This window comes from Bidens hawaiensis, unplaced genomic scaffold, assembly GCF_021521415.1.
Source record: "Bidens hawaiensis isolate Kalapana, Puna unplaced genomic scaffold, B.hawaiensis_p1.1 tig00013027_1, whole genome shotgun sequence".
Lineage (NCBI taxonomy): Eukaryota > Viridiplantae > Streptophyta > Magnoliopsida > Asterales > Asteraceae > Bidens > Bidens hawaiensis.
Window position 1 is genome coordinate 422,750 of NW_027492096.1, and position 72,089 is coordinate 494,838.

A 72,089-nucleotide genomic window follows, 5' to 3' on the forward strand; every position below is an offset into this window, starting at 1 on the left:
CCTCAGATATTTCCATCGGAGCTGTTCTTTTGACAGATCTAAAGAATGTTCAAACACCGATCTACTATGTTAGCAGAACATTATTAGACCCGGAAACAAGATATTCCATGCTCGAAAAACTTGTTTTGGCACTAGTCTATGCTGCCTGACGCCTTCGCAGATACTTCCAAGGGCACCCCATCAATGTTCTAACTGGATATAAGCTCAAGAATGTTCTCAGCAAACCGGAATTGTCTGGGCGATTGGCAAAATGGGCCATTGAGCTGGGTGAACATGCGATAGAATACAAACCCAGACCAACAATTAAAGGACAGGTATTGGCGGACTTCGTCACTGAAGTCCCGCAGCACAAAGAGAAGGAATGTCTAAATGAGCAACAACCCCAAGCGCCTCCGGAATTGGGATAGATTTGGTCTTTGTTCACGGACGGGTCTTCAAGCAATGAGGGATCTAGCGCAGGCCTCAGGCTAGTCAATCCCGAAGGCCATGAGTTTACATACGCCATAAAGTTAGATTTCAAAAGCACCAATAATGAGGCGGAGTATGAGGCTTTCTTGGCAGGCTTGCGGATAGCCAAAAAGCTCGGGGTTAAACATTTGGAAGTCCGTGTGGATTCCATGTTGATTGCAGGACAGATCAACGGAACATATGAAGCAAAGAACGACATGATGGCTTCATATGTGTCACAGGCGAAAGATTTGATGCTTCAGTTCTCTTCATGCAAATTCATCCACATAAAGAGAAGCGAGAACAAATCAGCAGATGCTCTTAGCAAGTTAGCTTCAACAAACTTTGAACATTTCGTTAAAGACATCCACATTGAAATATTGGATCGCCCGTCTGTTCCGCAACACCAAGTTCTAGTGATCCAAACGGGAGTGGAATCCTGGATGACACCTATTATAGCATACTTGTCATCCGGAGCTCTTCTAGAAAGAAAATCCGAGGCCCAGAAAATAAAACACAAAGCCTTGAATTATCAGATGCACAATGGGGTTTTATATCGACGTTCCTTCCTCGGTCCATTACTTCGGCGTGTGGATGCTGAGGACGCGAACTATTTGATCAGAGAGGTTCATGAAGGCATTTGCGGTCTTCACGCTGGTCCGCGCATGGTCGTAGAAAAATTAATGAATGCCGGATACTATTGGCCGGGGATGCATCTGGACGCTGTGCATGAGATCAGGAAATGTGATTCATGCCAACGCCATGCTCCTAATACGTTGCAACCAAAGAACGAACTTGTTCCAGTCACTTCAGCTTGGCCATTCCAGAAATGGGCTATCGACATAATGGGACCTTTCCCTGAAGCCCCGGGACGCATCAAATTCTTAATCGTAGCCATTGATTACTTCACGAAGTGGGTCGAAGCCAAACCGGTTTCTTCCATTACAGCAGCAAGTGTTAAGAAATTCCTGTGGGAATTCGTCATATGTCGGTTTGGCCTCCCTCTGGAACTTGTTAGTGATAACGGAACTCAGTTCGCGTACAGTGGGCTACAGGAATGATTGAAAGAATTACAGATTTCTCAAATTTTCACATCCGTAGCCCACCCACAGGCAAACGGTCTGGTTGAGAGAACCAATCGGACCATCAAGGAAGGAATCAAGGCAAGATTAGGAACTAAACGGACGGGTTGGGTTAACGAAGTGCCCCATGTGCTATGGGCCTTTCTCACCCAAAAGAATTCCAATAACTCCGAAACCCCCTTTAGTTTAACCTATGGCACAGAGGCCATGATTCCAGTCGAGATTGGGATCTCATCCGCCAGAGTTATGCTGATTGACAATAATGATCATGAACTCCGGATGAATCTTGACCTCCTCGAGGAGAGGAGAGAATTAGCATCAATTCGTGAGCGCAATTACAAACGCCAGTTGCAAAAATATTATAACTCGCCGGTCCAACGATGCGAATTCGATGCGGGAGACTTTGTCTTCCGCAATAATAAAGCCTCCGGGCAAGCTGGCCCCAACTTGGGAAGGACCTTATAGAATTCAGAAAGTTTTAAGGGTGCCTATAAGTTAGAAAAGTTGGATGGGACTGAGGTCCCTAGAACTTGGAATGGGGCCCAACTAAAAAAATGTTATCTGTAATATGTTTTCCTTTGTTTGGTCTGCGTGCCTAACTAGATAGTCACAAATTATGTACTTTCATCTTATGTAATTCGGCTTATGCCTTGATTATGGAAATTATCGTTTATGTCATTTACGACTTGTTTTTGCTATGTAATCTTTTATTGGCACACAAAGAAGATCCTACAAACACTTATATTATGGAAATAAAACAAAGTGTACCGGATGCAACAAAGAAACTTCTTCATTCATGCAAAAGAGATTACAACAAAGATTAATTACACAACAAAGGAAAAGCCTATCTATGGCGCAGTATCTTTAGATCCACCATCTTTACCTTCCGCATCACCAACATTCTCGTCATCTTTTTCACCAAAATCGAGAAGCTCCTTTAATAGCTCGATGCTATCCTCTTTATCTGCAAGCTCCGAAATCTGCTCCGCTAAAGGAAACTTCAAATTATCAAAGTCTTTAGACTTTTGGATGAAAACAGCAGCATTATCCTGGCCAGCCAAAACGTATTCCTCAGGAAGCCTGAAAGTGGAACCAAATTGATAACCTTTCTGGAATCCTAGTTGGCGACCAGCTTGCTTAGAAGCTTTCAAAAGGATAGCAACGCAGTTCCAAGTTCATCACTCGCCCGAACATCGACAATAACCTGTGCAAATAATAAAGTATAATCAATTACAAACACTTAAGTTATTTCCAACAAAACAGGTTGCATACCTTGGGAATTGCCTCCGCCAACAGCCATTGTTTGTCCGACTTGGCCCGAACAAGCTCCGTCTTGTGGTTGGCACATTCCAAAGCTTGATTTCGGCTCTTGGATCCAAGGTCGGACAAGCGTTTGTCTTTGGCTGCCGACTCAGCCTGAAGAGTTTTTAGTAAATTGGATTATTCATCCAATTTCTTTTGAAGAGCATCTCCGGTTTCCTCGGCAGCAGAACGGGCAGTCTTCTCCGCTTCTAGCACTTTATGGTTCTCGTTATCCTCATTAATAGCTTTGAGCGCCTCCTCCTTCGCATTGGACGCGGCAGCCGCCAGCTCATCCCATTCTTCATTCATCTCTAACTAATCCCGGGTTATCTCCTGATTGGTAGAAATCGTATTCGCCAAATGATAAGAATTGGAATTCAACAATTCTTGGCGAATACGGCTGCGATGACGCTCCTTTTCAGCAGGAGGAAGACTCTCCCACAGATACTCTGAACATACGTCCACATCGCGAAATGTTGAATTTCTGCGAAGGGTCCACTGTGGGTTATGCAGAGTGAGATCTTTCTCACGAGAAGGCGAAGAAATTTGGGGGCCAGGCCCAAACATACTCACTCCTCCTTGATCCCTAAAATGATGAGTATGATAGGAAGGTGACCTATTAACATGATTAGCAGGATCAACTTCCCTCGCCTTCAAGGGAGAATCATCCGCCACAAGGATTGGCTCCTTGTCGGTATTGGGATGCGGAAGAGGCGGTAAAATTGAATTTTTCAGACCTGAAATGTCTTCAGAAAAATCGTTCAGGCCCACTGAAATTGTGTTGCCCAAGGATTAGATATGAAATCAACTCACAAAAACTGACAATATGGAAGGATTAAACTCACCTAAAGAGCTGTCCTCCGAATCAAGTTGATTCAACCGCTCCTCCAAAGCAGCAGGTTTTTGCTTCTTCGACCTTTTTGGCGGTGCAGCCTTGGAAGGATTAGCCTTTCGTTTACCGGCCGCCTTAGAGGCGCCCGCATCGTCAGCATGATGCACACTCTTACCGGCGGTGTCATCTGTGACCGGAGGATCACCCTCGGCAGTGGTGTCCGCAGCATCGTCATGATCAGCCGCCTGACTAGCCGCAGCTCTTTGGCGGGTGAGACCTGCATTTGAGTCCACAGCTTTATTAGCATCAGCTGGAAAAACTTCTTCACAGAGTGATGACTCCTCGCTGGACGAAAAGAGTACAATCACCCCCACTAGAAGTGATAGCAGTCACAGGTCGGGGTCGTAGAATGCCCTCACCTTTGAGAATGGATTCTCGAACATACTTCTCACCTTGGGCGTACATGGCTGCGGACACCACAGGTTCTGAGCAAAGTACAGTAGGGAATAAGAAATTAGTACTGGTGCAGGGCAAAAAGGGTCCGTCCCTCGGGTCAACCGGGCGACGCACCATCATTCCTCCTTCATGATCTAACAAAGTATCGAAGGTGGAACCCTCACCTATACAAACAATAAACCGAGTCAAAAATCACATGTTCACTAAGAAAGAAACAGACGAAACACTAAGCTTACTCTTATTGGTCTTCTCGTAATATGGCTCCAACTCCGGAAATGGCCACAAGCGGCTCATCTTCGCACTCACCATCGCCCCCTCATGAATGGGACGCATGGGATTCGGCGTGGCAATCAGCATTTTATACCATGAAAGACCTTCATGAGCAGTGGCCGGAACCACAGGCATGGCATCCTCCGCCTTACGTTTAGTCATCACGAAAGGAATAACGTCCTCTCGGGTCCAGAAAAATTTAGGTTTCCAACCATGAAGGCTACGGATCCATTCCGTACCTATAACCCTCTTCTCAACGGTAGCGAAACTGTACCATCCATCGCGGAAGATCATCCTGTAAAAAACGGCAAACATGCCGGCAGATGGCTCAAGCCCACGAGATTGACAGCGGAATTCAATGTGACGAATCCTCAGCATCCCAAACGGATGGATCTACGATACATGAATCCCATAAGATGTTAAGATCGATTGGACGAACTTTGTCACAGTGTCACACCCTCAAATCCACTAACGGAGTTTTACCGTCAGAGGGTGTGAACTAACAGGATCGGAATCATTAGTTATAATCAAACCATAAATAAAGTTTTCAAACCACGTAAACGTTTTAAGTGTAAATAAGTGCGGAAGCGTAAAAACATTTAAACCCAATAGTTGCGCCACGCAGGACGACTTAAAACCCGATTAATAATAACAGTTTAAAAATGAGTTTGCATAACATAAGCGTTCAAAGTAATGCATGATCTTATATCGCGCGCCCGCCTCGGCTACCTGAGAATAACATACTAAAAGTGTCAACACGGGGTTGGTGAGTTCACAAGTGTATATAAAATAAAGCGTTTGCGTTTAGCGTTTTGCGTTTAGCGTTTTGCGTTTAGCGTTACCAGATAGTGTTAAATCGATTATATATCTATAGGTAGCTAGCCTATAAAGCAAGTATTACTAAGTGTTCGACACCGAAGCTGACTGTTTATCATGTGCCTTGCCACCAGGTCTATCCCGACCATGGTAATGTGTTAGCCAAAATTACACCCACTCGACCTCCAGTCAAGCTTAGCGTTGGGTGGGGTTTGTCAAACCCGGTAGTACTACTCAACAGTGACTCACTATTATCCAATACGAAACGTTCGATGTGTGAAGGACTTCAGTTGTTTCGTTTGCCACTTAGCCTTTACAAGTGATATATAATCTAATAACAAAATCTAAAAGCGTTTCGGAGTATGTATTCTCCCCCAAGTGAAAAGCGTTTAAAAGTGTTAAAAGGGGAACGTGAAACTCACTGTTTGCGAAGAATTCCAAAAACAAGTCACCCAAGTGATGCGCGTCACAGAAAACTCTCACGAGCGTTCTAAAACAACAAGGAGATTTTCTAAGTGTCAGAACTAATATCGAGTCTCTAGACTCGGCACGTAATACCTATGCACAAGATACGTTTCGTGTTTCGTTTGTGAATCGTGTGTGTCTCAACAAACACATTTGTGATACGTTACATGTGTGAACAATTATTTACGTGTCAAGTATTAATAGTGTTCATTTCTAGCAATTATTCCCCGCAAGGGCAATTTGGTCAAAACATAACAATTATCTAGCAATTAGCACGTTTCATGTATTTTCACAAAGTTCAGCAGCTAGTTTCATCAAGACAAAATTCTACTTGAAAGATTACTCTACTCAACAGGTCATAGCATCTCAATTAATTCACCAAAAAACGTCACAAAAGCATACATGAATTAGGTTTCCAGAACATACTTTATTGTATTTTTATTCTACATAGATTTCTCACAATGATCAAAACATTACAACAAACTCACAGCAGTCAAATTCATGCGCAACAGAATGTTATTTGTTGTTCCCGTTAAATGAAGAATCCAATTAATGCAAGACCAATTGGGTTAGGTTCTTAACTATACAAGTTAACTTCCAGAAGTGGAACTAACCCATTTGGTTTTGTAGTTCACGAGATATGATAATTACAAAACAACTTAACAGCAGGTCTCACAATTCAGATTTGCACTTCAGTTTTGTAAAATAATAAAAGTTAACTTTTACTTGTCCAAAAATTACAAACTTGGACTTTATTGAAACTAGACTCATCATAGTACCCTGTGGTGTTAACAACCTCGACCAATTTCCACATTAACATTTAGTTACAGTTGTCTAAACATAACTTACAATCTGTCCAGTACCAGTTTTGACCTTTAATCACATTTAAATCGTTTGACCAACTAAAACACCTCCAAATTAGGCGTGGTTGGACTTTCTGAAAACTAGACTCAGAGTACTACCTTGTAGACTCATAAATAGCTCAGTTTTCTTTTATATTCAACAAGTTACATGTCGTTAAAGTTTAACAATCTCTGCTGTCCAAAACTCAGCAAGCACAAACAATCGTCTAACATGCATCCTAAGCATACGACATAACTCCAACATGCAATAAACATTATTAATTATAAAAATCAGTAGTAACCCTCTAGGGTTTACAATCAATCAATGATTCATCAATCTTTCACCGTTCAAAATCACATATGATCATCAATATCAATAACCAACACATAATCAATCATCCTCTAGCAATAATCAATCATAAGAACACTTAATACATGATATTCAATAATTAGGGTTTCATATTTATACCTTAAAAACGCAGAAACAACCAAGAGAAACGTGAGAGGTGCTTAGAAACGAGTGTGGGATGCTCCGATTATGAAGAATAAAATCAAAACGGGTGTGATATGGGTGTGGTGATGGCTGCCGATCGCAAAGAGAGGGGGGGGGGGCTGGCCGATCGGGTTAGAGGGAGAGAGGGAGGGGTTAGGGTTTTTAATATTATTAATAATAATATGTTACATCAAGGCCCCTCAACTTCTAATTATTACTTTTCTAGCTTAAATTAACTTGTTTGCATCTTGAGTTAGTGTTCTAACCAATATTATCACATAACACATAAGTCTAACACATAATTATCACATAATTATTGTTTTGTTGTTTTTCGTTTATTCACCAATGGTTTGCGTCAACTCGTTTGCGTTTCGGTGCAATTCCCGAAAGACTACACATGTAGTAATTGTTAAGCGTCATTTAAAACTCTATTTTAAATGTAATGAGATGTGCGTCATAGATCAAGTGATCTTAAGTTTGAATTGACGGAGTTTGAGTTAACGGAGTTAACCTGAAACTGACGAGTGTCACACACAGGAATCCGGAAGTTACCCGTCGTAAAATGGTCTATATATACAGCCATTTTCCTCGGAGGAGGACTAGTGGCAATAGAACCACTAACCGGACGTTCCGGTTCCCACTCCGGTGCCAAGCCATATACATTTACAACGTCGTCATAGTCTTTTTGTTTAAGGTTCACAGTGACCTCAGTAATGGTAGGAGTACCCTTCTTATTTCCAGTCATTTAATCAGATGGGCAAAACTTGATCGGGAAGATGACAGAAAGAAATCCAAAAAAAATATCTTAAAGTCTAGAATATTTGAGAGAGAAAGAATTTGAAAGTGATGAGAGTTGAATGAAGGCCACAAGTGGTTTATTTATACCCATCGCAATTAATGCGGCGGATTGAATGGCAGAGGAGAGAGAAACCGCAGACCACTGGATGGTCGACACGTTAGGCGGGAAATTCAAGAAAGTGTATACAGGCTGTCAATAGTGTCAGGCACGTCCTATCAGTTGCCCCTAAAAAGTCTCTCTCTCCGCCACGTCATCATAATTACCCAAAAACTCTCGAAAATCTCAAAAAGTTGTAAATTTCAAAAATATCTTTTAAGGATATTTTCTTCAATAACAACAGAATGCTCACGAAAGATAAAACAGTTCTTTCCATTTAATATTCAAAAAGACAATTACAAAGTGGAAGGAACAATAATTACAAAACTTAAAAACCTAGTCTATCCTAGTCTATGGATTTAACTACTGTATCTTTCGGAGCTTTTGGTGAAGTGTCCTCGGTGGAGTCATCCTCAGACTCATCTCCTAGATAGCTCTTCAATTTTTGCACACCATTATGGGCGGAAGCAAATTCCGGAAGCATGGTCTGGAGTGGGAAAACCAGGTCATCATGCTCTTTAATACGAATGATACGTTCCTGCTTGACGTCAAGGCCATAAAGAGGATGGTCTTTAAAAGGGCGATTACTCTTAACATAAGCTACCCCTTCATGAAAACCTCTCACACGTCCAAGCGAAGAAGAAGAAGAAGCCATCACATTGGCAAAGCTGTCAATCAACTCTGCACTTCCCTTGATATGGCGGACGACCTACAAGACAAAAACATAAGTGTTTAAATGCAAAATAGGGAATGAACTAGTAAAGTTGAAGAAACTTATAGCATCAACCCCACGAGTTAGGAACCAGTGACAGTCCTGCTCCGCATGTTCAGCCCGCATTCGAAGCCCTTGGGATTCTTTAGTTGCTTCCTCATGAGCTTGCAGGAGGGAGTCATAGCCAGTTTGAATCTCAGCAGCACTTTGGTCCTTAAGCTGGACCTGCTCCCTCTGCAACTTTAGCTCCGCCTCAAGCTCTTGGATTCGAGTGCCTTGAAGGTTCACTTGATTTTCCAAAGCTGAGTTTGCTTCTTGAGCCCGGGCCAAATCGTCTTTTTCCTTTTGGGTTTTAGCTCGGGCAGCCTCAAGAAGGGAATTCTGTCTTTCACAAGCCTCCTTCCATTGGCGAGCAGCAGCAGCGTTTCGATCTTGTTCGCCTTGGAAGGCATTCTCCGCATCTGTTTGCTTTCATTTAGCAGTCTTGGCCGCCAAATGATGCTCCTCAGCTTCTTTCCTCGCAGCTTCTAGGGCTCGGGAAGATTCACCCAGCTTTCCGCCCATAGTACGCCATTCACGAAAGACTTCCTGACTACCGGCCAAAACATTAGCCAAATGGTATGACAAATTCGAATGAAGGTCGTGGCGGGAAAGATCTCGCTGATGCACCATTTCGGCTGGTGGCACGCAATGCTTCACGAAACTCATACAGACCTTGGAGTTAGTAAACCAAGAGCCGTTGGTAATATCCCATGGAGGGACAAACGACTCAAATTTATCCCCCAAATTCGCCTCCCCATAGTAACGGGAACCTGAAGCCTGAAGGCGAACTGGGGTTGAGAAAGATTGTTGTGGAGGAGGTCGAGGAGGTGACTCCTCGGTCCTGAAACCCTCCTCGTTAATAGCAGGATTGTTTTGTTGTTCACCATCAATACTCTCAGTCTGAAAAAGATAGTCAAAGCGATTATCAGTTTCAGACTGGTTGTTGGGATCTTCTGTTGTAATATCAACTGGAGGAGTCGACGTCATATCTTCAATAACAGTTTCAATCGAAGGAGAAGTCGGCCGACCTCCCGCGTTAACATCACTAGGCAGAGTAGATGACTTGTCTTCCGCATCTTCCTCTGGAGGAGGAGATGGTTGCTTCTCAGTTTGGGGAGTTGGTGTAGGAAACCTCTCAGATATGTCATCCCCAAAGATCAATAGATGTACAAAACAGAAAGGCTATACTTAGATAAACACCCTAAAAGTGGTAAAATACTTAAAGGTTAGTATATACCTTCTACGGTATCAATGCGTTCATCAAGACTATACTGTGGCTTCTTGGGACGAGGAGTTTTCCATTTCTTCTTTGAAGGCCCCGCCTCAGTTTCCGCAGTCTTTGCATCCGCTTGACTTGCTTGAAAAGCCAAGAAAGCTCTCTTTTTCTCCAACTCTGCTAACATAGATGAGACAGAAGAAAGTTCAGAGGCATCCTCTTCAGAGTCCTTCTCTTCTCTAGAAACAGAAAACTCAGAAGCACTACCATCATCATCGCTTGATGATAGGATAGCAATCATTCCGTCAGAAGTAATAGCAATAAGCGGAGGAGGATTTAGAACATACGCACCTGTTCAAAGGTGGCATCTGAAATGACAGGTTCAGCTCGCACTTTCTTTGGAAAAAGAAATTGAGATTTGGTCTTCTCGAGGATGGGTTGATCTCCCGCATCACGAATGCTCTTACGAACACAACCCCTATCCTCAAAGAGAGCGTTGAGCATAGAACTCCGACCTATAAAAAATGAAACTCAGTTATAAAAAGATTCAAGAAAAAGAACAAGAAATAAAGACAACTTACTTTCATTCAGATCCACGAAAATAGGCTCCATAAACTCCGATTGCCACAAGCGGCTCATGCCTGCCCAAACTAGGGCTACCTCAGGCAACGCCCGCGTGGGTGTTGGTTCCGTAATAAGAACACAATACCACTCACAACCCTCATGAGCAGCTGTAACAACGTCCGGAAGAGCAGAATTAACCGGACGGCGAACCATGGCCATAGGAACAACATCCTTAGAAATCCAAAAAAACTTATTCCGCCAGTCAGCAGATACCTTTTCAACTTCATATCTGATACTTCGGTCGGAGAACCCTGACACGTATACCAACCGTTACGGTTAGCAAGACGGTAAAAAACTGGAAATCGGTCAATGTGGGGTACCATGTCCCGTGTTATGCATATAAATTCGTAGTGACGAATTCGCATTACAGCACGCGGGTGCAGTTGGGATAAATGAATCCCATAGGCAGTTAGCATTTTCTTGAAAAATTTCATTATGGGAAAACGGAAATTCCCATAAATGAAATAGTCAGCGTACACAGCCATTTTTCCAGGTGGTGGAAAACTGGCTATAGAACCAGGGGAAGGAAACAATAGCCCCCATTCTGATGGAATGCCGTAAGTCTCTAGTAGTTTCTCGTATTCAGAATGATTCAAGAGACTTCTATTTCATCAACTTCAGTCTGAACATTCGACATTATAACGGAATTCAATAAGATAGAAGGAAGATGTATGTGAAGTTCCGAGAAACACGAGAAGATAATCAGAAATCGAAAGCAATGAAACTTCAAACAAAAGAAATCTCTTTTTATTTATACCCATCGCAATTAATGCGATGGGATATGAACAGTGGAAAGAGAAACCCATCGCCTAATCAGTACTCGCCACGTCACGCGGGAAATTCGAAAAAGAGAAAAAGCTGCACAGGCAGGTACAGTGACAGCCGTCAAAATCGTTCCATCATCTGTTCACGCGCCTGCGAGTGGTCAACTTGTCCTTTTTTCATGATTATCTATACCAACAGAAGATATTTTCTACCTAACTTCAAAATTCAAAAATCCCCAACATACATTAAGTCCAGAATTTCACCCGCATAAAGACTTCACATGGAAGAAACACTAGACTGGGGGGACTTATAGAGGTAGGGTACCAAAAAGACCCAAAATACCCTTAAGCACCACCCGCGGGTCATAGAAGAGCTCCTCATACGTCACCCGCGGAATTTTTTGTCTTTATTTATTTCATGTGTTTTGCTTTAGTGTGTAATTTTGGCTAGAGTGTTTGAAAGCTATATTTGTGATCGGTCTGTATATGGAAATAAGGCTTTAATTGCATTCATCTACTGGTCCATTGCAAGGTATACACACAAACATTCCTAAGTCGAACAGTTTTCTATGACCGGCATCCAAACACATTAATTATTAGAATAATATAGAGGTAGGGTACCAAAAATACCTAAAATACCCTTAAGCACCACCCGTGGGTCATAGAAGAGCTCCTCATACGTCACCCGCGAAACATATGGATCACCCGCATATCATGGTAGAGGAAGAACGTCCTCATACCACGCGCGGAAGCATCCTGGCTCCCTCAGAAGTCATCAGCAGGTTAGGACAACTGTCCGCCTAAATGATCGGAAGGCAATGCCAACAGGACAGCTGTCACCAATTAACTACCTTCTAGAAGAATGTCCACGATCGTTACTTGAGGAATACGTGACTTACCAGCCAATGAGCAAAGGACACCTGGCTAGGTTGTTAGCTCAACGTATCATTTATGACATCCAAATATCTAAGAGTAAACACACGTTTCAAATCAAACAAAACCAAGATATTCGATTTTCAATACATGATTTTCTTATTTGTACAACAAATTAAACATTTAGGGAGAGTTTGGGATTCCTTATTTTACCTTCTTATCACTTAAATAAGTTAATTGGGTAAAAGGCTGAATAAGCTAACGAGAAACCAATAAGGGCTAAAAAAAATTTGAACATGTCCATCAAATATTAAAGAATCTAATAATATGTTATTGGGTCCAGATAAACATGCAATTATATCAAACTATTAAACCGATAAACATAGTAATTAATCAAACTTATCTCTTGACTCTTTTACGTTTCTTCTTCTTAGACTTTCACATATTGACTAATTAGGATTAACTTATGGTATGGGGTCGTTCGCAGTGCCGAAGCTTGGACTGAGGCACCGGGGGGGGGGGGGAATTTCACAAATGAGGGGGACCGGGCTCAAATTTTCGCGAAAAATGCTAAACTTACACTACGTATAAAAATTTTCGGTCGAAAACGGGTAAATTTACACTACTGCGCAAAAGAACAGGGGGACCGGGGTCACCCCCGGCCTCAATGAAGCTTCGCCTCTGGTCGTTTGGGTGGTTGAACGTGTCAAACGGGTATGAAAAACCAATGATAGTTGTCCGACATTGATACACTTAAAGTACAAGTTATTTTGAATGAGTACTTGAAAAGTTAATGATCATTTTGAGTAAGTTAACTACTCATATTCATATGTTTATTTTAAGAATTTTTTGTCTTTATTTATTTCATGTGTTTTGCTTTAGTGTGTAATTTTGGCTAGAGTGTTTGAAAGCTATATTTGTGATCGGTCTGTATATGGAAATAAGGCTTTAATTGCATTCAGCTACTGGTCCATTGCAAGGTATACACACAAACATTCTTAAGTCGAACAGTTTTCTATGACCGGCATCCAAACACATTAATTATTAGAATAATATAGAGGTAGGGTACCAAAAATACCTAAAATACCCTTAAGCACCACCCGTGGGTCATAGAAGAGCTCCTCATACGTAACCCGCGGAACATATGGATCACCCGCATATCATGGTAGAGGAAGAACGTCCTCATACCACGCGCGGAAGCATCCTGGCTCCCTCAGAAGTCATCAGCAGGTTAGGACATCTGTCCGCCTAAATGATCGGAAGGCAATGCCAACAGGACAGCTGTCACCAATTAAATACCCTCTAGAAGAATGTCCACGATCGTTACTTGAGGAATACGTGACTTACCAGCCAATGAGCAAAGGACACCTGGCTAGGTTGTTATAACCGTGCACATGGCCCGGGTGCAATCCATCCTATCATTGGGTGACGCGTGTCCAGGTGGTTATACCCATGCACATGGGACGTATAGCTCAACCTATCATAAGAGGACATGCGTCCAGACGATTATCAAAGATCTTCTAGAAGAAGACAGCTGGCCCAATCACCTTCCTACATCCTTCGGCTATAAATACCTTGTTAAACGGTATGAGGTATTCATTCACTCACTTACATTCTGACTACACTTAGTCTATTTACTTCAGTACTTTCTCCTTTACGAAGGTTACTGATTCTCACGCCGGAGGGTGGTTACAGGAAGACCCCCCCCCCCTTTTGTCCTTCCTGTAACGAGACTCACGGTGTTTGTTTTGCAGGTTCCGGTCATTGGACTTTGGGAAGTAGTACTCATATTGTGTTGGTAATTATCATATTGTACCCTGTAGACTCATTGGATCCAGGACCCATACTTGGGGAATGGATTCGTGTTTCTTCAAATAACTAAGAAACAGCTCATACACTATCTTCTATGATATTCAATCAAGATTCTCATACATGTTACTTTTGAGCATAGATTCGCCTTATTATCCATTAAACTCAAAACGATTACAATAAAGTGGCAGACTAATGGTAACAAGCTACAAAAATGAAAGATAACATTTTCAAGAAAGAGGAGTTCTGGTATCTGTGCTAATATTTATGGTTTTCAGGTTTTGCGCTTGTACCGACACAATTACAATCACCCGAACCGTTAAAGACGGGGATATTTTGGTCTCTACGGGAGAAACTTTTGCTCTTGGCTTCTTTAGCCCCGTAAACTCCAGCGACAGATACGTGGGTATCTGGTATAACAAGATATTTGAACAAAGTATAGTTTGGGTTGCCAATAGAGACCGTCCGATCACCAACTCGTCTGGTAATGGTATCCTATCCATTGATCCAACCGGGAACCTCATACTTCAAGAACAAGATAAAAGCTTTGTGTTTTGGTCAACTAATGTTTCCAGTGTGGGGAAGGATATTCATGTTTCTTCAGCTTGGTTGTTGGATTCGGGAAATTTGGTATTGTTTCAAGGCACAAACAAAGAGGTTTATTCATGGCAAAGCTTTGATCACCCTTTTAATACGTTTCTTCTGGGTATGAAGCTCGGTTTAGATAGGAAAACCGGTTTGAATAGGGTGATTTCGTCTTGGAAGTCTATTGGGAATCCGGGAGTGGGGGATTATGCAATGAAAATGGAGTTAACTGGGACACCTCAAATTGTCTTGGTTAAAGGTATGACACGCATTTGGCGGGGTGGCTCATGGAAGGGTCTTGGATTCAGTGGCGTACCACTGATGATGAATGATCCTATCATGCATCCTATTTACATAAACAATAACGATGAGGTGGTGTTGTTTTACGAGATGAGCAACTTGTCCATTCTTACTAGAGTGGTTGTTACTGAATCTGGATTTTTAAGAGGTTCATTTGGAACGAGGCGGATAGTAAGTGGATTGGGTTTTGGTCTGTTCCAAACGACCAGTGTTATGGCTATAACCATTGTGGCCCTTTCGGCGTTTGTGATCCAAATAAATCCGCAACTTTTGAGTGTGGCTGCCTTCCTGGATACGAGCCACAGTCACAGCAGGACTGGTATATAGGGGATGTTTCCAAAGGGTGTAAGAGGAAGGTTGGAACGCAGATATGCAAGGTTGGAGATGGGTTCGTTGAGTTGGGTCGTGTTAAGGTCCCCGACACATCGCAGGCACGTGCGAATATGAGTTTGGGGTTAGAAGCGTGTAAAGAGTTTTGCTTGAGAAATTGCACATGCATGGGGTATGCAAGTGGTGATACTCGTAAAGGGGCTGAGGATGGAGGTTGTATTACATGGTATGGGGACATGAACGATATAAGGACGTTTACAGATGGAGGCCAATCTTTTTATATTCGGGTTGATGCCAATGAATTAGGTACACCATCAATTTATTTATAATTTCCTTTTTAAGTGGCAGAAATCATTGTTATTAGAGAATCTCTAGTGGGGTAGCTATACACACACCATATGACATCTCTAATAGCGCAGTAATTGTTTCAACCGGCTGTTTTGATAGAGGGCAGACAACCGTTTTGACAAAACTTTCTAAGGTTGGCCATCAACGACTGTTTGGATACCAAACCGTTGTTAACCTATAACTTTCAACCCCCCATCTCCCCTAGCGTCAGATAACCATTAATTCTGATATTGTTGAAACGACAATTTTGACCAATAAGATTGCAATTTAACTTCTTGTCAAAAAGGTGGTCTAAGTGTTTTGTGAATGTATATTTGATAAGTGTGAAATCACATGAAAATGGTGTAGGTATATATATCGCATATATGACCCATTTCCAAAATAGTCATAAAAAAGTAGCCCCCTACTGCTTTCTAGTCATTTTCTTTCTAAGCCGATCAAAATTTGAATAATGCGTTAAACTAAATACAAGAATGTCGTCGTTTTAAAAAAGTAAAATAAAATACATTTACATGACACATATTTATTCTTACAAAATAATTGTCGTTACGGATGTGTAATCGCATCATCATCGATGACGATATTATATGGAAGTAAAATAAGCTCATGTCAGTTGGCATAATCTTTTATGATATTATATTTCAGCCAAGTATTCATCAAAGAGGAAAACTAAACCGCACAAAACCCGATTTCTGGAATTTGTGATGCCAACGATCGCAGCAGGGTTTGTCTTGTGCATCTCCATTTACTGTTACGTAAATAAGAAAAATGGTATGTCAATATTTATTTATCTTTGACGCACACACACACAAAAAGCTACAACACGCCTAGAGATATGCATAACTCCACCTAGAAGCTTAAAACTTTAAATCCCTCTTTAACATTGTTAAATTAAGAAAACGAATGAAGAATGTGTGGTATGAATTAATTTTAAACAGTAAGAACAAATCAGATACTAAATGATTCGAATATAAAAAGCATAATCCAAAGCACTTGAATGCTACTGTTGGTTGTAAGACAAGTTGAGTTGAAATCATTCTACCACACAAAACATGAATCAATCAGTAGTACTAGTGCATCCAAAAATGAGTAAACTGAGATCCAAACATAGTATACAGAAAAGTAGACGATTTTTATTTTTGGTTTGGTTTGGGTTGTTTTTTGGGTCAGCGTGTGCAACTTCATGGTTTGTGGTTTGGACTTGTGCTTCAAGCAAATCAATGAAACTCACATTGATGCATGAATATACTAGTTTTGAATACGTCTTAATGGATTAATGCAGCCAACCGAAATGAAGGTGAAGTTGGGTTCGATTTCAAGAGTAACTTGAAAACCTTAGAAGGTTCTAGTATGGAGAAGGATATTGGCAAAAATGTTGATTTAGATGTGTTTGATTTGAGCACATTAGTTGTAGCAACTAATAACTTTTCTTCTTTAAACAAGCTCGGAGAAGGTGGATTTGGCTCCGTTTATAAGGTAGTGTCATGCCAGTCTTGGTAATCATCATGGCCTTTGTGGTTTAATTGAATTGTTGTTAACTAGTAAATTAACAATGATTTACTCATGGTAAGCTACTAAATGGGCAAGAAATTGCTATCAAAAGATTATCGCAAAGTTCAAGGCAAGGGACGCAAGAATTCAAAAACGAAGTAACGTTGATAGCGAAACTTCAACACAGAAACCTAGTCCGACTTTTGGGATATTGCTACAATAATGAGGAAAAGATGCTAGTTTACGTATACTTACCAAACAAAGGCTTGGATTCTTTTATCTTTGGTTTGATCTCTAAACTACACTTAAGTTCTTAAACCCCAACTACTTCAATTTCTAATATATTTTTTTTTTCAAAATTTGAAATGTCATAATGAAATGGTTTGGGCTTAGATCAAGAAAGGGCATTTCTAATAGATTGGAAGAAACGGTTTCAAATCATCCAGGGGATTTTTAGTGGACTGCTATATCTTCATCATGATTCTAGGCTCAGGATTATCCACAGGGATCTAAAAGCAAGCAATGTATTGCTAGATACAGATTTAAACCCTAAAATTTCTGATTTTGGGTTAGCAAAAATCTTTGGAGGCGATGAGGATGAAGCTAGAACACGTAAAGTTGTTGGAACATAGTATGTGTAGATCTTCATTCTATAACTCAACATTTATTTGTTTCATCTATATAACAATGACATAATATGATTTTAGTGGCTATATGTCTCCAGAGTATGCAATGGAAGGCCTTTTTTCAGTCAAATATGATGTTTTTAGCTTTGGGGTTCTAGTTATGGAGATAATCAGTGGTAGGAAAAACAGCAGCTCTATAAAGAGAAATCACTTAATTTGATCGGGCATGTAAGACATGACTCATTATTATCACATACTTTTTTTTTGTTTATTCAACCCTCCAAATAAATAAATTTATCATGATCAACATCATTGTTAGGTTTGGGATTTGTGGAAACAAGATTAAGCTTTGAAAGTAGTTGACTCGTCTTTGGGAGATTCATTTGATGCTCATGAAGTTCTTTTATGCATCCATGTCAGTATCTTGTGTGTACAAGAATTGGCTAGTGATCGACCTACAATGGCTGACATAGCTTTTATGTTAAGTAATCATGAAACAATGATTCCTACTCCAAATCAGCCGGCATTCATCTTTAGACAATTGAATTGCAGTAGGAGCTTACCATCTACATCAACAAGTGATGGTGTTATCTCTGTTGATGATGAGACCATTACCATCCTCCATGCCCGGTAGTTTCATGGTATCTTATTCTTAGTTTCTTAAGCCATAAATGAGGCATGTAAAACAATTAGTATGTCACGTCTGTGGAACGTCTTAAATAAAGTTGTTTGTAAGTATCTTTTCCAATAGTTTGAACGATATGCATGTTATGGGTTAAAACTTATAGGTTAATTTGGATGGGTTATGGAGCTAAGTGTGTTGGCCTTGTTTTAACGGTTCAAGTTAGTTTGAGTTTTCATAAGTTAATGATTGATTTCAACTTATAGTTTACATCTTTTCATTTCGTGTTCTTTAAGCTAGTATTGAATAAGATAGGCCCTTTTGTATTTACTTTTTAATGTATCTAAAGCTATAAATATAAAGTCATGATATAGTTTTTATCACAATTTTTTGTCTTTGCAATTTTTAGTCTTGATTATCTAGTGTTTAATTACCAACATATATTTCATAAAAAGTAATGCTAATGGTCTAATGGTGGACTGTACATCGACATTTTCCCTTATGAAGAACCTTGTCTTCAAGAATGTGTAGTTGAAAGAAATAAAGTAATAGTTGAACATGTAAGCGGTGACAAGCAACATGCTGACATCTTCACAAAAGCTCTAGTGAGTATCAAGTTCAAAAAAATGTGCGAACCTTTTGAAGTTGAAGACCTTAGTTCACTACGTAAATCAAGGGGTGAGTGTTGTCGGCTAATTTCGAATATGTCACAAGGAGGTGGTAGAATGAGATGGGATTGTGTCTATGATTGCGTTGTGATATGAATGTGTATAACAATTTAGCTTAGATTATAAATACTGAGTTAGGGTATTCATTGTAATCAAGTTTTGAGTTATTTTCTTGATTAGATTTAAATTTTGGGAGTTATCCAATTTACGTTTTGTGATATATCGATTCCAGAACATGAGAGCACGAAACTAATGTTAACATTAGCATGTAACTACCTTTGGGAGGAGTCAAAGTAGTAGCTAGTTTGCAAATATAGTGTTGTGTTGATTTCAAACAAAAGAGCATAAAATCCCAAGCCTTAACCATCGTCCCTGTGCAATTGTATCAGAATATCAACTGCGTTATGTTCTTCTTGATTATTTTTAGTTGCTCCTCATACATTGGTTGAGAAATTAAGGTCGAATGTCTGATTTGCCGGCTAATGTTTCAATTTACTATCCATGCATAAGTATAATTTGTTGGATATCTTGTATTAATAATAAACAGAAATAAGAAAACGATCAACACAGTAAATCGGGCTTGTGTTTAACACAATTCCCTTAAATAGATTCTCGGTCTGTTCCCAGGGTACTCCGGTTCGAAACAGAATCGGTGCACTGCCAGACTCGATCACTTGCCTGAAAACGAAACGAAATAATATTGCTACAGAGAAGAATATGAAGTGTGTTTTTTTGTTGGTGTGTCTTGGCTAAAGAATGGTGATCTTATTTATAACCAAAGTTATAAACATATAATCAATTCAGAGTTTATGACCATTAAAGAATAATAATATTCATCTAATGATCATTAGTGCAGAATTGAAACTTAATAATAATAATCATAATCTATGATCATTAATGGTATTGACCAGACCAACCGATTTGAATTTCAAAAACGAATTCAAAAAATCGTCTCACGCGGGCTCGGGTTTTCGGAGTTGCATTCGTGTCCGCGGGACGTGCGGGCACGCACGAGTTCGATGGATTTCTAGTCCAGAAACCCAAATTTGCACCCCCCCCCCTGCGCGCGCGTAGAACTTGTGGTAAAACATGTCACAAATAATTCAAATGGGTGTAAGGATTCCACCTTATAAACCATTCATCATTTTGTTCCCAAACCGATGCGGGACAAACCTTTACCACTTCCACCACTTCCTTCATTCACACACTTAAAACTTCCAACAATACCCCACATGAATGGAGGTCGAAACAACAACATTCCGATTAGATTTCAACAGTTGAATCTTGCATATAATAGGTAGGTGTTATCCTTTGAACCTTTGCTTATGAAGCATACTTAGCCCACTGGCTCTGAGTAGACAGTGATGTCTTTGAACTCGTCTGCCGTTTGTGTAGACGACAATATACTTCACACAAGACTCTCCCTGACAAAGTCAAGTCCTCATAGTTATGTTTGTTATGGTCATGAACATGCGCCTGGTTATGCAAGAGCTATTAAGTATTGTGCCCAACAACACCCTTCGAAGCGACCCCACTTCTCTCTCACATAGGTGATTCACCATGTTTGACTACCTTGGTCGAATCATTAAAAGCCATATGCTTAACCTCACACTTGTCACTTTTAGGAATGGTCTAGGAAGGTTACCTTTCCACGTGGTAAACTCCCTCTTAAAATTGTAGGGTTATCTCCCCCACAGTGACCGCACTAATTCATACAAGTAGGTTTTCCTATTGAACTCAACTCTTGGGATCTCCAGTCTGTTGAGTTAAGTTTCCTTCGCATGAACTTTAATTTTTCAAGGGCTTCAGTCCCATTCCCATGGACGACTTCTGAACTAACTCTCTACTTAGGCCTTTTGTTAGCGGATCCGCAATATTATCATTTGACTTCACGTAGTCAACAGTGATAATTCCAGTAGATATTAGTTGTCGTACCGTATTATGTCTACGTCTAATATGTCTATTCTTACCATTATACATTGTGCTATGAGCTCTGCCAATTGCCGATTGGCTATCACAATGTATACAGATGGCCGATGCCGGCTTAGGCCATCTTGGTATATCCTCAACAAATTGACATAACCATTCTGCCTCTTCGCCCGCTTATCTAGGGTGATGAATTCTAATTCCATCGTGGATCTAGCTATAACCGTTTGTTTAGACGATTTCCATGATATAGCAGCACCTCCAAGTGTGAATACATACCCACTTGTTGCTCTGAAATCATTCGTGTCAGATATCCAATTTGCATCACAATGTCCTTCGACAACTGCAGGATATCTATTATAATGTAACCCGTATTCTCTAGTGTATCTTAGGTACCGAAGCAAACCGAATCACACAGTTCCAATGACTTGAACTTGGGTTGCTTGTGTATCTACTTAGCTTGCTCACAGCATATGCTAAGTCGGGTCTAGTGCAACTCATAAGATACATCAAACTGCCAATAATTCTTGAGTATTCCAACTGGTTAACGGGTTCACCTCTATTCTTAGCTAGATGTTGACTCGTGTCAATTGGAGTTCTAGCTACATTAGAGTCATTTGCATTAAACTTCTCAAGAATTTTGCTCACGTAATGGGATTGACTTAAAACAAGTCCATCTTGGGTTCGTGTGATTTTAACTCCCAAAATCACATCCGCAAAACCCATATCCTTCATGTCAAATCTTGCCTTTAGCATGTTCTTTGTGGACGTTATGATTTTGTCATCACTTCCAGCAATGAGCATATCATCTACGTATAAAAACAAAATGACATATCCATCGGATGTGTCTTTCACGTATACACATTTGTCACATTCATTGATTTTGAACCCAACATCAAGCATGACATGATCAAACTTTTGGTGCCATTGTTTAGGAGCTTGTTTCAATCCATACAAGGATTTCACAAGTCTACATACTTTCTTTTCTTGCCCAACGGCTATGAAGCCTTCGGGTTGTTCCATGTAAATCTCTTCTTCTAGATTTCCATTCAAGAAAGCCGTTTTTACATCCATTTGGTGAACTTCCAAGTTTCTAATGGCGGCAATGGCAAGCACCAACCTTATAGATGTTATTCGCGTAACCGGCGAATATGTATCAAAGTAATCTAAACCTTCTCGTTGTTTATATCCTTTGATCACCAACCTTACCTTATACTTATCGATGGTGCCATCAGGTTTCATCTTCTTCTTGAAGATCCATCGATATCCTAGTGGTTTACACCCTTGAGGAAGATCCACTAGTTCCCAAGTATGATTTTGTAAGATAGAATCTATCTCACATTTGATGGCCTCCCTCCACTGAGGTCCTTCAGCGGAATTCACCGCTTGTTGATACGTTTGAGGTTCCTCTTCTACCATGTAGGTAAGGAAATCAGGGCCGAAGGATTTTTCAGTCCTTTGCCGTTTACTTTTTCTGATTTCAACCTCCTCTGTCTCAGATTGTTCCCGAGGTTCATCTCCAGTACTCTCGTTTTGAATACTTTCCTCAACCGGTCTAGAATAGCTCGGTTTTCCTTTATCCAAACATGGGAACTTATATTCAAACCATGATGCATCCTTTGATTCTATTATAGTGCCATTGTTTATTCCGGGATTCTTGGAATCAAGCACAAGAAATCGATATGCACCACCGGGAAGGGTATATCCTATAAATACACAATCCACGGTTTTAGGTCCTATTAGTAGGCGTTTTGGTGGAGTCACCACTATCTTGGCTAGGCACCCCCACACTCGCAAGTATTTATATGGTGGTTTAATTCTCGTCCATAACTCATATGGAGTTAAATCTTTCTTCTTATTCGGTACATGTTTAAGACATAATTAGCCGATAAGATTGCTTCCCCCCACATGTCCGGGCTTACCCCAGAACTTATCATCATGGCATTCATCATTTCTTTCAAGGTTTGGTTCTTACGTTCCGCTATGCCATTTGATTGAGGGGAGTAAGGAGGCGTGACTTCATGTATGATTCTTTCTTTTTCACACAAGTCAATAAAAGGTGAAACATATTCACCTCCTCGGTCACTCCTTACTCTTTTAATTTTCCGATTTAGTTGATTCTCAACTTCGGCTTTAAATAAGATAAACTTATCAATAGCCTCGTCCTTACTCTTAAGTAAGTAAACATAGCAATATCTTGTACTATCATTAATGAACGTTATGAAGTACTTGTTCCCACCACGAGTAGGAATTGCTTTTAGATTACACACATCGGTGTGAATCATCTCGAGGGGTTCGGTAAATCGTTCAATCTTTTTGAAAGACGATCTCGTTTGTTTTGCTTCAACGCAAGTTTCACATTTATTATTTGAGTCGATATCGAATGTTGGTATGCATTTAAGTTTAATCAAACGTCGAATAGAATTAAAATTAACATGACCTAGTCTACCATGCCAAACATTAGAAGACTCAAGCATATAAGCAGAACTAGTAGCATTCACATTCATATTGTTAAACACGGTTACATTCAACTTGAACATACCATTAAGGGCATAGCCCTTACCAACATACACGCCATTTTTGGTCAACACGACCTTATCACACTCAATCACCATTTTGAACCCAAACTTGTTCAACTGACACCCCGACACAAGATTCTTACGAATTTCGGGAACATACAACACATTTGACAAAGTAAGTTCCTTTCCCGAAGTCATCTTCAAAATCACATTCCCCTCACCTTTGACTTCGGCCGTAGCGGAGTTTCCCATAAACACCTTTTCTCCATTAGTCACCTCTTTGAAAGTGCTAAAGAGACTTTTGTCAAATCACACATGACGGGTAGCCCCCGTATCGATCCACCAATCTTTGTTATTTTGTCCAACCAAGTTAACTTCGGTGACCATAATCGAGAGGTCTGTGACCACCGCAACAAGGTTCTCAACCTCACGAACCATGTTAACTTGTCGAGCATTTTCTTTCTTTGGAAGCTTGCATTCATTGGCCCTACGGCCTTGGTTTTCCACAATTGTAACAAGTTCCTTGGAACTTATTTTTCTTCCCAACTCCCCCCTTCGGACCAAGGTTGAAGCTTTTCCCATGATTTTTCTTTCCACCATTTTTACCCTTTGAAGATTGGCCACGTTCAACAACATTGGCCTTTGTTGTTCCGGGACCGTCAATTCTTTTTAGAGCAATTTTATTGTCTTCTTCAATACGAAGACAAACAACAAGATCTTCAATGGTTATATCCTTTCGCTTATGCTTGAGATAGTTCTTGAAATCGACCCAACTTGGTGGTAGCTTTTTGATGATACAAGCAACTTGGAATGTCTCACTAAGAGACATCCCTTCCGCATGAATATCATGAAGAACAACTTGTAAATCTTGGACTTGACTAATAACAGTTTTTGAGTCTATCATTTTAAAGTCCAAGAATTTAGCCACCATGAATTTCTTAATACCAGCATCTTCGGTTTTGTACTTGCTGTCCAATGACTCCCATAATTCTTTGGCAGTCTTGGCCTTACAATACACATTATAAAGTGCATCAACCATGCCATTCAAGACATAGTTCCGGCACAAGAAATCCGAATGATTCCAAGCGTGAACCGCGCTCATCGACAGCGCATCCATTGCCCCTTCATCAACATGAGGAACGGTTTCAATCAAGAACCTTGCGAGGTTCAAAGTGGTCAAATAAAAGAACATCTTTTGTTGCCACTGTTTGAAATTCACACCGGTGAACTTCTCCGGTTTCTCAGCATGAGACATGACTGCACTCGGCAGCGGAGCAACTAAATCGGTTGTGACAGCAACAGCGGTAGTCACGATGGCAGAAACAGCAGCGCTCATGGGTTGGGATTCCATTCTGAAAACGAAAAATACAAGAATAATAATAAGTAATCTGTTTAAGTTTGTTGGATATCTTGTATTAATAATAAACAGAAATAAGAAAACGATCAACACAGTAAATCGGGCTTGTGTTTAACATAATTCCCTTAAACAGATTCTCGGTCTGTTCCCAGGGTACTCCGGTTCGAAACAGAATCGGTGCTCTGTCGGACTCGATCACTTTCCTGAAAATGAAACGAAATAATATTGCTGCAGAGAAGAATATGAAGTGTGTTTTTTTTTGTTGGTGTGTCTTGGCTAAAGAATAGTGATCTTATTTATAACCAAAGTTATAAACATATAATCAATTCAGAGTTTATGACCATTAAAGAATAATAATATTCGTCTAATGATCATTAGTGCAGAATTGAAACTTAATAATAATAATCATAATCATTATGATCATTAATAGTATTGACCAGACCAACCGATTTGAATTTTAAAAACGAATTCAAAAAATCATCTCACGCGGGCTCCAAATTTGCACTCCCCCTGTGCGCGCGTAGAACTTGTGGTAAAACATGTCATAAAGAATTCAAATGGGTGTAAGGATTCCACTTTATAAATCATTCATCATTTAGTTCCCAAACCGATGCGGGACAAACCTTTACCACTTCCACCACTTCCTTCATTCACACACTTAAAACTTCCAACATAATTGACTAAAGACGGCTTAACTTTTATGATCAAAACCACAACGTTTCTAACATTCACAAGGTTTACAATACAAGATAGTTATCGCTATTGGTAAACCCTATATATGAACAAAATAATCAAGTGACAAACACATACTCTCATATAATCCCAGGTTTTAATTTAGAAGAGTTCTCTTGTATTCACATAACTTTCTCTTTCCCATATCCATGTTCTTGTTGTTTTAAGTTTTTACTTGCCTTTCATGTGCGTTTCTGATCTTACAAACAAATTTTGTATCGAGTTCTAATATTAACGTTTGGTTATGTGTGGAGGCGTGATTGGTATTTGGCTCAGTTGATTTAGAATAAATTAGTAGCAGCAATTAAAGGTGCATACGACCCGGTTTTAAGTTATAAGTTCTTGTCCATTTATGTTTTTCTTGGGGAACAAGATTAGCAACCATGATCTATAATTATAAATAGATGTTAACCAATGACCCTGACGCAAAAATTTGCTAATAGAGATAAGCAGTGATCATGGGTGATATAAATTATCAAGTCAACTTAAACTTATATTAAGTTAAAAGTTTTATAACATTTAATTGTTTGATTTAGTGTCATTTAAGTTAACCTTAGTAAATTACATGAAGAGTCTACGAATTAGTGGCGGTGGCCAATAGACTCGAGTGGAAATTTACAGTGAAGTCTTTGAGAGTCCTTATTAAGAAGACATCAATTTCAACTTCGAATTTCATCTTTAATTGGAATAATTGGGCTCCCTTGAAAGCTAACACATTTTGTTGGAGGATCGAGATTGGTTGATTGCCAACACGTGGAGCCCTCGGGAAAAGAAAAATAACGACAAATGACTATACAATCTTGTTTTTGGATGTCTCTTGTTTTCTAGCTTCTTGCTAGTTACACATATAGTATAATAAGTATAACTTTTGGATGTTAACTTCACCTAAATATCTGCTATGCAAACCTCCAAATTAGAGTGTGTATGACTTCAATCTTAAGGAGTTGTTTCCTCTTTCTTATACAAGACAATAGAGAAACGTTCATTGCTGGATGCCGCATAATTTTCAGGATTAACCGACACCCAGACGGCCTGATATAAAGCCAGAGTTTTTGCTAAGGTCTTTTATCACAATGAAATAACATGAGTACTTTTATGCATGATAAATAAAGAGAAAATCTTATTTCTAAATAATGTATACTTAATAGAAGCACATTACAAACGAATTTAATTTGAAATATAAAAGACTAAAACATTACACTTTTCATGAAAGAATTGTAAAATTATATCATCGTAAAAGAATTCAACCATCTCAATGACCCTTAATAATTAACATTAACTTTCCTACAATCACTTCGAATTTCACCTCTATTCCCTGTCAACGGCTTTATATCTCCCATTTTAATCATAGACTTCGCAAAATCTTCCCAAAACTCTTCATGGTTCCCACTGTATTTCAAAACAAGCTTAGCAGTTTCGCCGCCATGAAATAGTGCTTGATCAGAGCTCAAAAGCCCTTTTTTACTTACCAAATCAGTGTAGTATTTTACGTCAAATGAGCTTGGTGTTGGGTCAAGTGGTGCGAGCGTTGAGTCTCCCCCTACTTGTGGGCAAATAGTCCGAAGGTGGCTCGCAAAAGCTGGATCTATGTTGGTATCACTGTAAATACGAGTCCTAAAGGTTCGACATTGAGCAAACCCTAGGGTGTGTGCGCCCGAAAGCACAACTAAGTCCTCCTTATCGAGCCCTTGGTCCTCAAAGTTTTTTATTAGAGCGGGTAAGTCCATGAACGGTGACGGGATGCTAACATTAGCTGTCACCTGACTAGCCGTGGTTGAGTCTCTTCTTCCGAGTTTGACTTTCCATGACGGCCCATCAAGCTCCATCCATATACAAATTAAAGGTTTAGTGTCAAAACATGTATTCTCATGCTTGCAAAATCTTAATTGTTATTTCAAATGTTAGGGGATGAACACGCGGATACCACGTTGGTGTACCCATGTTGAACAAATTTAAGTTATAGTGTTGATTAGCTTGTTTTACTTACCACAACTACAGAATCACGAGCTGCGATAGTTAAGATATCGGCACAAGATACCACAGGGCGACCGCAAACCTTGTCAACCTCAGACTTGATTTTATCAATAACCTCGAAGCCTCTAGCTGAATTTGCGTTCGGGGCTGCATTTTTCTCAGTATCTATTGTTGAGGTTTGATCCAAAAGAATGGAAGCATCACATCCCTTCATGATATAGAAAATTATCTCAAAAACGAAACCAATACTTTTGTTTCAAAATCGTGAAAAAGTATAATGAAAGTTAGTGATGTTTCAATTTAGTAAACTAGTAAACGTATATGATTAGTTTGATTTTTGAATACCAAATATTCCGAATACATGAATATTAAACACGATTTATATGTTGATGCTACATGAGTAACTAATATCAATCTCAAATATATCATAAGTAGGAATAAATTACTTACATTAACAAAACAATCGTGAAAATGAAGACGCAATAGAGAAGCGCCCATGCGATGTTCTTGTGACAATGCATCCTCCACCACACGTTTGATGGTTGGGAGAGCTTCAGGGCACACTCGATCATAATAACTTGATGACAAACCCGAGTCTGAATGTGCGGCCACAATAGAAAAAATGAAAGAAACCAAACGAGTAAAGCAACTTATTTTGTTCATCTTGTTCGTAAATTGGGAGCCAAAAAGGTTTTTTAGTGCAAATTCGTTGTGTTGTATTATGTTTGTTATGGACTTAATTATAGTGTTGTGTTGTATTTATAAGGAATGAAAATGTTAAAGATGGCTGTTAATGGAAATGGTCAAAGAAAATATGTGTTTAGAATTAGCATGGTTGCACCAAACAATTTTGGAGACTTGGTTCGTAATTCTAGAACTGGTGAAAGATTTGAGTTATTCAATATGGATGCATATCCCTTTTTTTTAATTATTTATGGGTAGATATCACATAAGCATGGCGTAGCTTCATAAAGGTCAACACCCCACCACACACACCCACTCACCCCCGTTTTTATGTTCGGAAGGGGTAACTTCACATTCTAGTAGAGAAAATTTTGTTATGTAGTGTACAATCATCTGTTTTCGGCTGGAAATGTTATGCCCGCCCCGTTTAGGAAAACTTTATAAGTATAGAGTCTACCACCTCACATTTTCGTCCAAACGTTGCCACCACCTATAACTAATGCATAAGATATATAAAGCGTGTTAGTTTGAAATTATACATTGAATATAACTAATAGCACTAATTGTGAACCCGCGGGTGGGCAAAAGTGAAATTGCACTAATTTTGACGTTATTTTACTAATCTCGTGAAAATAACGTTAAAAGTGGTGGAAGGTTAATAAGACATTATGTGGTGGCGTTGATAGCCGAAAGACAATGGTACATGGACCAATCGGCGGTGTCCCGATGGATGAGTAATATGTGCCTCATGTCCAAGGACTACTATTTAGTTGGGGGTTTCACCGGAAACAGTCTAAGGATAGAGGTAAGACTGTCTACATCTTACCCTCCTTAGACCCTATCATAGCTTTGCTATTGGTAGGATATACTAAGTACGATGATGATGATGATGATGATGATGATGATTAATAGCTGAAGAGGTAGGTCCCCACAAAGCCCAGTTGGACCCGCAAGACACACCTTGAAGAGGTACGTCTGCGCAAAAACCAACTTGATCCGCAGGACCCACTATGCTCAGAGATGAAGACCTTACACGCAGTAAGCCAGCTGTTCCAGCAGGAAAGCCTCCCTTGGTACAGTACCCTGCCTGCTCCCGCAGCTGTGGGTACAAGCCAAGAAGGAAGGCTACCCGCACTAACAGTAAGGCTACACGCATAAGGCACTAACTCATACTTCAGCAATGTCACCTGAAGGAATGAGCAGGGCGGGAATATTCCCGCCCAAAAGAGCCAGTCCGTACGCTTCTAGAAGATCTTTTGTACTATACCTACCAAGGTATGGACAAATAGACAAGATCTGACAAAAGCAGCCCATGAACCAATCATAGGGCGACAGCTCACCAACAATAGTACGAGGAGCACGCTCCAGTACAAAATGTCACTATCAGCCGCTGCCTACCCACCAACTCCCATCGTGGCATGAACGTAGCCTGTGGTTGGTGGAAAAGGAATATTATATACAGCTGGCCGTACCTGCTCGGGAACCTACCTTCGGCTATAAATACTCCAACACCTTGGAACGGTATCATCATCTTATCTTCTCTAGCTATTTCTCTCTATATACACTTATATTCAGAGCAATCTAGTCTGATTCTCACGCCGGAGGGTGGTCACAAGAAGGAACCCCCCCCCCCTTCTCAGTGACAAGCTCACGGTGTCTGTTTTGCAGGTCGAGAAGAATAACCATCTTTGCCGGACCTAACCCTCGTAGGAAACATCTACTTAACCCCTAGATTATCCTTAATCTGCCGGGGACATTTAGTGTTTCTTCAATAGCCAACTACGTTATTGAAAAATATGTAAGACTGGGTAGATATCTTGCTCCCATAAGTTATACATATATGAAAATATAAGTAGTTTTTGACTTGGCTAGTGATAATTAATAAAAAATATACATTGTTATTTCACGTCCCATAAGATTTTATATAAATAATTGTATTTGGTGGATATATTTGTTAATAATAGAAAACCATATTTATTGATAACCCATCGAACTTGACCTTGTGTTACTTACTGTAACTTGGTAACTATACACTTAATAAAAATCATATTGTTAACTTAACTTTGTTTTTGTGGATTGTAAACATATTGTTAACTTTTATTTCACTAAAGTGTTCATAACTTTAATGGTTGAATGTTTCAAGTGTTATTATAATAAGTTAAGGGGTCTTTATGTAGACTAATTTGGTTCTCTATTTGGGATGTTACCCATACAACAATAATATTAGTAATTTAAATCTTATTTCTTAATAACTTGTATACATAATAACAAACACATTACAAACGATTTTTAATTTATAATATCCACAACATAACACTTGATCGACCCTTAATACTTCAAATTAATTTTTCTACAGTCTTGTTGAATTTCACCTTTATTCCCTGTTAATGGCTTCATATCACCCATTTAATCATCGACTTCGCAAAATCCTTTGAGAACTCTTTCTTGTTTCTGCTATATTTCAAAACAAGTTTAGAAGTATCTTTACCATTAAATAGTGCTTGATCAGTACTCAAAAGCCCTTTTTACTCAATATATCGGAAAAGTATTTCACATCAAACAAGCCTGGTGTCGGGTTAGTGGTGCGAGCATGGTGCCACCCCCAACTTGTGGGCAAACGATCTGAAGGTGGGAATATGCAATTGGCCACGCAACAATTTCGAACACTACCCGCAAGGCCAGAAACAGGACACGAACACCAAAAAATTAAAAATAATCAACTAAAGACGACTTAACTTTTATGATCAAAACTACAACGTTTCTAACATTCATAAGGTTTACAATACAAAATAGTGTTATTGGTAAACCCTATATATGAACAAAATTATCAAGTAGCAAACACCTACTCTCATATAATCCCAGGTTTTAATTTAGAAGAGTTCTCTTGTATTCACATAACTTTCTCTTTCCCATATCCATGTTCTTGTTTTTATAAGTTTTTACTTGCCTTTCATGTGCGTTTCTGATCTTACCGACAAATTTTGTATCGGAGTTCTAATATTAACGTTTGGTTATGTGTGGAGGCATGATTGATATTTGCCCCGGTTTTAAGTTAGTTCTTGTACATTTATGTTTTTCTTGGTGAACAAGATTAGCAACTCTGAAAAAACACTAAGTGACCCCGGACAGATTACGGATAATCTGGGGGCTAAGTAATGTTTCCCACGAGGGTTAGGTCCGGCAGAGATGGTTATTCTGATGACCTGCAAAACAGACACCGTGAGCTCGTCACTGAGAAGGGGGGGGGTTCCTCCTTGTGACTACCCTCCGGCGTGAGAATCAAACTAGATTGCCCTGAATATAAGTGTATATTAAGAGAAATAACTAGTGAAGATAAGATACAAGATAATGATACCGTTCCAAGATGTTGGAGTATTTATAGCCGAAGGTAGGTTTCCAAGCAGGTACAGCCAGCTGTATAATATTCCTTTTCCACCAACTGTGGGCTACGCACGTGCCAAGCTGGTAGTTGGTGGGTAGGCAGCGGCTGATAGTGGTATGGCCGGCTGTGTACTATTCCTTTTCCACCAACTGCAGGCTATGTACGTGCCACGACAAGGGTTGGTGAGTAGGCAGCGGCTGATAGTGACATTTTGTATAAGAGCGTGCTCCTCGTACTGTTGTCGGTGAGCTGTCACCCTGTGATTGGTTCATGGGCTGCTTTGGTCAGATCTTGTCTATTTTGTCCATACCTTGGCAGGTATAGTACAAAAGACCTTCCAGAAGCGTACGGACTGGCTCATTTGGGCGGGAGTATTCCCGCCTTGCTCATTCCTTCAGGTGACACTGAATTATTGAGAGTTAGTGCCTTGTGCGTGTAGCCTTGCTATTAGTGCGGGTAGCCTTCCCTGATGGCTTGTATCCGCAGCTGCGGGAACAGGCGGGGTACTTCACCATTGGGAGACTTTTCCTGCGGGAACAATTGGCGTACTGCGCGTAAGGTCTTCATCTCTGAGCATGGTGGGTCCTGCGGGACCAGTTGGTCCTTGCGCAGACGTCCCTCTTCAAGGTGAGTCTTGCGGGTCCAACCGGGCTCTGCTGGGACCTACCTCTTCAAACTCTGATCCATAATTATAAATAGATGTCAACTAATGACCTTGACGCAAAGAGTCGCTAATAGAGATAAACAGTGATCATGGGTGATATAAACTATTGAGTCGCTTAAACTTAGATTAAGTTAAAAGTTTTATAACATTTAACTACTTGATTTAGTGTCATTTAACTTAGCATTAGTAAATTACATGAAGAGTCTACGAATTAGTGGTGGTGGCCAATTTACACTAAAGTCTCTGCGAGTCCTTATTAAGAAGGCATCAATTTCATGTTCGGATTTCATCTCTAATTGGGCTCCCTTGAAGGCTAACACATTTGGTTGGAGGATCGAGATTGGTTGATTACCAACACGTGGAGCCCTCGGGAAAAGAAGAATACCGATTGCTAATAAATCACACCCGTTTTGTGGAGAAGAGTGTTAAACCTTAGACAAGTGAATTAAGAACATCAAACACGATATTGCATAAAATGTTTATGCGACTCTTTTCATTAATAAGGAACAAGAACAAAATACTTTCTACTCTCTTTCTACTTGAACAAAAGAAAACTAATGATGAGTTTATATTACACCCAATACCATACTCCTACTCAAACTAGGAAACATAAACATACTAAACTTCTAATTTATTTAATAATAAATAAAAGATAATGATGATACCAAATTATTCAACTTGGTCCCTGAACTTTAGATCTCCACCAAATCGCCCCTTGAGATCTTTCGTACCACCCTTACACTTTTCGTATTAACCATTCGGGTCCTTCAAGTTGGAATTGCTCCAAGTTTTACAAAGAGGAGGATGCAATTGACCATGTCCTGATCTCTTGACTTATTGCGTCTCTACTTTGGAAAGGAATAAGTGGTTGGTGCAAAATCCTGCCTACGTTTTCCTTAGCAACTAGGGACCTATTCGAATTTCGAGCTTTATAAACATATGATGGTTCAGTCGATCATACTTATATCATCTTGGATTATCGGGAGAGCCCAAAACGAGAAGGCTTCACATGCAAAAAGGAGTTGGCTCATAAGTTTAGTGATGAAATAAAAGTTATTGGTTTAGATGAGAGAAGTGAAGTGACATTAATTTTTGTGACTAGTTCTTTTGTTTTTGAAATTTGGATGTCTCTTATTTTCAAGCTTCTTGCTGGTTTGCTTTCATTGTTAACAAAATTTATCATTCAAAATAAAATTTTAACAAATAACATGCGGTGGTCATAAATGACAAATGACACTATGATAGGATCATTCATGTTATCAATATGTAGAAGAAAAAAAACAACCGGTTTTTTTCAGTTACATGAGGGTAATGGCTAAGACGTGAGATCTTTATGATCTCAAGTTCGAAACATGATTTAAAAGGGTTTTCTCATAGTGATAGGCTTCTTTCTTGATTATGTTAATTGATGAGTCGGGTCTAAATAAAACATCAAAATTAATATGGACGGTTTTTTTTCTGCTCCAAATGTTATTAAAACATAAAGAAAAAAAATGCACAATAAATTGTTATTTAAACCTAAAGAAAAAAATTGCACAATAAATTATATTATTAGGAAAAAAAAGGCTCTTTTGAATTTCCCGGGCTGAGAATTAGTACGCATTCATTTTTCTTTTTCTTTTTTGATACATTTGGAAAGAGTTTAGTGGGTTGTACACAATACCTTATTGACTCCGAAGAAATATAAATTTGTATCTGGTAGGATCAGTTTTGTCATTTAAAAGACAGTGACACAATGTTGCAAAAATCTCGACTAGACGCCGATAAATCCCCGATTAATCGCTAGTCCCCCACACCTTTATTTAATTTTGGGCTAGTCGGTCAATTAATCGTTAATTGGTCAAATCTGACCAAAATCGCGATTAACTGGACTTATTCGTCGTTTTCTGGTGAGATTCCAGTCAAATTCGGCGGTTTCCGACAAGATTCTGGCCAAAATTGAAAATTGCATATAAAAATATGTGTGTATATATAAAATTGAAAACTATACATTAAAGATTTATCCGATTAATCCTGATTAATCTCGATTAATCGCTAGTACCCACGTCACCGCTGGACTACGAATAACGATTTCTACAACAATGCAATGACGACGTAGCTTGTTATTATTACCGGTTATTGTAATTGTATCTCAGTATTAATAAATAAATTGATTTAATTATAAAAATAATAATAATAATAATAATAATAATAATATAACTAACATTAAGCTTTTATTCAATTTTGTACTCCCTGCACTCAACCTTAAAATACACGATCCCTAAATTAATTTCACTCCAATTCCAATTCCAATTCCAATTCCAAATTCTCTACAATGTCTTCTTCTTCTAATCCAACCGACGGGTAAATTGCTTTAATTTCACACTATATCATATATCAATCAATTAGTTAATTAATTAATAAAGTACTAATTAATTCAATTGTTTATGTTGTTATTGATGGATGATATTATTATTATTATTATTATTATGTAGCGACGGTATGTATATACGACAGACTAAAGGTGCTCCCTTTAAGTTTCTCGTTCCGTTAGTTTACGCTCCGGTGCTTCCTCTAAGTAAGTTTCTTTTTTATTTTTATTTAATATGTTTTTTTTATTTCATTAAGTTTGTTATAATAATTGTTTACTTCATTTTTATTATTTGTTAAGTTTATGGGTCTAATTGGATTTCAATAATCCCACATTTTTACAGCTGGCCGATAATAATCCCACCTCTAAAAATAGCTGCCACTGGTCTCAACTTTCACACTAATTGTTTCCACTGGACCAACCTGGAAAAAACTTAAATGCGTTAAGTTTTTCTTAGCGGGGGTCCAATGAAAACAATCAGCGTGTGAAAGTTGGGACCGGTGACAGCTATTTTCAGAGGTGGGATTATTATCGGCCAGCTGTAAAAAGGTGGGATTATTGAAATCCAATTTGCCTTTGTTTATTGATCTAGTTGGAATTTGGAAGAGATTGTTTAGGTTTGAGATTAACAGGTTTCGTGTCTTAAACAGGTCGACCACGGTCAAATTTGTCTCTGAAACAAGTTAAACACCTGTTAATCTGTTAATGACGTGTTTAAACCCATTTATATTTTCAGTTTTTGTTAAACGTAATAAAATATACGGCATATGCCTTAGTTACCTTACGCCCCGTGAAAATAATAAAATATCCAGCATATGTCTTAGTTACCATATGCCCCATACTTGGATTTTTGTTTAAGGTAAGGATTATGTATTAGTTAAACAAGTTGGGGTTTGATATTAACAAGTTTCGCATCTTAAACAGGTCGACAGATAAAGTCGTGTCCAAACAAGTTAAACACATGTTAACTTGTTAATGACCTGTTTAAACCTATTTATATTTCTTAACTTTCTAAAAGTAATAAAATATATGGCGAATGCGTTGGTTACCTTACACCATGCACTTGGATTTTTGTTTAAAATATGTTAAAGGTTATGTATTAGTTAAGACCTTTATGAACTTTTGTTTCACTACGTATGTGATATAATCGTGCTCCCAAAAGCTAAACAGGTGTTGTGTACGTGTCTAGTAGTCTATGGGTGTAAACAAGCCCAGCCCAAGCTCGACTAGGCTTGAGCTCAGCTCGTATTGACTAGGGGCGAATTGAACATGATTAGGGTTCTATTAGTCCGAGAATCGTTAAAATATTTTGGGCCGAAGACAAAAAAAATTGGGCAAGTAAAAGGGTTTGTTATTGGGTTGTGCAATTTTATTTTATTTTTTTTTAATAAAAATAAGCTTAAATAAATTGGGTAATTGGGTTTAAGCATTAACAGGTTTCGTGTCTTAAACAGACTGACATGATTAAACTCATGTCCAAACATGTTAGACACCTGCATAGCGAGCGCTATTGTGAATAGCGTAGCGAAGCGATGATATAGGCATCTAGCACTATCTGATGTTTAGCGCTCAATAGCAACAATCATGTTTTTTTTTTTAATATTAAAAACTGAGTTTGTAGGCATTTTAATTGACCAAACAGCACCAATCTTCACCAATTACATTGTAAAAACTTAAATTCGTGAATAAAACCCTATTTTGTTTTAAAAAAAATCTAATATGTTATTGCTAAACATCAAAAAGCCCCCGCTAGTTCATCGCTATTGCTACGTAGCGTATATGTATCTTGTCGCTATTGTCCACTATTCGCTATTACCAATTATGAACACCTGTTAATGACCTGTTTAAACTTATTTATATTTTTAATCTTTTTAAAATAATAAATTATATGGCATATGCCTTAGTTACCTTGTGCCCCCGTACTTGGACTATTGTTTCAAATATCATCATCATCATCATCATCATCGTACTCAGTATATCCCACCAATAGCAATGCTATGGTAGGGTCTGAGGAGGGTAAGATGTAGACAGCCTTACCTCTGTCCCATAGGGATAGAGAGGCTGCTTCCGGTGAGACCCCCGGCTCGATAGTAGTTTTGCATCAAGCCTTGGACATAAGGCACATAGCACTCAATCATCGGGACACCGGCTGATCGGTGCATGTGCCCTTGTCTTTCGGCTATCAACGCCACCACATGATGCCTGATTAACCTTCCGCCACTTTTAACGTTATTTTCACGAGATTAGTAAAATAACGTCAAAATTAGTGCAATTTTACTTTTGCCCACCCGAGGGTTCACACATATATACATTATATGCGCGCACCGCAAGCAGGGCGTATAATGAGTAACCTGTTTCAAATATGTTAAGGATTATGCATTAGTTAAGAGTTGTATGAACTTTTGGTAACTTTTGTTTTACTACTTATGTGACATTATCGTGTAACCTGTTTGTAAACACTAAACAGATACGTGCTCAGAAAAAAATGGCACAATTAGTTATTGTGTTTGTGTCGAGCAGTCTAGAGGTGTAAACAAACCGAGCCAAGCCCAAGACTAGGCTCAAGCTCGGCTCATTTTGACTTACAAGAGCTCGAGCAGTCAAGCTCAGGCACTCGGCTAGTTTCGAGCCCTTATTCTAAAGCCCGAGCACTGCTCTTGATTCGTCTTTTGAAGGCTCGGCTCGGCTCGGCTCGTTAAGTATTTATTAGTTAATTTATATACGTTTTTATTTGTTTTTATGTATTTTGAGAAAGCAAACTTAAAACGAATCTAAGATTGGCTCGAGCTCATGTAGTACCTTAAATGAGTCAAAACTCGGCTGCTTCATGCGAAACTAGTTCTTACAAGTCTAAAAGAGATAAAATTTAAAAATACACAAGGCTCTTTAGGGCTTCACAAGTCTAAATGAGCTTCCCATACAAGGCTCAAAAGCTCGGCTTCTTTTGAGCTTTTTATCGATCCGAGTTCGAGTAGCTCGTGAGCAGCTCGGCTCGTTTGCACCTTTGTGACTAGCACCTCCAGTAATCGTGTCTTACTGTGTCGTGCCTTATCGGTCGTGTCTGATCTGTTATGCCAGCCAATGCACCTATTTTCCTTTCATCAATTTGTGTTGTATCATACACATTCTATGTTGTTTTTCAGTTCGACTTACACTGAAGCACAAACCGGTGTTGAGGGATCGGTTGTTTACTGCAGTTTTGGTTGGAGCGTTTGCTCATGGATCTTACTTGGTGTATCCTTTTCTCTTTTATTTAGTTTTTTATATTATTAAAGTATTAAACCGCCTTTCGAATTCAGTTTTTAACTACTGATATAAAAGCATGACACATTTTGTTACAAATGCTTAAGTTTTTATGCACGCAACGATAAATCTTTGTTGGACAAAGTTACCCTCATACCCTAATAATTTTTTATTAGTCTTTTTGTTATAATATGAGGGTTAATTATTTAAACGAAAATCACCTATTCTAGCAATAATAGGTTATGTTAGTCTATGCAGTGTAATTAAAAGATTAATGTTCCATAAATTAGTAATAAAAGTTCAATTTGGTATTTAAAAAAAATAAGAATAAAAAAAGTTGTAAATAGGGGTGACAAATGGGTTGGGTTGGGTTAACGGGTCATGGGTCTGAACGGGTCAATTAAAAAAAGGGTTGTTTTGGTTCGGGTCGTAATGGGTTCGTGTTCGGTCGGAACGGGTTTCAGGTCGATTTTTTTTGTTGTTGAACAAGGGCAACGGATGAAACATTTTAGTTTTTATACTTTTTTTGTTTTTTATTTATATTTTGAATTATGATTTTTTTTAATCATTTTTTGAACTTTTTAAGGGGTTTTTTATTAAGATTAAAAACCCCTAAAAAAATATAATAGAAAAATCATAACTCAAAATGTAAATCAAAAACATAAAAGTAAAAAAAAAAAACCTAAAACCGTTGTCCCCTTTCAACTTGTAAACAAGCAAATGGACTCATAATGGCACGTGTTCGTAAACGTTAGTTACAATGTTGCTCTTATATAAATATCCATTTGTGTGATTTTATTAGCATGTGGTTTTTCTTTGACAAATATGTTCAGATCAGATCTTTATGACAGCGAGAGCAAATAAATCAGCAGGACATTTCAGGATCAAATGCAGCATGATGCTCGGGTACTAGCGTTACAAACTTTCCAACTTTGTATTAGGCTGCATTCTTCTTATTCGTATTTGTTGGACTTAATTGGTAATTAGTTTAGAACAGAATAAGAATCCAGACATTTTATGGTATCAAATTTTGAAGATGAAACTCAATATTATTGGTGATGATGGCACCAAAGTTGTTTGATTTTTATTATTATTATTTTATTTATTTATTTTAACAAACCTTATTTGGGTCATGAGCTTTTTTATCTTTAATGTGAAAAAAGCAACGGCCACATCTAAAGTGCGCTATGATGTGTTATGAAGTATGGTTCGGTTTGTGGGCGACTGTGCGTAAGTAATGGTGACAAAACAAAGCGACATGAAAGTAAATAAGTAATAAGCTTTTGGGTTGGGCTAAACAGGTTCGGGTTGCCAACGGCTTGATTTGGCTTGGCTAGTTTATTAAATATTTGTATATAATAAAATGTATTTAGTTTATTTTTATCATATTTTAATATATTTTTAATTCAAGATTTATATTGTAAAATAAGAATTATTATATGTATAAATAATAGTCTTGTTTAGGTTCACAAGCCTAGTTAAGCTCGGTATGTGTCTATGTGGAGTTTAGACTTGAGCTCGTTTATTTATTAAGGTCAAATTTAGGCTCGAGATCTTTAAAGCCTGGCTCAAAGTTTTTAGCAAGTCAATCACAAGTAGCTCACGAGTGACTTGGCTCGTTTACACCTGCCCTTTACCACTTTGGATTTGCAGGTTTATGTATTAATGTTGTTTAGGATGTGTTGGTAGGTTTAATAACCGATTGTGTTATGTTCGAGTATATTTGTGTTAGGATTTTGAAACCAAAGTTCTCACTCGGATTTTGGTCTTGACATGTTGGATTCTTGTGCGTGTTTGTAATAGACTTTGAGGTGACGTGTATGCGTTTAGCTCATGTGTGATTGACTCGCGTTTATATGTTCTCGGAGAATCAGTGCGTGTTGGATTTGAGTGAAAATATTAAGCATGACGATGGTGGTGAGGGTGGTCATACTTTTTAGCCATATGTTTATTTCTAGGTTTGTATATAATCGAAGGATAACAAGACGTTAATTTCGGTTACCAGACAACCTTTTTTTACAACGGCTAGCTCTCACTCGGTCACTCCTACACACCCACTATTTATACTTTTAGATCTACCAATTTATCCGCTACAGGACTAGATGATCCAGTGCTGTAAAAATCCTGATTAATCGCTAGTCTCTACCCCTATCGACTTATCGCCGATTACCCCCATTTGTTCAAATCAGTCAAAATTGAAATTTTTATACATAAAATTTGGATTTTATATTATATGTATATTTGACAATTTACATATAAATTCCAATCCGATTGATCTCAATTAATCTCACCGTCCGACTAGCGTCTAACGATTTCTACAACTGACTAGATCTCACAACACTTTATGGATAACACCACTATCTACACGACCTTGATTGCTCGACTACAAAAAATTTGTTACTCGGTCATCAATTAATTAACATAAGTAATATACTACATATGAAAAACCGTCTTATCGAATGTATAGTTTTCCTTATACGAAATCATTGCGAACAACTAATAATTATAGTACCAAGTGGTAAAGGTGGTGGGCAAAGTGGCAACCTGTTGGTCCTAATTCATGTCGTTTCTTGTCTTGCCACATACGATACCAAACATGTAAAATATTACTTTAACTGTTACATATAAAATATATAAGACAATGGGTAATGATCTTAACAGAATTATTTGAGAATTGAGAACTTTAAAAGTCATTTTGAACCATTAAACCAACCTTTAAAAAATTTTAAAAAATTATAAAACAAAAAAAGTAAAAAACAAAAACCAAAATTCTTATTTCATTCCGGTTTCATAAAAAAATCGTATTATACACATGCGTATAATTTCATTTAGTCTTTAGTTATGTAATGTACACATATGTACATTATCATTTACTTTAAATTGTACATATGTGTATAAACATGTATGTACATATTTTTCATATATGTATAACTAGGTTATTGACCCGTGGTCGCCACGGGTGGAAAATTATAAATCATGTAACATTCACACGTTTTTAGTATCAACTAATATATAAATCATGTATAAACATATTCAGCTAAAATAACATCCATATTACAATTATAAATTAGTAAATAGTTCCTTATAAACACATTTGTAATTTTATTCGTAACTTTACCTTCCTTGTTTAGTATAAGCATTTTAACATCGTCTCTACTCTTCACTGGTGATAAAGCCACATATAGTTGACCATGTGTAGACACCGGTTCTCGCAGGTATATGCCAACTCTTGCCGGTGATTGGCCTTGACTTTTATTAGTGGTCATTGCAAAACAATCCGCAACAGAAAACTGTCTTCATTTCAATATAAATGGCAGTTTCTTATCTGAAGGAGTTATAATACTACGAGTTATATAAGTGCGAAACTCAATGTTAGTACCTGAAATAACTTTTACTTCGATAAAACGCATCCCCAAGTTAATTACTTGTAATCTGGTTCCGTTGAACAAACTGTTCTTCTGATCAATATTTCTTAGTAACATTATTGGCACACCAACTTTTAGAACCAATCTATGATTAGGCATACCAGACACGGTGAGTGTAATGCTGGATCGAAACCAGAACCAACACTATTAGACTTGTCTATACTATCATAACTGAGATATTTAACTTATTCTTCGAGAAACAAAGACAAAAATTTGTCCTTAATATCTTGGACAACGTCATTTAAAGGTGCAAGTATGACTCTTTTCTTGAAAATATGAAATATCATTAAAATTATCCAATAATGCTGGATATACAAAATCAATCAAATCAGAAATAGGATCGGATGAGTCACCAATCAAAAGATCATCTGGTAAATCTATAATGGCGTTGTTGTATTTATAAATAATGAAATGCAAATGTTGTATTAATAAATAAATGATAATTTTATATGAATTATAAGACATCATAACTTAGTTGAATCAAATACAAAAACATACAAAGACTAACAAAGATAAATTAAAAATTAAAATATTTTATAACTTATATCATGAGTACAATAATAAGCAAACAAAGAAATTAGTCTCTAAATCAACAAAACAATTTTACATTTGATTCAACAAACCTTATATCTCAATGTTGATTCAAAAGATGAACTTTATCTAAGACATTTGTTACACATCAATAACCGTAATATTTATTACTCTAGGATAGTACATATGTTCATTTACACATCAATTTAATTATTTGTTGCACATCAATGTTAAAAGATGAACAATATCTAAGACATTTCTTTTTATAAGTATATTTTAAATTTATGTTACAAAACAAACTGTTATAACAATCTAAAATCTAAATTTAGTCTTTCATAATACTATAATTAATTGATATTCAAAATAAAGTCTTAATCAATATTCAATAACATATTAATTTTCATTCAGGTATAATTGACATATCGTTGATTCCTAATATATATCATTTAGGAAATTAGGCAAAACTTTCTCATCCATTTTTTTATAAATCCTTTGTGGATAATTTATGTTAAATAGTTATTGAATACATTTAATAATAATAATAATCTAATATTGTTTTAATAGATTGTGCTCTGTAGCTGTATTGTTTTACCCATTTAAACAAATTGCATCTATTCTGGATATTAGACTTTTCGCCATATTTCGTACATGCTAATTTGGTGGTGATGAAAATGGAAATTTAATTTTGTTAAACTTAAACATATGGTCAACCATATGTTGCTTTATCACGAGTGAAGAGTAGAGACGGTGTTAAAATGCTTATATTAGACAAGGAATATAAAATTACAAATAAAACTACAAATGTCATTTATATGGAACTATTTTGTAATTTATGAAATTCTCATTTTAAATCTATCTAATGATTGTAAAATGCATGTTATTTTCGCTTGAAAGTTATGTTTACAAGTTTTTATTTTGTTACCGACATTATTAACAACTGTATATCATCTTCTCGTCTCCACATATATGTATGAAATTATGTTTTCCACTTTCATATTACCGGTGGATATTACATGATTTATATGTTTCCACTCGTGGCGCCAACGGGTCAATAACCTAGTAGATAATATACATCTTTGATTCTTTAAATGCATAATGTATGAATCTTGCAAGTTATAAAAGCAATGGTATATTCACTTTAAAAAGTGTTGTAGGTAACAATATGACAATCAAAAACCCAAATTTAGTCTTTCATAATACTATAATTAATTGATCTTTAAAATAAAGTCTTAATCAATATTCAATAACATATTAATTCTCATTCAAGTGCAGTTGACATATAGTTGATTACTAATATATATCATTCAGGAAATTAGCCAAAGCTTTCGCATCTAGTTTTTTATAACTCTTTTGTGGATAAATCACGTTATATAATAATTAAATGCATATAACAATAATAATATAATATTATTTTAATAGATTGTGCTATTTAGCTTTTATGTTTTTTTCAATGTGTATCCATATAACCCGTTTCCTTTGTAGTTATATATTTTTTTTCCCATTTAGTCAATTGTATCTACTCATGATATTAAACTTTTCGTCATATTCCGGACATGCTAATTTAGTAGTGATGAAAATAGAAATTTAAATAAAGAATTAGTTAATACCAGTCAATTTAAAAGTGTAACATAATTTAAGTAATTTTATTTAATATAACGATAATTTTGGTAATACGATTATTATTGATATAAAACGAACAAATGAAAGTTGAGTATATTTAAAGGAACGATATTATTGATATAATCGTTATTATTGATATCTATATTAGAGTCTGTGTTACACACGGTTGAAAATATAAAAATAACAACATAAGAACTTGTAAAAAATATATTTAATTTTTTCAAACCCGGGTCATAGTCCCAAATCCATAATAATCTAGCTAGTATTTGAACTAACAATATACCAAAACATATTTATAATCTAATAATACAAAAGAACAATATGGTACCAAACTACCAACTAAAAGTCAACTATAACACACAACCTTCATTCAAAGAATATGAAATTTGAAATGAATGATCAACTTTGTATTGTGAGTCTCTTGGACTTGATTGGCTGCTACAAATTCGAATTATAAGGTATTACGTCATGAATATTAGTTAAACGGTAATTGCATCATTTGAAATTAAAAGTACAAATCTAATATAATTAATTTGTTATAAACGAAATGGATTCATATGTTATAAACAGATACAAAAGTTTAAATAAACATATATGTTATAATAATAACATATAAAATGATTCATAAGATTTTATTTCTGATCCCAACATCACCTATAACATCTTTTGTCTTAGACTTAGTAACTAATTTTGAAACTGCACCATCAACACTGTCATAAATATCCTTGATGTTTCTTTTTAGATTTGTTAACAAAGTTTACATCAACAATTTTCATATGAGTAGCACTATTCTTACCAAATGATATCTACTCCTTCATAACAAAAGAGAAGTTAAAAATACAAAAGTAACAGTCCCATATCACATATATTAAACATACAAATTAAAAGTTTCCAATATTGCATTGACGGTGTCTTAGGATTGAATATCACCATTGCTAATCTGGTTTAATTCGAACATTTCAACCATTCAAGTAACAAAAAATAAGCAAGTATTTTAATCTATAAAACATATAATATAATAAAATTTATAATATTACTAATACCTCTTCGTTGTTAAACCTCTGTTCCAAACACTCCAGAAACAATATATCATTAGCAAACTTATCAATATTATAACACTTTGCTCTTTAAAAATCGTTGTCGACCAAGAGGAGTAAGTATTCCTTCCAAAACATAACATTCCCAAACTGATGTAATTTCATATAGTTTAAAAACCATGTGAGTTATTTTGAAACAATATTACATAACATTAATAAAGAAATCTAATTTGTGAATTATGGAAATGTCAGAAGTCATTTATTTAAAAATTTCTTACATAAAATTATTTTTAAGAAAATGTTTAATTATGGATTTATGTATTAAGTTAATATATAGTAATAAATAACTAACTTGTTTATTATATATTAAAATTTATATCGTTATAAAGTTTTACAAAAATAATACACATTTATTTTAAAATTTAAAGTGTCATTAATTTGGATGCATATTTTGATAAATATTATTGTTAAAATTTAATAATATTAAATGTGGGTGATGTGTATTATAGAAAGTTTTTGAAAATATCATTATGTATTTTGGAAAACTGTAATCTATATTTATATAAATTATAGAGTTTGTCAACATATTAAAGTTTGAGAAAATAATCTATATTAATATTGAATAAAAACTTAAACGAATAATAATGCAAAAAAACCTATATTAATATTGAATAATAATAATGTTGTGAACAATATATATAAGTTAAATAATATGAATGCAAAAAAAAAAACATTGTAATGTTTTTCATTACAAATATTCCATTAAAATGGATTTAGTTTGAATTTAAGCTATTCAAATTCGGGTTTTTCTTAACAAGTAAGGAAAGTCAAACTATATAATTGTAATAATGAGATTTTTAGACTAAGATAAATATATATATATATATATATATATATTTTTTAAATTGTACTTTTTCAGACTAAGGTATAATAATAATTTTTTTTGTAAACTAAGTATAGATGAGTAATAATCGGTTTCTATAATACCATATTAAATTTGTATAAATCTAAAAATGTAAATTAGAAAAGATGAGAATATTTTTCATTATGATTTTAAGCAAACAATTATGCTTATGTGATCTTTTCCTTCTTTTCTCATCCAAAAAATTCCTAAAATTAAAAACAAATCAAAACTATGAATGTGTAGATTTGACATATATTATTAAGACAACCTAAATTATGTTGATCATCCGTATAAAAAAATAAAACAATAAAATAAATGTATAATATTAATCAAGGGGAACTTGTGTTCACAACTTACAAATGTAAATTAGAAAAACAAAATGAGAATATTGTTTTGACTCATCCTCATTTCAAGCAAAGAATCATATTCATGAGATCTTTTTTCTTCTTTCATAAAATAAAAAATATCATAAAACTAAAACACAAATCAAAACTTTGAATGTACATATTTGGTTTTCCTTTAATCATGACCATAATTCCAAAGATACCACTTAAAAACGTCTTCAACCCGGTCGCCAAATTCGTCGTCGGCTTATACCCAAGTTCCCGTCTAGCCAAACTTATATTCGCGTGCGTAAATGGAACATCAATATAACAATCAACGACCTATTCTCACCAAGCCACACATCATGCTTGGGGATCCAAGCCTTCCTTACATAAGCTTGAATTATGTTACCCTAATACATTATTATTAACATTAGTACAAAATTGTATGAATAATATAGTAAAATTAATGAATGTGTAACAATACCATTTCGTCTTGCAAAATCATTTCTATCGACCAATCTTCTCCGGGCTTTAAATTGTCATTGAGACGCCATAGTTTCAAAATACGCACCATTCACTGTTAAGTACATCCAATTGATCCAACATTGTGATGTTTGTTGGCTCCATCTTCCTGGTGGTGAAAAATTAAAATTAAACAAGATATTAATTTATGAACACTAACACTTTTAACCAAAAAAATAAAAAAAAAAAACAAAATTAATTATACAAGCACAACCAGAAATATAAACCTTACAAACAAACAAATTGATTTTTGCTGAATATGGTGTGATAGTGTAAGAATGCTTGTGTGAAAGTCATACTATTTATACACAAGTAGTAAATGATTCAAATTTTGGAGTCTTGCATAAAGAAAGAAGGTATTAATGTAATTAATTAAAAACATAAAAATAGTGATTTTGAATTAGCTACAATTATGGACGAAAATATGTAGGTTACATTAGGGGATTTGAAATGTAATCTTTAAATACTTGAATATAATCTTGTTAAATTATATTATAAAGACAAAATAGTTATAACTGATATCTTTAAATCCACTTCATATTTCAACCTAAAACATTAACTTATTAATGTAGAAAAATAAGTTACTAATTTATTTATTAACAATAATATAATTAATCATCAATGTTTTTAATTCAGTATATCTAAAATTGATTATCAATTACCGTATATCTAAAATTATAATAAATTATGATATATTAAAATCCTTAATCATATGGTTGAAATTTATAAAAATAGTCAACATAATATAATTAATAAATTGAATAATTAAGTAATTCATATAAGTTGTGCAAAAAATAAGTTAGTAATTTAATTCCGTAATTAAAGTAATCCTTAATCAAATGGTTGATTTTTTCCTAATATACACAAATTGATTACAAATCTCAACTTATACTCCAATGGTTATACATTTAAGTAGTCAGTGGGTCAAATTTCATAAATATATAATTAATACAATTTTAGTAAAATTAAATCTGTAGTAACGTTGACCGGTATGAAATCAAAAATAAAAAAAAATATAGTTTCAGTTGAATCAAAATACAAAAAATAAAACCTGATAATTTAATTGACCGATATTAACGTTGATGGATTGTGAAGACAGTTATAGATAGTCTGATATGATGTAGATAAAACGTCAGCCGGGTGAACAGCTTCATCGATGGCAGCCGGTGAATTTGCCGGATAAATGAATTAAATGTAGAGATTCGTGGAAATGGATGGAGGCGTGAAAAATGAGATAATTGATTTGGATTTTTAGGTTAAACTATGACTTGTGTATACATAATAATAGAAATAATATAAATAATAAAAATTGATATTAATAATTATAAATTGTATTTGAATAATTAATTTTAATCATTAAAGAGATTAAAGAGAATTGATTGTATATAATTTTAATTTAGTTTTGATTTATTTTATTCATATGAAAATTAGAAAAGTGTTAGATATACATGGAAACTTTAACAAACAACCAATAGGAATAGGCCAAATTGACTTAAACTCTGTTGTTTTAATAGTATAGTTAGATTTAGCTAAACCAGGATGTTTTTTGTATGAAACTGGGATTATAAATAAGAATTTTGATTTTTTTTTACTTTTTTATTTTTGCGTGTTTTTTTTTTGTTTTATGATTTTTTTTATTTTTGGGTTTTGTGTAGTCCAAAATGGTTCTTAAATTCTTAAAGTTCTCAATTTCAAAATTGTTTTCATATGATCCCAATCCATAAGACAATTATCTAATCGTTTACTTTTTAATTTCTTTCTGATTTTCATTAAATATGCCAAATGTAATGTATAAGTGCGTTATGCGATTCTCACGTTTGTTTATTTGAATTTGATTTTGTGTTTAACGCATCCATTTCATTAAATATGCCAAATGAAATGTATAAGTGCGTCATGCGATTCTCACGTTTGTTTATTTGAATTTGATTTTGTATTTAACGCATCCATGTTATTAGATGAATCCTAATCATTGGTACAAAACACTAGCTTATAAATTATTGTAACGTTCTTTTTTGATGAAATAACCAATTCAATTATGGATGAAATAACCAACCCAATTTTTTTTTTTTTTTTTTGTAGAATATTCAATGAAACCAGAAATTGTATCCAATTTTAGGTTCACTGAATACGACTTACTATTTTAAATTTGATTAGTCGTACCTAAAAAGAATTTGGTTTCTATCATTCTAGTATGATATGGTTCATACCAGCCGGCTGAACCAGTAATACTGGGTTTTGAATATAAGGCCGGTATTTTGATACCGATATTTTTGGGCGGTTTGCTAGAACATCAAACCGACGGTCTTTTCTAATTACCGTTTTAATCCAGTAAACTGGTTTTAAGCCGAAGAGTTTTTTGATATTTTGAGGTCCATATTTTATGAAAATTACTTTTAATCTAGCGATTAACATTGAAACGAGTAAACTTTTGGATTATTTTTTGAAAATCAAGTGCTTTTGTATTATTTTTTTTTATTATAAATTAACTTTTGGATTACATTTTGTTATAGAATCATATACTTTGTGTTTATTATTTGATTTAAAGTTGTATTTATATGAAGTTACAATGTAAATATTCAACCCAGTTAAACCTTCTAATATAACCCGGTTCAACCAGTTATACCATTTTTAACCCAATTCAGCATGAGTTAGAAACCCGGTTTTTAAAACATGCTAGTATCATATTACGTTTATAATTTTAATGTGTCAGAACTAGACTGTTAACTAAAAAATAATTTAAAAACTGAAATAATAATTAAGTATGAGCAACTAGATAGCAAACTATAAAAAGGTGACACAAGTGGAAAATGGGTCCATCCTACCCACAGGTTTGGAAGAAATTGGTATGAAACCATAATGGTTCATGTGACAAAAATTGTAGGGTAGAGAAAAAAAGACATTATCCAAACTTAGCATATTATTAAAAACTAAAGAAGGTAAAAAAATCAAACCCGAGCCGACCCTAAACCGAGGTTATTGGTTCACCCAGCGGGTCAACTCAAAGCGGTTCACATCTACCAAATCGAGGGGGCACCATCTCCTTAGCCTGGGAGCAGGGTCTAAGGGGTAGTGAAGAAACACTAATCGACCCTGGGCAGATTACGGATAATCTGGGGGTTAAATAGATGTTTCCCACGAGTGGTTAGATCCGGCGAAGATGGTTCTTCTGATAACCTGCAAAACAGACACCGTGAGCTCGTCACTGAGAAGGGGGAGGGGTACCTCCTTGTGACCACCCTCCGGCGTGAGAATCAGACTAGATTGCTCTTGAATATAAGTGTATATTAAGAGAATGACTAGAGCAGATATCAGGTAATATATCAAGATATGAGATATGAGATAAGATGATACCATTCCAAGGTGTTGGAGTATTTATAGCCGAAGGTAGGTTTCCAAGCAGGTACAGCCGGCTGAATAGTGTTCCTGTTCTGCCAACTGTAGGCTACGCACATGCCATGCTGGTGGTTGGTGGGTAGGCAGCGGCTGATAGTGACCAGGCCGGCTGTGTACTATTCCTGTTCCACCAACTGCAGGCTATGCACGTCCTCCGACAGGTTGGTGAGTAGGCAGCGGCTAATAGTGACATACAGTACAAGAGCATGCTGCTCGTCATACTGTTGTCAGTGAGCTGTTGTATCCTTGGTCAGATCTTTTGTCCATACCTCGTCAGGTACAGTACAAAAGATCCTCCAGTATCGTACGGACTGGCTCATTTGGGCGGGAGTTTTCCCGGCTTTGTGCGGGAGTGTTCCCGGCTTGCTCACTCATTCAGGTGACATTACTGAATTATTTAAGAGTTAAGTGCCTTGTGCGTATAGCCTTGCTGCGCGGGTAGCCTTCCCTGATGGCTTGTATCCGCAGCTGCGGGAACAGGCGGGGTACTTCACCATTGGGAGGCTTTTCCTGCGGGAACAGCTTGCGTACTGCGCGTAAGGACGTCACGTCTTTGCATGGTGGGTCATGCGGATCCAGTTGGTTTCTGCGTAGACGTCCCTCTTCAAGGTGAGTCTTGCGGGTCCAACTGGGCTCTGCTGGGACCTACCTCTTCAAGTCTCCCCAGTCCAATGTTCTTCTCATGAGTTGTTAATAAGTGATGTGAACTTTTGGACTTAAGCAAAGGGTTTTGAAAAAGGTTGTAGTTTTAAGGTTTTCCATGGGGATTCTTCCCGCGGAAGTCCTAATGTCACGCAGAAATTCCCGACTTTTCTGCTTGATCTTTGGGTATGATGCGGGTAGGTGTGTAACCTCCTCGCAAGTCAGGAGCGTTGAGTTCCACTTGTGTAGATTCTCCATGAGGTTTTGGTAGTTTTGAACATAGTGATCAATTATGTTTAAACAACCAATTCCATCTTGGAGCTTCAAACAATCTAGCTCTCGACGTTCCCGCTATGCGGGGATGTTATTTCCGTTTCCGCAAGCATGGCCCAGAAGATCCTTCTTGGTTTCAATTCCCTGCGGAGTGCTAGGTATGTGAAGGGTTTCGCCTTGACACTATACCAGCACTCGTCTTATAGTTACTTTACTTCCAAGGTATTCCTGGCTTCAATTCCCTGCGGGTGCTAAGTATGTGAAGGGTTTTGCCTTGACACTGTACCCGCACCCGTCTTATGGTTACTTGGTTGCCGAGGTATTCTTGGCTTCAATTCCCTGCAGGTGCTAAGTATGTAAAGGGTTTTGCCTTAACACTGTACTCGCACCTGTCTTATAGTTACGTGGTTGCCAAGGTAAGGGGTATAGTCCCGCTTACTTTTGAATCTTTTTGAATCTTTTTGAAATTCGAAAAGTTGGTGAAAGGATAAGAACAGTCCAAACTGTTGAAACGTCGTCCGACGGTTTCTTCTGACAGTTTCAGGACGTGCAGGAAGTTATGGCGACGTGACAGTACATGGTCATTCCAGACGCTTTTTCAGGCGCGTGGGCGCAATTTTTTGGGCGCGTGGGTGCGGATTTTACGGCACCCGTCCCGTCAACAGCTGTTGCCAGCTTGCTTTTTCCACGTGTCATAGTTTCATTGCACCAGCTCTTTTCTCTCTCCTCCGCATTAAATTCATCGCATTCATTGCGATGGGTATATAAAGGGGGGAGAGGGTCCTTGGTAATCCACACTTTCACTTCTTTTTCTCCTTCTAAACGATTTCCGGCGAATACTCTTAACTTTCTGCCAAGCATTCTCCTGAAATCGTTCTTCTTTACCTACAAACCATGTCTTCTACTCACGATTTTGAGGCTGCCGCCGAGGAACCTGACGTGTACGTCGAGATCCCGACGTCTACATCTGATAAAGACGATAAGAGCACTGCTGGCGAATGCCAGTGTGCTCTTCCCACCGAGCTTTATCAGTACATCGTCCGGAAGTTCATGCTCGAGCCGTTCGAGCCTGAGTTTCCGGAGACACACCAGACGGTGTACGATGCCCCCAAGGGCAAAATAGGGGTGTATGCTGCATTCTTCGTTTATAGGAATCTCAGGTTCCCATTGACGAAGTTTGTATACCGTGTCTTGGAGAGGCACAGTGTGCATCTGACGGAGGTACACCCAATGGCGATCGCCAAGATCCGCCACTTTGAGTGGGTGTGCCTCATTCTGGGTGTGGAGCACCACGTTGATCGGTTGATGACCTTCTACTCCTGGAGGTGCATCCAGGGGTGGTACACCCTGGTCAATCGGATCAAGGGTTTGAAGATCTGCGCTACCGAGCGCAGTCTTCGGTCGTGGAAGCGGGAGTTTTTCTATATCTCCGCTCGCGTCGTCCCCCTTGCTATGACGTTTAAGAATGGGAGGGCTCTCCCGAACCTTCACGCCTCCAACTATGAGGAGGCGGAATGGTTCTCCAAGATTTCCCAGATCCAGTCTCCGGTTTACCGCTTTGCGGAGTCCGGGATGGTGATGCTCGGGATGAGCCGGGTGTGGAAGAATGCTGGGGCGGAGGCGCCGCAGATTCCCATCGTCCTTGAATACGGTTTGAACTCTATCCCTTACGGTATGCTTCACATATTTTTGCTGATTTAGGGTTTTTCCGCTAAACTGTTTCTTTTTTTATTTCAGAGGGGAATGACTTGCAGTCGCTCCTGCACCCGCGGGAGGCTGATGGTCCCGCTCGGATGGGTACTCGTGCTCTTGATGAGAACGAGTTGCCCATCCGGGAGCAAACGAGGGATCGGTTTGTGGAGGTCTACCCGCCGGGCCACCCGATTCTGAGCGCCACGCGGCCAGGTAAGGAGTTATTTAACCCTCGCCCTCTCAATGCTGAAACCTCTGCCGGAATTCCTCTAATTCTGTCATCTTCTGATGAGGAATCCGTAGACGGTCCTTTCTTGACGCGGAAGAAGAAGGCTGCTGGCGGAAAGGGCAAGGCGAAGGTTGCATCCACCGCCGATCAGGGGAACCGGTCAAACTCGGAGACCGAGAGCGAGGAGGCGGCGGGGAACCCAGGTGGTGTTGAGACCACTGCTCCGGAGGCTGAGACGACTGTCACCTCCGAGCAGCCCTGGACGACGACGGTGACCGGTATGAAGAGGCCAGCTCCATCGGGTTCGTCCCCGCCCGTTCGCACCTTCAAGCTCAAAAGGACCCGTAAGTACAAACTTCCTTTACTTTTAACTTCATATCTTTCCGCCATTATACTTATATATCTTCTTTGTGCAGGCGTGGATGCTACCGCATTCCAGGGTGGAGCGGGGAGGAGCACCTCCGGACCCATGACGGTAGGCTTGGTCAACCTACCTGAGGCGATGACCCAGGCGACTGGGCCTGCTTCAGTTGGTTCAGTTGCTCACCCGGTTGAGCCAACTGTTCCAACTGTGACGACGTCTCCGCCGGCTGTCAGTGCCATATTCACTGATTCCTTCACTGAGCCGGCGGTGAGTGTATCTGTGGATTATTCCACAGCCGCGGCCGCGGTTGTGAGTTCACCTCCGGTGAGTTCATCTCCGTTGGTTTCTACCACGGCGGCCTCCGCTATGCCTCCTCCGGCGCCGGCGACTACGGCCGGTCCTTCAGGTATGTCCGGTGTTGGGGCGTCAAGCCAATCTCTGCCTCCTTCCCATCTGCCTGACCTCTTGGATGGATATCCGTTAGGTTCGGGTGATGGGTTTGGCGGCTACAGGCCTGTCGTCGACCCTACAGGTGCGTAGGGTTATTTTGGCCTTTTTATTATTTTATTTTATATATATATATATATATATATATATATATATATATATTTATCATCTTTTCCTAACTGCTTTTTGCTTTTGCAGTGTCGGATTCCAATGAAGTGTATGTTCCACGATGGAACATCCGCCGAGGAACAACCCTTCGGACGCCTGTAGAATGCGTCGAATGGGCGCGCCACGCCGCCCCAAGGGGGGCGCTGGGGGAAGCAATGTCAAGCTACCAGGAGGGTAGGTTGACAAATGAGCTCCGGATTCTCCTAGCCCAGATGCAGCCGCGCGTCGAGCTGCTTTATCGTGAAAACGACAAGTTAAAAGCAGCTCGTATCCAAGAAGTAGCTCAAGCGCGGGCTGTCCAGGAGGAGAACAGGAGGCTCTCCGCCGTTGCTGCGGAGAAGGAGAAGGTCTTCAAGGCCCTTGAAGTTGAAGTTCAGGCCCGTCTCGAGGCCCGTTCCAAGGCCGCCCAAGCTGTTAACGAACAGCTTCGGTTAGCTAAGGAAACTCTAGGAACGCAACTGAGAGGGCCACCAGGGCTGAAGCTGTTGCTGAGCCTCTATGCACCGAGAATGAGAAGCTTAAAGCCAAATTAGAGAGGCTTCAGCAGGCTCATGATGCCTTGGCCATGGAAGACGCCAAGAAGCTCCAAGAGATCTTGGACCAGAGGGGCGTGCTTGACCATACTGAGCGTAAGCTAAAGGGCGTCGAAGAGGCTGCGGCTAAAGAAGTGTTGCTTGCCAACCTTAACAAAAGTGAAGCCAAACGCGCCCGTAACCAAGCTCAAGCTGCCCTCCAGGAGGCTCTGGTTACCAAGGAATGGCTTCTACGAGAAGCGTTGTCGCAGGTAAGCTTAGCTTCATAATGTCTTCACGCTTTTCTTTATACTTAGAAAAGGTTTTGATACTTGTATTTTTGTTTTGTAGGTTGTGCATCGGGTCTTCACGGACACATCATATGACGATGCCATGAGCGCAGCCCTCAACGCTTCTCATGAGGATGGGGAAAAGGCTGGCTTCCTGCTTGGTCTAGGGTTCGTTGAGAAGGGCATCCCGCCTTCCAACTTCCCTTTATATGATGTAGATACTGAAGCTGCTTATAACCAAGCAGTGAACCAGTATGCTGCCTTCCCGCATCCAGTGGTGGAGAAGGTGAACGAAGTTGCTGCTGCTGATGATGGGTTAACCATTCTCAAGACCTTCCTTGAACCGCCACAGCCAACTGATGGTGCGGGTACAAGTGGGTTTGGAGGGAGGGGTCCTGAAGCTTGAACCTTTAGATCCCTTCCCACTGTTAGGATAGTTTTTTGTATAGATTTACACTCTTGTAGGCGGGTAGATACCCGGCCATTCTTGTAATACTTGAATTTATATGGAATGTAAATCTTTTGTGCGGGTAGGACCGTCACTCTTGCTTTATTAACGTTGTACGACTTGCTCATGCATATTATAGTCTAATTTGGCACTTGTTTTGCCGCATAAACAATGTATGATTCGCTTGTGCATACTGTAGTTTAACTTAGAAATTTCTTAAGTACTTTGAATAAGTTAACCTATCAACGTGGCAGATAATAGGTTAAAGTTTTGCTTCCTCTTTCGTGATTGTGCGGGTAAGACCGTCACTTACACTTAGTAGGATGGCTAAACTTTACCTATATCTGACCTGCGTGGAGGTTTTCCTCATTTTTTCCTTGAAGATATTTTCTAAGTGTTCTGAATAAGTTAACCGTTCGACGCGCGGTTGTCGATAGGTTAAAGTTCAGTTTCCTCTATCATGATTGTGCGGGTAAAACCGTCACTTGCATTTAGTAGGATGACCAAACTTTACCTATGGCTGACCTGCGTGAAGGTTTCCTCATCTTTTCCTTAGAAATTCTTGCCGTTTTTTGTGTTTATGCGGGTTTTGCCGCCTTCCACACGCAACGACTTCTTTTCACACTTATTTATGCGGTGGGGGCATCAGTGTTTTGAATAAATTAACCGTTCGACGCGCGGTTGTCAATAGTTTAGTTCGGTTTCCTCTATCATGATTTGTGCGGGTAGGACCGGCACTTTCATTTAGTGGGATGACCCAACTTTACCTATAACTGACCTGCGTGAAGGTTGGCCGTTTTTTGTGTTTATGCGGGTTTTGCCGCCTTCCACAAGCAACGACTTACTTCCCCACTTATGTATGCGGTGAAGACCAGCATATCAGTGTGGAAAGTTCATTAAGTATAAATGTAAGGTTATCAGCGTCAATGTGATAAGGAGAATCAATTCCATTAGAAGTGGCTCTGGGCCTTTTCTTTTACAAGTTTGGAATTGATCTATATGCACTGTGTAATTGAACTCCATTCCATGTTCTTGGGAGTGTCATCGAGCCTTTCGAGCCGATATGCACTTGGTTCGGAATCTCGTTGTTTACGCAGTATGTAGTCTCCGATATTGAAGCTGCAGTTTTGTTCGTGTTTTCCCCAACTGGGGTTCTACACGCATTAGCCTGCTCAGCGTTCATTACGCCACGAGGTGCGTGAGCGTCCCATCTCTGACAAATGCTTCGACGATGTCCTTCAAGTCTACGCATTCCTCGGTGTTGTGGCCTCTTGTCCTGTGGAAGTCACAGAATTTGCTCTGATCAGCGTTGTGACGCTCTCGGATTATTGGAGCCTTTGGCCATGGGAGTCTCTCGGTGTCGAATATCTCGGTGACGCTTTTGGTGAGTGGCGTCCATCTGGAGTTCCGGTTCGACTGCATGTTATCCTTTCCGCCTATCCGAGGGTGCGAGCCGGATGAAGTGTCAAAGTTTACCCTTGACTGCCAAATGCCTAGCTTCATTTTTTTGTTTAATCGGGCGGTAAGGACATTGTTTTCCGCAATGTCCCTTGCAAACTTGGAGGTTCCCGCATTTGCAGCGGTTGGTCTGAAGGTTTTAGAGAAGTCACGTGGGTTTCCACCCGCGTTTTTTGGTTTGAAGGTTTCTCCAAAATTCATTCTCGGTTGGAAGTCCGTTTCCTTACGCTTCCCTTTCGCCCTATGGCGAGGGTTTGCGTCGGTGTCGGATTTTTCCGAATCATCGTCCAAGTACTCGCACTCATTGCTCATGTTGAGCTGTTGAGTGCTTCCGAATTCGTCAGCCTGGAGTGAACGCAAGCGTTCATCCAACTCAGCTTGGAATTCCCTTTGACGTTTTTCCGCTCACGCTTTAACTTGTTCAAGTGTTTGGCGGGGGGGCCTCGTCTGTTGTCTTTCCACCTGGGTATCAATGAATCCCAGGGGAGGATTGTTTACTGCACTTGCCCCGGCTCGGGTAACCGGGGTAGTGTTCGTAAAATGTGTGTATTCGCCGGTGTTCCTCCCAGTAGCTGGGGTTGTGGTTACCAAGGTTTCTTGGTTACTTCCTGGCCTGGGGACATGAGTAACGTTAACCATCTTTCCAGAAGTTTGAAAAAACTGAAAAAATTAGTTCTAGCTTTTATGCACGGATGGCGCCAATGAAGAAACACTAATCGACCCCGGGCAGATTATGGATAATCTGGGGGTTAAATAGATGTTCCCCACGAGGGGATAGATCCGGCGAAGATGGTTCTTCTGATAACCTGCAAAACAGACACCGTGAGCTCGTCACTGAGAAGGGGGAGGGGTACCTCCTTGTGACCACCCTCCGGCGTGAGAATCAGACTAGATTGCTCTTGAATATAAGTGTATATTAAGAGAATGACTAGAGCAGATATCAGGTAATATATCAAGATATGAGATATGAGATAAGATGATACCATTCCAAGGTGTTGGAGTATTTATAGCCGAAGGCAGGTTTCCAAGCAGGTACAGCCGGCTGAATAGTGTTCCTGTTCTGCCAACTGTGGGCTACGCACATGCCATGCTGGTGGTTGGTGGGTAGGCAGCGGCTGATAGTGACCAGGCCGGCTGTGTACTATTCCTGTTCCACCAACTGCAGGCTATGCACGTCCTCCGACAGGTTGGTGAGTAGGCAGCGGCTAATAGTGACATACAGTACAAGAGCATGCTGCTCGTCATACTGTTGTCAGTGAGCTGTTGTATGCTTGGTCAGATCTTTTGTCCATACCTCGTCAGGTACAGTACAAAAGATCCTCCAGTATCGTACGGACTGGCTCATTTGGGCGGGAGTTTTCCCGGCTTTGTGCGGGAGTGTTCCCGGCTTGCTCACTCCTTCAGGTGACATTACTGAATTATTTAAGAGTTAAGTGCCTTGTGCGTATAGCCTTGCTGCACGGGTAGCCTTCCATGATGGCTTGTATCCGCAGCTGCGGGAACAGGCGTGGTACTTCTCCATTGGGAGGCTTTTCCTGCGGGAACAGCTTGCGTACTGCGCGTAAGGACGTCACGTCTCTGAGCATGGTGGTTCCTGCGGATCCAGTTGGTTTCTGCGCAGACGTCCCTCTTCAAGGTGAGTCTTGCGGGTCCAACTGGGCTCTGCTGGGACCTACCTCTTCACCTGGTCACTATCAGCCGCTGCCTACCCACCAACCACCAGCATGGCATGTGCGTAGCCCACAGTTGGCAGAACAGGAACACTATTCAGCCGGCTGTACCTGCTTGGAAACCTGTCTTCGACTATAAATACTCTAACACCTTGGAATGGTATCATCTTATCTCATATCTCATATCTTGATATATTACCTGATATCTGCTCTAGTCATTCTCTTAATATACACTTATATTCAAGAGCAATCTAGTCTGATTCTCACGCCGGAGGGTGGTCACAAGGAGGTACCCCTCCCCCTTCTCAGTGACGAGCTCACGGTATCTGTTTTGCAGGTTATCAGAAGAACCATCTTCGCCGGATCTAACCCCTCGTGGGAAACATCTATTTAACCCCCAGATTATCCGTAATCTGCCCGGGGTCGATTAGTGTTTCTTCAGGTAGCAACATTTTTTTTGTCAACAAAACTGAATAAGGGAATGTTGGTCATCTTTGGGTATGGAAAAAAGATATAAGCACTTAACATATAAGATTTGTTCTCGAAATTTCTTGAGTCTTATCTGATTAAAAATTTGTGTGTACCATACTACCATCAAATTATTTCAATCCGAAAGTGAATCATGATTATTAGAGAAACAAGTGCTACAGAATTATGAATACACTATGTATTCGGTTTCTGGTTTGACCAGTTGGGCTGATTATGAGAACCTTACTAGTTACTAATTATATATATTTGAATTGAATAATAAGTTTATTAAGACAAGACTAGTTATTCTATACACATGAGTTTTTGTTTATTATTAATTTTTTAGCGACTATATATTATAAATAAGGTGCAAGGAAATGCCCAAAACCGAACCAAAATGACTTAAGCCCAAAGAACAAGACAAAAAAGAAAAAGAAAAACATATTTTTGTTACAATTAGAGACGCACATCCAAACCGGTCCCTCTAACCGGTTTCTACCTGAAAATACGGGCAGTTAGTAATCGGTTATACATTTTGGTTTAGAAACCGGTTAACCGAAACCGATTTTAGGTTTTCTAAATATTATTATTAAAACCGTTTTTTTATCAGTTATTTACTAGGTTAACCGGTTCGGTTATACCCGAAACCAGTTATACCGGTTAAAGTTTTTGTGCTTGAAAACCGGTTAGTATCCAATCCGATCAACCAGTCTAACCAATTAATTGACCGTTGACCACTAATCGTTTATTAAATTAACCGGTTTTTAAATAACCGGTTTATGCATTTCTAGTTACAATATTAACAGAACATTTGCTATATTTTTTAACTAAAGTAACGCTTCTTCCTACTTGATTGTTATCTCCAAATACATATGAAGTTATAAAAAGTGGATAAAAACAACAAAAGAAAAAGTCAAAAAATTATAATAATTTAGAAATTTAAATTATTTAATCAAACACAAAGGTAGGAAGAAATTAATAACTATGGTCCATGAGTAGGGCTGTCCAAACTGCTCGCCGTTCGCCGCTCGTTCATCGTTCGCTCGAATTTTGCTCGAAAAATGCTCGTTCGATTTCTGCTTGGTTTGCAAGTGAGCCGTTCGACTCGGTTCGGTTTAAAAGCAATCCAAGCACGAGTAAAGCCTCGCTCGGTTTGGTTCGGTTCGTTTTGCTCGAATTAATTTTTATATATTAGTTTTATATATAAAATTTATGTATATATATAAAAGTATAATATTTTTTAAGTTCTTAAAATTTCCCTCTTTTGTGTTGAATTCAAAGTTCAAATTTAAACCATAGCCTCTCGTTTTATATATATGTTTTATTGTTAACTATGAGTTTTATACATTTTAAAGGTGAAAATTTAGACAATTTAGAGTTGAAAGTCTTGAAGTAATGATATTTTGAAGTTTTAGAAATTTAAAATTGGAAACTTTGTACGAAATCAAGCAAAGTCAAACCGAACCAAGCCGCTCGGTTTCAAAACCAAACCAAGTTCAAGCATAAAGATTTCGCTCGTTTCTTTAAATTCAATCCGCTCGGTTCGACTCACTTTCAAACCAAACCAAATATGAGCATGCCCGCGTTTGATTCGGTTCGGTTCATGAACAGCACAATCCATGAGACACTATAGCCCTTCTAGATGGCGATAGGCACAAGAAGTGATTTAAGTAAACAATTGCAACTTGCAACAATAATTCCAATTAAACAACTAACTATGTCTGTTTCAAAAACTTATAACTAATCTACTAAAGCTAGCTGCCTAATTATAGGTTTAGCCGTTCGGTATATCGCTCGAGCCACCTTAAAACTGACTTGGGCGGTTTTATTGAAATATGAAAACTGGTCGAATCGTTTTGACAGAATGGCTAGTAAATGAAGGATGTGATTAATTATCAATAGCTTTCCGTTGACTTTAGTTTTTTTTTCACCCAAACCAAACTGCTTGAATATTCGCATATTGTGACACCTTAGTCAAATCTCACATAAAAATTCTTCTAGCCAAATTTAGAAATTTTAAAAGAGTTTTAAAACTTATTATAAAAAAGTAATGAGTTACTAAATTAATTTATATAAGAGTATTGTATAAAAGGAGTATAAACACTTTAAAAATCATTATATATTTTTGTTTATCTAATTACCAAACCTAAAATTATAAATAGATGTTTTATGTACAGGTCACTAAAGCACAAGACGTACGACATCTATAGTGGTTACCCCTCAAGGCGTGGAGCAGCACCATTTTCAAAAGCTACATCAAGCGTGCTTCTTAGCACAACATTTGAAGCGGAAGCTATCTATTGCGGATGTGGCTTGCTTTCTACGACATTGAATGACTCCAACGTCGTAGGGTGTTACGTTACTCACGATTTTTGCCCTTATTTAGCGGATCAAAAACAAGTATACCAAGTTATGAGTCTACAATAAGGTTGTGATAAATAATCGTACAATTTATTGTTTATCAAGTTAAAACTTAAAGCAAACACTTTATTTATTTATTATATACAAATTATTATTATTTCAACTAATATAAAAGTATAATACACCTTATATATTACATGTTAATATAAAAAAGCATTACATGTATTAACTAACTTTAACGGTTTAACCCACTTGTACGGCACTAAGCAGCAAAAGCTGAAATTAACCAAACCGGTCGGAGAAATCAGAAGCGAACCGAGAAGCAATAGCGGAGTGATACATGGCATCATGAAACGACTCAGTTTCACTCGTCAACATCCTTAGCTTCTTTGCCTTCTCATCGGTGAACTTCACCGACGAGACTCCACGAGATCTAACCGATCTCTGCTCTGACTCTGACTCTGATACCAGAGATCGGTTAGATCTCGTGGTAAAATCCGTACTACTGATATTATTATTTTTATTAGTAGTAGTATGGATTTTACCAGAGGTGGGTCCTATGTAGTCAGGCTCAGAGGACCAGTCGAAGAGTGGGGTCCACCAGTTTTTGGTGTTGGACTCGGAGTTCTTCCGGTGGTCGGAGGTGGTGGCGGAGGCTCGGATGACGGAGTGTGGTTGAATGGGAATGAGATTGGCTGCCATTGTTGTTTTAGAATTTAGAGAGAGAGTGTGTGTGTATAGAAGATTTGTTTGTGTTATGAAGATTTGTTGGCTAATAGTTAGATGATGTTGGGTGTGGGTTATTATATAGGGAAATTGACACGTGTTGGTTTTAGGGGTGAGCATAAAACCGAGTTAACCGAACCGAAACCGAATAACCGAAAAAACCGAACCGAAGCATTAACCGGCGATTAAATTTTTAGTCTTTCGAAAAACTGATTTTTGGGTTTAGGTTAGGTTATCCATTTTAAAAAGACCGTAAAAAACCGAACCGAACCGATTAATCGAACCTATGTTTTCTATGTGTTTTTTTAAGATGCTATGACCAGAAACATAACACCAAAAGAATCTACCAGTGATGGTGATGAAGATGATCAAGATTGGGTCTAAATTTGAAGATAAATAAGACAATGAATGATGATTTTGGGAGACCTGTAGTTTTTTCTATTAAGAACGTTGTTGAATTTTAAACTCTACTACTCAAACAACTTTGTATTTGTTTGGTTCCACATAACACGTGCGTATTTTTGTATTTTGAATTCAATATGTATGAGGCACTCTATTTTTTTTGAATTCTTTTTTTTTTGTAATGTCTACTCACAATAAAAAAAACCGAAAATATCCTAAACCGAAACCGAAAATAACCGAAAACCGAATAACCAAATAATAGAATAACCGAAAACCGATTGGTTGGTATTCTAAAATAACCGATAGCTTAGGTTTAGGTTTGGGTTTTACCCAATAACCGAACCGAACCGAACCGTGCTCACCCCTAGTTGGTTTTGTCGTGGTGCATCGTGACGTGTGGGGTCGATACTCGCTTTTACTTTTTTTTATTCTTTCCGAGATTTTTTTCTTTTGAGGTTAATTTGAATGGTGCAAACAACTTGTCGCTCGCTCAGGAATTTCTTGTTTGATTTCAACTCGGTTTGAAAATAAGTTATTTGGATTGGTTCAGATTGAAAACAAGTCAAGCATGAGAAAAACCTTACCTGGTTCAGTTTGATTCGTTTTGCTTGAAGTATTTTTTATTTATTAATTATATGTGTGTGAGAAAGTTAACGTACAAATGAAATTAACGTGTTAAACGTGAGAATTAAATAGAGTGATTATATATACAAGTGGAGTAATTATCATAGAGTAATTAGTTAATTACATAATTACTCTATAGTGTAATTACAAAATTACTCTATTTGATTCTCGCGTTTAGCATATTAATTTCATTTGTATTTGATCCAACCCATATATATATGTATATATATTATTAGAGTTTTCAAAAATTACCTCTTGTGTTGATTTTAAAGTTCAAATTTAAATCCTAATCGCTTGTTGTTTTGTATGTCTTTTTATTATCTTTGTTATTATATAGGAATTAACACGTGCCAGTTTTCTCGTGGTGCATCGTGACGGTTGGGGTCGGTACTTGCTTTTACTTTTTTCCTTGGTATTTCCAATTTTGTGTAGGGATAAGCTCGGTACTAATACTAATACATCATGCACCAATACCGAAAATCCCCCAAAACTGGGCACTGATACCCAAAATGCTCGATATGGTACACCGATCATGAATTTATAAAAAGTTTGTACTGAAAGTACTCGGTTCGATACTGGCATCCGATACCATTTGTTCATCCCTAGTTTAGTGTCAAATAAACTATTTATTTCAAAAATTTAGTGAAATTAATTTCAAATAAATGCATTACTATTTCAAATAGGTTGAGTTCGAGATGAGATTTGTTAATTCCGGTCTTTAGACCATCCGTAGTGAGGCTTTAACCCCTTGCGTTTTGGTCGTCACCCCCCCCCCCCCACCCCCGCGGAGATATGTTGGGCTACAAATCCATGTTGCTTGTGTGTGTTTGCTGGAAATAATAATAAAAAATAAAAAGTGGGCTACAACACCCCTAAAATGAAAATCGTCTATCTGCTGACGTGACGTCACGTGTCAAAAGTCGTCCCTTTGTTGTAGCCCTCCACTACACATAAACTAATGGTAATTATAGTGTAAACATGTTAAGTTAATCCAACGGATATCAACAAATGAACCCATTCAAATACGCAAAAATGTGTTTGATTAATTAATTCCACATCCAAATTTCAGGTTTGTAGTTGTTCCCTCGTGATCGATTTGTTTGCCGTCCATACACGTACCATGGGTTTTAATTTTCATATATTACCATACCGATATTATAAAAACTAAATAAAGTTATAAAGTTGCTCTAGCTAGAAGAAATAAAAGGTTACTCAGCTTTTTTTAAGTCAATTTGGACATCCTGAGATCTATCCATATTATCCATATTTCGAGATGCCATTTAACTTTTATATACTTTCATAAAAATTTATATAATTTTAAAATTTTACATTTATCAAATTTAATTAGTATATTTTCAAAAATAACTTGTTTTTATTATTATATAAAGCCGTATTTATATTTCGAAACCGAAAATGTTATACATGGTGTAAATTTACCCGTTTTTTGACCGAAATTTTGAGTCCGGTCCACTCTCGCTTATGACTTTTTTAAAATGATTATTGAGTCCGGCCACGCGACGTATAAGTCCAAGCGTCGCCACTGCTGACCGTCAATCAAACCACATGTTAAACTTTCAAACAATTAACTAATTAGCTAGGATGATCATAACAAGTGAGCTCATTCATGGCTGATTTAAGTTTAACACATTTACAACTTGATTATAACTCATTTGCAACATGTCAGCTCTTTTACAATCTTATGAAACCATGACTCTTTTAGATAAATAAGTTAAATATGTCATATATTAGTTACACGATGTTACGTGTGTCCGGGTTAAAATCGATGTACTTAATATAAATAAATACATGAGTTGTGTTCGGGTTGTAGATAAACAAAAAGTAAAGAACTAAATAACTTGGAATGATATGTTCTATGGATATTCCTATAAATATCTTCATGCAATTTTGGTAGGAAAAAAAATATAAAAATGCTGCCGTCTTTGCGAATATTCTCTAATTAAATTTTTAAAACTAAACTAAAATACAATATTTTATTTCAAATTAAAAAAATAAAATAAAATACTAATATATAAAGACAAAGGACATGTATAAAAATGACAAGTTTGAGTTGTCTTGTGCACATGTTTTTCATTCAACTTTCAAACCGTGTATCGATCAACTTGTGTGTGGTCCTTTCGAAGGAATACGTAATGCGCAATTGCGATGTTTCTTTTAGCATTCAAACAAAAAAAGAAAGCAAACGAAACTCATATATTAGACACGAACATCATGTTTTGGAAACAAATTTGACATCAAACATTATTGTGACGTTCTGGAAACAAATACGACATCAAACATTATATTCACGTATCTTGTAATATTCTTTAGAACGAAAAAGGAGATGCATGTAGACAATTATATTCATTTTCGTTATATATGAAGAGAAAGGTAGTTAAGCTAGAATAAAAATAAAAAATTGGGTCGAACTTGACTTATTCAGATTACCCATATGTATAAGTAAAAATTTTCCTTTACAAAAAATTAAAGAAGTGTAAAAAACGTTGGATCGTTCCATACTTGTATATTGTCGATATTTTAGCTTCGAAACAACAAAGGTGTGTGCCAGACTCAAATGGCTTGGCGAATTGTCGGTATATAACTCGAGAAATGAAAATGAACTTATTATGATAGATGTGTTTTCAAAGTGTTATGATATTATTAAATTTGGTTCATAGTCCAAACTTTTTTAAGTAACAAGAAGGTGTGTCCTGGACTCATGTTCATGGCACGACCCGAAACTAACACAAATCCACAAATTCCGTGTAAAGTTATTGTGGTGTCAAAAATTCACACCCTGATCATAATAATATATTTATAAATTTTACAAGATTAAGTTGATGGTATATAGTACATGGGTTGCAAAAGGTTTTTGTGTTGAACAATGCTTCATTTAACAGTACTAGTGGATCACAAAATGAACTTGGATGCTAAAAAACATTTATAGGTGACCATAAATATCAACACAGGGCATCTCATTTGAGAAAACCTAAAGTGGTAAATGACTTACTATTTTCATGACTACCTAAAGAAACACTTGTTATGAAGATTGTTCTTGTGAAATAACTCATAGGTTGAAATATGGCATAAAAAGTAAGAGCTGAGGAAATCACCATAGCACAACGAGTCAACGATTTACAGTTGTTCGATGGATGTTAAGTCCAGGCCCGGCCCATGGGTTGTACTGGCTGTGCCACCGCACAAGGCCCAAAAGTTTTAGGACCCAAAAGATCAAACTATTTCATTATATTTGGGGGTATTAGAGCATTCACATTCAATACATCTAATTTTGTGAGGGATATTTTTATAATATAGGGAGTGGTTTATGGTGTTATGAGTAATGAGAGAGAAATGCAGTGATTTTTTGTATATTTGAAAAACTACTGTTTATACCCTATAATTTTTATCATATTTTGAAAGTGATTATGAGTGAAGAAAAGATAAATGAAAATGATAATGATAAATGCATAAAAAGATATTATTTAATTAAAATAAGAGATAAAATGTAGTGATTTTTAGTGTAATTTTGAATTTGGAGATGATGTGAATGTTGTTATAGCATGTATTTAGAGCACCAAAGAGTTGTTGAGATGAGATGAGTCTTTTATGAAAGGCCCATTCTTGTTCAAATACTCATGATAGTTGGGTTGGACCCAATAACCAATCAATTTGTGGGATTTGTTTTCTCTAATGTCATATCGACCTTGATCCGATGACAATTTCCAAGAAAACACGAAGATCTTCAAGTTTTGGATTGTCGTATATAACCCATTTAATATATCGGTCATGTTCAGATTTACCTATATAATTAAAGAATGCATGTTCAGACCTCGTTTAACATGTTTAATTAAACAAGTCAATCATGCTAACCCGTCCATGACTCGTTTCATTAATATGTTCATCCTTGATTAACACGTTTACAATTTGATTACCATCTGTCAACTTGTTTGAAACATTTAAATAAATTGGTTAAACAAGTCGTGTTTGGATTGAACAATTCAACATTTCAACCCATCAATCCATCCCGATCAACGCCCAAGATAGACAATAGGTGTTACCTTTTTTTCTGTCTAAGTTTTCAATCAAAATTGAGTTCCTTACAAGTTACACAAGATGTTGTTCTTGAAATTTTCAATGGTTATAAAACATTCCAACACAACACTAGTCATAATCACACTTCACATGAAAGCTTCATCTTTTTATCTTTTGTTACTACAACTAACTTCACATCTAACTGAACACTTCACATAAAGAGCTCACGCTGATGTCTCGGAGTACCATTATGCAACTAGGTAACAGTAGAGACAAGAAACATATAATCATAACTTTAGAATATAAAATAGGTTTATTGGATTTTAATAATTCTTATTTACTGGTATTGGCCGACAATAATCTCTATTCATTTTATCGTCACTGGCGGTTCCAAAATTTAAAGTGTTGGGCCCCAGTGGTCCCCCGTTAAAAATGACTTAACAACGTTATACTTGTTTCCGAATTTCAAACTAATATTTTAGGACTTTTGATCCGTAGGATGATATGAGTCGATTGATGTAAAACTTAACTCGAAACGTTGATCCAAACGACTTGATTTTTGTTAATTGGAAGTTCAAACACACGAATTGAAGCAAAAATCAAGTCGTTTGGATCACCGTTTCAAGTTAAGTTTTACATCATTTGATTCGTAATCTCTTTCCGATCAAAAACCCTAAAAAATTAGTTTGAGATTCGGAAAAAAAAGTATAGCACCGTTAAGTTCTTAATAGGGGACTATTGGGGCCAACTTTTTGAAATTTGAGACTGCCAGTGTTGATAACATGAATATTGATTATTATATGCCAATACCAGTCAATAGGGATAATTAAAATCCAATAAACTTTATTTATATTATGTAATACACATATATTTAAAATATTGAATAAAATTTAATATATTTAATAAATAATAGTCTGGTTTCTTGCAAGCCTAGCCTAGCCTAGCTCGATATATGAAGCTTATACTTGTTTGGTAAATGAGTAACTATAAGGGCCGAGCTTTGGCTCAAAACTCGTTTAAGCTTAGGTTAGTTCATGCTCTTAGCAAGCTAGTTTCAAGTAACTCACAAGCGTTCGGCTGGTTTACTTTTGTAAATATGGAGGCATTCATGGACAACAAGTTGAAGTTGGTCTACCAAAATTTGGGTTAACCTAAACAAATGTTAAAATCATATATTATACATATATATATTTTTTTTGTTTTAATTTAACAAATACATCTTTATTATTAATTAATAACTAGCTGAACTTAGATAAAGAACATAAAACTTCAAAGTTGTAATATGTTTTTATTAAAGTTGAGAGATAAAACAACCAAGAACATATACTAATGTTGTTGCATCTCACCATGAATGCAAACCATATCGAAAACTAGAAGTAAGACTGATGCAAGATTATCTTGAACACCTTTTATTTTTATGTTTATTTGAATTTCCTATTTTATCTTATTTGGTTTCCTAGTTTAACTATGATTCTCACCTATATCAAGGGTTTATTGTTTATTTAGTTTTTTTGATATTGAATTTGAATTATAAGAACTTTGTTCTTGAATCTTTGGTTCTGTTTTATGGTCTTTGTTAATCATGAGTCTCTCGAGCCATTGATCGCTTTCGAAATTGCATTAGTTGCCCGTCTTAAAAAAAACTCGTCCTCGAGTTTTGCTTCAAAGCCACCCGGATCGAAAGGAAAATCAACCCGATTTCGAATTATTATTATCACCAGCCTAAAAACCTGAACTTTGTGTGTTGTGTCGCTCGACTTTGGACCGGTACCACCTGGATCAAATGAAACCTCAAAAAACATAACCTGAACTTCAGGTGTTGTGTTGCTCAACCCACATGACATGCCATGCCATGCCCAAACATGCAATTACCCATAATAATTGGAACCTCCAACTTATAAGAAATATCATTATTTTCATCATTTTGTGTGGGTCCCTTCACTAAATCTTCCCATGTTAAATGCTTGCCAAAAGAAGACTTATTCATATTTCCGGCTAAAATATGCTCATTGCTTGCAACCTTGATTGTTTCCAATTTAGATTTTGCAAAATAATGTGAGATTTCGTCCAAAATGGATCAAAAACTATCTCTCACAATACAAGTTAACCTTATCTTTAGCAACATTTAAATTTTCCATAATAGTGGACGAAGATAACGGGATTTCAAATCTTAAACCAAAATTACCGGTTACCTCTTCCAAGAATGTCGTCGGCACGACGATCAGAACTTCCAAAAACAAGTCAACACCTCTAACCAATTCCTTGCCACCAAAACTAACCGCATAGATTCGTGAGTAGTCCATAATCTGATGGCATATTGATTTTCCATTCAGACCTTCTATTTCAATCGATTCACATTCAAATTCACTATTCGTCTTGCTTAGCTTTGAACCCGTACCACCTGGGTCCATTGGGTTGCTAAGTCTCTTTCTCCCTACCTCCTTCTCCCCATCTTTAGAAAAGACTCGTCCTCGAGTCTTGAGAACGTCAAAAAGATTATTGGCAATTTTTTTATGTTTACGCACGTTTTAAAATGACAACCGCTGAAATATATTTCTCCATAAAAATTAAGCTCACTGCCGTTGTTTGAAACCTGTGTCTTTAGTTCGTTTTGAACATGAAAGTTAATAGAGAATTTCAAAGAATCAATCTCTCGTTGTGGTGATGGGTACCACTTCCCCATTAGTAAAAATCACACCACGTTTATTATTTCCAACCCACAATATTGGTCATATCTAATGGATGGTCAACCACAAGAATATCTTTGTTTTGAGTTTCATAACAAGCAGAAGAAGAATTCAAACCTCTATTGATTGTCGGATCTTGTGTTCGGTCATCTTTAAATGTGCCTGCACTACCGGTACCCACTGTCGTTGACCTCCGTAAGACCGGCGTGAGCTACTGAAAAATCTCCGTCATATTCTTCAAATATGTGGCAGTTCTCTTTAACCGTAACTCCGCTAAGAACCGCTTGAACAAACAAACATTCTTCCTCATCAGGTTTAATCCTATCTTCATCGAATCTTGGTTCGTCTTCCAACAAACGCTCTTGATCAGATTCATCTTCATAGATTGGTTCATAGAACCGGGGTGGGTGACGGCTGAACGGCTGCTGCTCTCCGTCGCCACCTTCGACGGTGCTCGACTCGTTTTCCGTCTTGCGCATCTCCCATTGTAATTCGAGATCGCGGACTCATTTTCGGAGCCGTTTGATCTCTTCAAGATCGCGGACTCGTTGTCGGAGTCGTTCGATCTCCATAAGATCCCGCGGGTCGGAACAGACTCCACCGCTGCCTCGGCCGGCGACTCTGCGAGTAGGACATCGATCTTCTCCACGAGCACGTGAATAGAAAATACTTCGATCGTTGCCTCGGTCGGCGACTCTACGATCATGCAAGTATTCAACACCACGTCGAGCCATTTGAGAACCAAAAGCTCTGATACCAACTGATGCAATTTCGGAAGCGATCAATGGCTCTCTCCGATAACCGATAAAAAAAAATAATAATAGAATCATGGCAATGTCACTAAAGTGCAAAATAATAGAATCATGGCTGAAGAAACGTGGATCTACTCACTGGTAGCAGATCTACTTTCCTCGGGTGTGATTATACTATTTCACCGATGGTTCTTCTGGGTCTGTGTTCTTCCACCTACAAAATGAACAGCGCCGTTACTTACCCCTCAGAAAGGGACAGAGGGGTCCTCTTTGGGGTAACCCTCCGGCGTGAGAATCAGTATATTTGTGGAGAAGATAATAATGTGTGTCAGAGAATCTCAAGAGTATTGCTGAATAGCTTAATCCCTCTGATTGTGAGACTGTCTGTTTTGTATGTAACTGACTGTGAATGAATGTGATTCCATATGATTGAATGTGTTATCACTGCTTGTAACTGTCAATGATTGAGTATGAATGTGTCATCAAAGTGGAGTTGATGCTGTATTTTTAGTGCTAGGGTTACCACCGGTTGGGCTCAACCTCGTTGGCTTCCTCCAATCGCACTGCGCCACGTGTCCTCTGGGACACCTGGCGCTTTCTCGTTGGTTGTAATCACGTGGTAACACATGTGTCATGCTGAGTTGTCGACCTTTAATTTGGCAGCTGTCAACATCAGCATATTCTTACTCCTTAAAAAGATGCCTTCTGGAAGGTTGTCTGACGTGCACAATCAGGGTTGCCCTAATCCTGATTTGGATAAGGACGAGGTTGATTATGCGCACGTGTGATATGCGCCCATCCTGAGGATGCGCGAGGTCTTCTCTTTATTCTCACGCGCAGATATTTCATGCGCAGATGTGATATGCACGAGCATGTGATATGCGCCGCGCGCTGATGCGCTGCGCGCATATGTGATGCGCGAGCATGTGTGTCTGGGCAGATGTGATATGCACGAGCATGTGATATGCGCCGCGCGCTGATGTGATGCGCGAGCATATGTGTGCCTGGGCATATGATGCCTGAGCATGTTTTGTATGCGCCATGCGCATAGGTTTTGGCTTTGTGCCTTCATAATGTCTTTATCTTGTGGGTTGACCCGCCTTGCTCGGTGTTGAGGCGGGTACATACCTCTTCAAGCCCCCCCAGTCTAATGTGTGTCTTATCTCGCGCGAGCGCGGTAAGATGGATATTAGACTTACTGATTTTTGTCTTTTAATGGGGTTTTGTCGTTTTCCTGGTTGCTTCCATCGTTGCGCGAAGTTCTATCCATTTGGTTGAAAACGAAGGGTCCAAACACGTGGTTAGTTGGTGGTGACGTGCGCCGTAAACGTGTCAGACGTTTCGTGTGCTCGAGGTGCTACAGTTGCCTTTCATGTCCCCTCACACAGCTGTCCTGAACACGTGTCGCGCTCGCATTGGTTAGAACCTGCGAGTGGGGGCGCGTCTCTGTTCCGTGGCAGGTCGGTTACATTTTTATGTCCCCTCAACAGTGTTAGGGACACGTGTCGCGCCCTCGTTGGCTTGCACCCGCGAGTGGGGGCGCGTGAAATCTGATCAGCTGCCACATTTCTCTCTCCTGGGCCTATAAAAGGAGGCCCTTAGGAAATTTTTATCTTCATCTTCATTGTTTCAAATTTTCTATTTTCTGCCTTTCATATTCTGAATTGAGTGTATTCATCTTTTCGATTTTTCGATTATCTGCTGCTGCAGTTGTATGTCTGATAGTTCAGACTCGTCTAGCCCCTCAATCACCTCTGTTGCCTCTCGAAGACGCCGTGTGAAGTCTGTGGTGATGTCGACATTGAAGCAAAAGGGGAAAGGGAAGAGGGTTGTTGAGACCACATCGGAGGAAGTAGGGAGGACCAAGGCCACCAAAAGGTGGAATGAAATCCTCTGCAAATTGAAGCAGGCCGATCTCGACAACCTCATCGCCTCTCAGGGCTTTCCCACCCCGTTTGGCTGCATGTTGCCTAGGTCCGGGCAAACGGCGGCGGACCCGCCTGCCGGCTATATATCCCTATATAGCCACTTTTTCACCCACTGCAACCTTCGTCTCCCGATGACAAGGTTTGTGGGTGCACTGCTGAAGTTCTATGGGATTCATATATCCCAAGTCCATCCGTTTGGACTCGTGCGCGTGACTCACTTTGAGTTCATGTGCAAATCCCAGCGCGAGGAACCCACTCCTCGGCGCTTTCAATATTTTTACAAGCCCAAGATCCAGGACAATTGGATCTCTTTCATTCCTCGCAGTCAGAAGGTGAAGTGCTCCACTGTTTCATTCAAGAGCCTTCATGACTGGTCTGAGAGGTTCTTTTACATAAGGGCTGGTGTGATCCCCATCCGTA

The 72,089-nt window shown here is 38.1% G+C and overlaps 3 protein-coding genes, 1 long non-coding RNA gene and 1 pseudogene across 5 annotated transcripts; 2 read left to right on the plus strand and 3 right to left on the minus strand.

Moving 5' to 3' along the window:
* Positions 1 to 14,168: 14,168 nt before the first annotated feature.
* LOC143543111 (G-type lectin S-receptor-like serine/threonine-protein kinase RKS1) lies at positions 14,169 to 18,435 on the plus strand (annotated as a pseudogene). The gene is made up of 7 exons (XR_013137017.1): positions 14,169 to 15,461; positions 16,149 to 16,274; positions 16,786 to 16,979; positions 17,069 to 17,279; positions 17,388 to 17,625; positions 17,702 to 17,848; positions 17,940 to 18,435. The product of XR_013137017.1 is annotated as a G-type lectin S-receptor-like serine/threonine-protein kinase RKS1 (transcript).
* Positions 18,436 to 18,585: 150 nt separating this feature from the next.
* On the minus strand, positions 18,586 to 24,706 carry LOC143543112 (uncharacterized). Its single transcript, XM_077035513.1, has 2 exons — positions 23,990 to 24,706; positions 18,586 to 18,591 (listed from the first exon to the last, which is right to left on the minus strand). Exons 1-2 carry the CDS (start codon positions 24,704 to 24,706, stop codon positions 18,586 to 18,588), a joined length of 723 nt encoding a protein of 240 aa, XP_076891628.1.
* Positions 24,707 to 26,556: 1,850 nt separating this feature from the next.
* On the minus strand, positions 26,557 to 28,364 carry LOC143543122 (cationic peroxidase 1-like). The gene is made up of 3 exons (XM_077035517.1): positions 27,869 to 28,364; positions 27,432 to 27,626; positions 26,557 to 27,264 (listed from the first exon to the last, which is right to left on the minus strand). The coding sequence occupies exons 1-3, from the start codon at positions 28,079 to 28,081 to the stop codon at positions 26,707 to 26,709; spliced, it is 966 nt and encodes a 321-aa protein (XP_076891632.1). The 5' UTR covers positions 28,082 to 28,364; the 3' UTR covers positions 26,557 to 26,706.
* A 5,991-nt stretch (positions 28,365 to 34,355) lies between these two features.
* LOC143543121 (uncharacterized) lies at positions 34,356 to 38,819 on the plus strand. Its single transcript, XR_013137019.1, has 4 exons — positions 34,356 to 34,491; positions 34,623 to 34,705; positions 37,642 to 37,732; positions 38,575 to 38,819. It is a non-coding gene; the product is annotated as an uncharacterized LOC143543121 (long non-coding RNA).
* A 21,984-nt stretch (positions 38,820 to 60,803) lies between these two features.
* LOC143543113 (uncharacterized) lies at positions 60,804 to 61,223 on the minus strand. The gene has a single exon (XM_077035514.1). It carries the CDS (start codon positions 61,221 to 61,223, stop codon positions 60,804 to 60,806), a length of 420 nt encoding a protein of 139 aa, XP_076891629.1.
* Between the last annotated feature and the right edge of the window lie 10,866 nt (positions 61,224 to 72,089).

What these genes read in the sequence shown, in the direction of transcription:
- LOC143543112 (XM_077035513.1), bottom strand. Translation starts at nt 24,706, where the DNA reads ATGGAATCCCAACCCATGAGCGCTGCTGTTTCTGCCATCGTGACTACC.
- LOC143543122 (XM_077035517.1), bottom strand. Translation starts at nt 28,081, where the DNA reads ATGAACAAAATAAGTTGCTTTACTCGTTTGGTTTCTTTCATTTTTTCT. An exon ending in TTCACGATTGTTTTGTTAAT is followed by an intron (nt 27,627 to 27,868) that starts GTAAGTAATTTA and finishes TATATCATGAAG; the next exon opens with GGATGTGATGCTTCCATTCT. An exon ending in CTCGTGATTCTGTAGTTGTG is followed by an intron (nt 27,265 to 27,431) that starts GTAAGTAAAACA and finishes ATATGGATGGAG; the next exon opens with CTTGATGGGCCGTCATGGAA.
- LOC143543113 (XM_077035514.1), bottom strand. Translation starts at nt 61,223, where the DNA reads ATGGCAGCCAATCTCATTCCCATTCAACCACACTCCGTCATCCGAGCC.